Source organism: Rhea pennata, chromosome 1 (assembly GCF_028389875.1).
Source record: "Rhea pennata isolate bPtePen1 chromosome 1, bPtePen1.pri, whole genome shotgun sequence".
NCBI lineage: Eukaryota > Metazoa > Chordata > Aves > Rheiformes > Rheidae > Rhea > Rhea pennata.
Genome location: NC_084663.1, coordinates 103739977 through 103812065, shown reverse-complemented (window position 1 = coordinate 103812065; position 72089 = coordinate 103739977). Strand labels below are relative to the sequence as shown.

General features: G+C 38.1%; 2 protein-coding genes across 3 annotated transcripts; one reads left to right on the top strand and one right to left on the bottom strand.

The window, feature by feature from the left end:
- The first annotated feature begins 293 nt into the window (after positions 1 to 293).
- CHMP2B (charged multivesicular body protein 2B) lies at positions 294 to 9837 on the top strand. Its single transcript, XM_062572918.1, has 6 exons — positions 294 to 430; positions 2799 to 2890; positions 5683 to 5877; positions 7221 to 7323; positions 8353 to 8459; positions 8615 to 9837. The coding sequence occupies exons 1-6, from the start codon at positions 397 to 399 to the stop codon at positions 8726 to 8728; spliced, it is 645 nt and encodes a 214-aa protein (XP_062428902.1). The 5' UTR covers positions 294 to 396; the 3' UTR covers positions 8729 to 9837.
- Positions 9838 to 14970: 5133 nt separating this feature from the next.
- Positions 14971 to 27115, bottom strand: POU1F1 (POU class 1 homeobox 1). Of its 2 annotated transcripts, none has more exons than XM_062572894.1 (6): positions 26974 to 27115; positions 23985 to 24134; positions 21517 to 21762; positions 19536 to 19700; positions 17959 to 18019; positions 14971 to 15184 (listed from the first exon to the last, which is right to left on the bottom strand). In XM_062572894.1, exons 1-6 carry the CDS (start codon positions 27113 to 27115, stop codon positions 14971 to 14973), a joined length of 978 nt encoding a protein of 325 aa, XP_062428878.1. The 2 variants fall into 2 exon arrangements, with proteins under 2 accessions (XP_062428878.1, XP_062428889.1); XM_062572905.1 differs by having other exon boundaries at positions 23985 to 24050.
- Positions 27116 to 72089: the final 44974 nt, after the last annotated feature.

Sequence of the window (72089 nt, the reverse complement as noted above, 5' to 3'; positions counted from 1 at the left end):
CTCCGGTGCGCTGCTGTGAGCGCGGTGCAAATAAGTCGCAGCGAGCTTTTCTTTTTTTCCCTTTTCTGTGGTTTTTTTTTTTTTTTTTTTGAGGGGGGGAAGGGCTGCCCAATTACGCCGCGGCCCCCCGGGGCGCTACGACACGTAGCCGCTCCGCGGGGCCCAACGCCGGCACCGAGCACCCCGCGCGCAGCGGCGGCCCCACGCACCCGGCCCGCCCCGCGGCGGGGGGCGGTGCGCAGCGAGGCCCGGCCCGGCCCGGCGGCCCCGGCCCGCCCCTTGGCGGCGGGAGGAGGAGCGGGGCGGGCCTGCGCGGCGCCGCCGCCGCCGCTTCCTGGTCACCTGAGGAGCGGGACGGAGCCCGCTGCGGCGGCGGCTCGGGGTCCGGCTGCCGCCATGGCCTCGCTCTTCAAGAAGAAGACGGTGGACGGTGAGCGCGGCCCCGGGGGGAAAGGGGCCAACGGCAGGGGGCGGTGGCGGCGGCGCTGCTCGGTCCTTTTACGGCCCCGGCAGAAGCGCCCAGGCCTGTGCCCGGCCCCGCGGCGGGGCGGAGCGGGGCGGCGGGCGGCCGCCGTGGGGGTCCCGCGGGCGGCGGCGGGGCGCAGCAGGGCTCGGCCGTGCCCTGCCCTGCCCCCGCCAGGCGCGGGGCGCAGCCGGCCCGCGGGCAGCTGGCGGAGCCGTGAGTCACCCGCGAGGGCGGCGGCGGCGCTGCCGCGGCAGCGGTGTCCTCCCGGCGGAACCACCCGCGCCCGCCCTCGCCCGGAGCCCCGCAGCCGCCCGGGTGCCCCCGCCTGAGGGGGGTTGGGGCGGCGTGCGGCGGGCCGAGCCGCGCTGGGCGGCTCTGGTCCGAGGGGTTCTCGGAGGTGCCTCCTCGGTGCCTCCAAGCGCGGGCGCTTGGGAGCGCAGCCGGTGCCCGACGGGGGCAGGGGGGAGTGTGCGAGCGCCCGTCACCGACAGGCCCTCCCAGAAAGACCCCGTCCCTCCTGCGCGCCGTCGGCTGAGCCGAGGAGCCGCGTCCTCGCCTCGTTTCTCTGCGCCAACTGACGCAAGTTCTCACCCTTTCCCGCGGTTGCGGAAGGCAAATGAAATGGCCGATAGCTGCGGGCAGTTGTCATCTTCCCTTCGCTGCTCCCCGCGGCCGAAGCTGCCGTGTGGGATCCGAAACGAGCGTCGGGCAAACCGTTATTGTCCCCTGAATTCTGGCTCCCCGTTGTCTTTCAGCGCGGACTTCGCGCTTCCCTGCACTGAGGGGTTTCTGCACGGGTATTTTGGTTGTGGAAGACAGGCTTGTACCTAACTCCATTACAATTCTTTTTCTTTCGATTTCATACATGCAGCTATGCAAGTAATACACGTTTATTTCCTCTTAAAATTACTTGCCTGTAGCATTGTTTTCGGAATCATTTCCACTGTTGCTTTGCTGGTCTGAAGAACACAGTTTTATGTGCTGTATTACCTTTCAGCTCTTCATTAGTCTCCATTGAAAAGCATACGTTTCCTGAAGATGATGGGCATGTAGTTCCCGGAGCAGTAGCAGCACTATAAAAAGAAATCGCTTTTTCAACATCACAGTATTTGTTTGTTATAGCTTTTTGTTAGGCTCAAAATTGTTCATGGGGGTGGGTTATAGATGTCTGCCTCTTTAAAAGGCCACTGAAGTTCCCAGGCTTTCAGTTGGAACCCATGGTTGAAACTACTTCAGCTTTAATGGCTGTTTTACAGTATCTCTAATTATTTGTGAAGAAGAATGTGAATTCCTCTTTTCTGTTTGTAGAAAAATTGGTGCTCGCCTTGAAAAGGATGGTTATAGTTTTATCCTTTATGATTTCATTTCTTATAGTAGCTCAACCTTCTCTGGATTTTTTTTTTCCACGTTACAAACTCTCTGCCAATAGAGTAGCAATGCCCTGCCATGATGTCACTTCTGTGTATTAGAAACACCCAAAGCACTTCCTGTAAGGCCTAACAAAAGTTAAAGGCAGCTAGAGTGATTGATGCCTATATTGTAAGTGATAATTGCATTTAATAAGTTGGTCTTACCAGAAAGTAATTTGCTAAATAAGAGTGGAAAAAAAAATCCTATGAAGGATGCTACATTTCACCTGACAGACTGTGTTCAAGCTTCTGCTTCCTGTGTCAGTTGTCAGGAAGCTTAAAGGTATTTTCATACTTAAATGTTTTTAGGGATCTGCTGATGGAAAACATTTGGAAACCATACCTTTATAGTCTGACTTGAAGTTGAACCATACTTTTGTGAAGGAGAAAAATCTCCATTGAGTAGGCAGTGAAAAGCAGGATCCAGGACTTGCAGTAGAAGTATCTTCACAATTTTCATGAACTCAGTAACTCCTTAACTGTCCTGTGGTCTCAAATAAAAGGTTTCTTCAGGTGACCTCCCAGTTGCAGTTGGGCCTGATTTGCTGAGGAGATCTGAGCTTACAGGGAATATATTATTGCCAAGTTATAGTTGAAACTGGCAGAAAAGTGTGCATACCTAATTCTTACTGTGTGATTAAAGCCCTTGCTATGGTGCAAAGAAACATGTGAAGACTATTTTTTTTTTTTGCTTTGTTACTGAATGGAGTCTATGTTGTTGAAACATAACAGTGCATGCACAAAAATAAATTTTGTCGGTATTTCTTATATTTGAAATGCCAGGACTTAGTAGTACTACTGATTGCTGACTATTCATTCTGAATGAGACTGTTCAACATACTGCATGTCTACAGAATGCTCAGCAGACCAAATGTTTATGCAGTACTGAAAACTTTTCTCAGCTATAAATATTTTCTTTCCAGATATAATAAAGGAGCAAAATCGAGAGTTAAGAGGTACGCAGAGGGCTATTACCAGAGACAGAGCAGCACTTGAAAAACAGGAAAAACAACTGGTAAGTAGAGCAGAGAATGTTGTTACTTTTTTAAAAACAAACAAAAAAATCCCTCCCAATATCACAGAAAATTTGCAAAGTGCTAAGGTATGACTCAATGTATAATTGAATCCTGAAAAATTTGTCTTTTCCCAAATCCACGTTTGACTTCTCAGTTATTAAAATTGTGCACATCAGTAAGTGTTGGAAAAAAATTACTATCTAAAAGTGACTTTCGATCTTTAACGCAGGAAAAGCCAGAACCAATGCTTTTTGATTAAAGAACTACATCCATTTTTTTTCCCTTCTTCCTTAGCATACACTATCCTTCAGGTAGTAGTTTTGTTTTCAAAAAGGTTTATGAATCAATGGTCTAGAAGTGTTCAGTGCTATCATATGTTACCATGCCTCTTCAATGGAAGAAAGCACTTGCAAGTCCACAGGGTATCACCTGGTTATGGTTATTCTTTTCATTCTTGTAGAACTTTTCTGTAACTATTTGCCTAAATTAAGATTTATATAAAATTTTGTATGTGAGCTATGAAGTATTCAGTGAATGAATGCTGTACCAGTGTAGCAGTGTAACTGGTAGAATGATGTGGCAGATGGTATGTTTTAATATATGAAGACATGCTCAGACTGTGGGAAAAGCTATGCAGATTCAGTCACTGTTTCAGTTGCTACTGATGTGTTGTTCGATAACAGCAGGTCACATTAATATCAGGGTTTGGGAATAAGATCCAAAAAGCTCAGAGGTGAGTTATTTCTTTAAACCTTGAACATATAAGATGTAATAGGTTACTAGTAGGTGAGGCATTTTTCAGTTGAAATATACTGAGTCTGGAAAAAACTTCATGAACACTCACATTGAAGTTTTGATTATGCATGACAGTAAATTGTTTCAGATATGCTGGCTTTCCATTTCTGCTCTAGAAATGAGGGCAAAGAAAACCGTTATGAAAAATAAGTCTTTGTAGAAGTTAAAATCTGCTGCTAGAGAAGGGAGAACCAATGGACAACAAATAGAAATTTACTTACTAAAATACACAGACAGTTCTGTTTCAGTTCTGTAACCTCCTATGACTATATCAATTTAGATTTTTCTGAAGAATGTAATTTCCTTGAATAAGCTTGCACCAAACCTCTCAAAAGCAAATAATATATGGCAGCTCGCTATCCAAATCCTTCTTAACTAAGAATAAAATCATCTAGATGTAGGCTTTTAATTCCTGCAGCATGATTGTTTGCAATGATTTAGCAATGGTTGATATTGGTTTATATTTTACTTTCTGAAGGTTATAAATACTAATTAGATGTTTCATCTCAGTAAGAAAATCACTATTTTCTAGTGTTAGCTGTTAGAATGGTAGTGTGCAAACAAATCCTTCCTAGCCTTCACAATATTTGAGGTATTGAAAATTATATTTTTGGCATGCTATAGATATTTGTTTTTGTGGTCTCTGTGAACTAGTTACAAAGCACATAGCTTTGCATATATTTCAGGGCTGTCATATTTGAACAATCTCACACTCCTTGCTTGCTGATCTGCACTTCTGTAGGTTAAAAATAATATTTATGACGCATCCCTTCAGAAATTATAGACTCTCAGAAAAGACCTTCTGCCAGTGCAATCTCTAAACTTAATTATCTTTCATAGCAGTAGAGCTAATGCAATAGGTCAGTTTCATACTCAAAGGGAAGTGTACTGTCTTGTGTATTCTGGTAACCAGCACTTGCCTTTTTAGAGCAATATACCTACTTTATAGTTCAGTTTTCTGGACTACCAGTGCAAGTGGAGAAAGTGAAGCATCTGTGTTCTTGTAGCCAGTACATTCCCCTCGAGAAATATAGTGCCCCTCTTAAACACTCTTTTTGGTTAATGACAAAATCAATGCATGATCAGCCATAGATGAAGCAGTTAGTTACCATGGTAAGGTCTCCTTAAAAAAGCTGAAAAGGAAAAATGGTTAAGAAAGTTTACATTATGAAGTCACAGATCAAAACACAGATTTTGAAAAATCCCACTTAACAAAATTGTTTGTTTCAAACTTTCCTATGATGTCTCCAGGCTAAATAGCTTACTATTTCTCCCTGTATCAATTATTAAGTCAACTTTTTGCAAGCAGGCAATGTCCAGCTTAAAGTCTAAGATGCACAATTAGCACATCTTGTTGTAGACAAATTGGACTGCTTTTATTATGTGCCAAGTTGAGTCCAGCTATATTATGTGGGCAAACAGAGCCTTTAATTATTGCCTATCTAGTTTTATCTCATTCACCTTCAAAAAGGTATGAGATTTGCTCTAAATTAGAAAGTGTTTAAGAGAACCTACACATTGCCCAGTTATTCCATGAGTGATATGGCTTGATTGCCAGTAGAATAAAACCAATGAATACAAAAATCTTAAGACTAGAGTCATGGCCTTAGTAGTTAGCTGCCCTTAATAGTTTCTTCAATTTTTTTGAAATGTTATTCCATATCTAGATATAGAATTGAATGTGCACTTATGTTCATATGTAATACGATGTTGAAAAAGAGGAAGTGCAGCCTTTTGTGGAATTCTTTACTGTCATACTGTAATTCCTTCATTTTTCCTGGTGGGAGCAGAATAGCATTGTATTTGTTCACTTCCTTTACTAGAAAAACCCTGCTAGAAAACCAAAGAAGAATATTAATGTAACTTTATGTGTGTCTTGAAAAACAAGAGCATAGTTAACTTCTGGAATTTTATTAGAGTGCTAATGCTTAATTATAGAATCTTTGTGTGAATAAAAAATCTGTGGAATTAATCTTAAACCTTTTTCTTCTAATAGGAACTAGAAATAAAGAAAATGGCTAAGACTGGTAACAAAGAAGCCTGTAAAGTTCTAGCAAAACAGCTTGTGCAACTTCGAAAGCAGAAAAATCGAACGTACGCTGTTAGCTCTAAAGTTACCTCTATGTCAACTCAAACAAAGGTGATGAACTCTCAGATGAAGATGGCAGGAGCTATGTCAACTACAGCAAAAGTAAGATGTTATTTTACATTAGAAAGCAACTTAAGGTTATACTTGCAAAAATGAAGTTGTATTATTTTGTATAATATCATTGAAGGGTTATAATGTATTGCTTAATACTCTAAATGGCAATGAAGATATGGTGAAAAAGTGTAATTTGATTCATGTTTGAAGCTTTCATCTAGTCAGTCCTGCCAGTTAACACCTAATTAAGCATATTTTCTTGGGCTAGACATCTGTTAAATGCTTGCATGATAAAAATTAAATGTAATGCCAGTGGAAGAACACTTTTTAGTAGACAAAGAAAAAAGGTCATTGTGCAATGCCTTGCCTGTAGAACTTATCACAAGCAATTTTTATTGGGAAAAATAAGGTAGGGCATGTTTCATCCAGAAATCAAGGCAATGTGTCACTGTAGCGTTCTAGTTTGTATGAAGAGTAAGGCACTGTTTACCAGCTTACATTTCTAGGTAAATTTAATCTGGATTTCCCTGTCATTCTTGCTCTCTGCACTCTAAGAAAATAATACTGCATTATTTCTCTCACATACCTCATCTCATAAAAGATGTTTAAAAATCTCAGGTTTGAGTTAATTGCAAACCTTTTCCTATTTGCCTGAGTTGATAAATATGAATTTTGCTTTTGGCAAGCTGGACTGTTCTGTATTCTGCACTTCAAGCTGAATTAGCACACGTTGTAGGCAAGTTATACTTTTATCATAGTCCGAGTTGCATCCAGTTATGCATCAAGTAAATTCAATAATATAATGCAAATTCAGGCAGAAAGTAATTACTACTAGGTCTTTCCTGTCAGGTTTCTTTTAGGAGCAGTAAGTTGACAAACATCAACTGTTCAGAGATGTCAAGCTGTGGTTCTGCAGCAAGCTTTCCATCTTCCAGGGCTAGCCCACAAAGAGGTGGCTTGTCTGTGTAATTGGTCAAGCTGAACAACTTGTGACTTTACTCAACATTCTTACAAGTCTTGCATGTGAATTAGTTGATCTTAATTTTTAATCATTACATAGCTGACTTGTTTTTTTTTGGCTCTTTATTACTGAGATGCATTGGATTAAATCTCTTAAAAACAAATTGTCATAAATTAATCATGGAGAAGTGGAGAGAAGGTCAGTAGAATTATCTAATAAAAATCAAACTAGAATTCAGAAAAGTGACACTTTCTGAAACATAGCAGGTACTTTCATGGACTATTATGGCTAATGTTATTGGAGAGGAAAGAATTGGATTGTTTTGGTCACATTAAAAGTAAATTTTTTTTCTCTTATCAATACAGAAAGCTTGGAAAAGAATGATGTATGGTGTATGATTAATATTATTATTTTTTTTTAATATTGTTAGACAATGCAAGCAGTTAACAAGAAAATGGACCCACAGAAGACACTGCAAACTATGCAGAATTTCCAGAAGGAAAATATGAAGATGGAAATGACTGAAGAAATGAGTAAGTTTTGCATTGTAGTGAGTACCTAGCTTCAGGACACAGCACTCTTGAAGGGTTAGAAGCAGGCTAGAAATACTGCTGTGATTACAATTAATGAGATTCTTGATAGCGAATGAAGAGCAAACAAAACGATGAGTGTCTTGTGCAAGGACACTGCCTTATGCTTTCTAGTACCAATAGATACATAAATTCATTCCCTCCCATCAGCATGCAAAACACTCATCATACATCTAGAAAGAATCTAGTAGGAGGAGAGGGCTTGAAACTGGTTCAAAACCTTGTCAGTGTAACTAATAGCAGGGCTTGAAAAATTGCCTTTTGTGGCTATAGGTCTGTTGGTATTTTCTGTTCAGGGGTTGGATGCTTAAATTTGAGTTTAATTTAGAGATTACTGATCATCTCAGCTTTGCATTTGTGGTGGTAGGAGGTAGGGGTGTGTGTGTCTGTATGCGTCTGTCTCCTTTTTTAATTTAAGCCACAAACTTCTTTTCTGGAGGGCAAGGAGAAGGAGTCAGCATTTTGTTATTGATTGCATCTGTCAACTAAGTCATATAGCACTTTGTGGTGCTGCAAGCCTTCCCGTCCCTGCCACTGTGTTGGCCCTAATAAGTAGCATGGATTCAAACCAGTATTGTTGAGCAAGATATGAACAACTCAACAGCTCAGAATTGCATTTTTGTAATTCAGAAATTAACAATTTTATAACTTGTTTGGAGGAAGAGGAGGAAAGGTATGTTTTTTAGAACTGTAGGACTTAAATGAAAAAAAAAGGAGGGGGGAAGACAGAGCAACTAAATAACTTTGGTGAAACCAAGCATTTTATAAAGGCATTTTATATATGCCTTACTCTTTGTTCCTCTAGCTATGTTCACATGCTTTGCAAATCAAAGATAAGAAAAATTCTCCTATATACAGGTTCTTTGTCTTGGTATCTTTATTCATTGTGTTCTGGGAAAGTAGAAGGATGGTACTTAGTTATTTTTGTAATATTTTTTGCATAATGCAATGTGTTTTTATTTTTGTTCCAAGTTAATGATACTCTGGATGATATTTTTGATGCATCAGATGAAGAGGAAGAAAGCCAGGATATTGTTAACCAAGTGCTTGATGAGATCGGAATTGAAATTTCTGGAAAGGTATGGGGATTTTTACTCAGTTCAAATGCTTCTTCCCCTTCATTCCTTTTTTAAATAGCTTCTTCTAGAAGCCTTTATTCTAAAGTCCTGTTGTAGAAGTCAGGTTGTCACAATGCATATTCTTTTCACTAAAGAAAACTTCTATTATCTTCTAGATGGCCAAAGCTCCATCAGCTGCTAGAAGCTTACCATCTGCATCAACATCAAAAGCTGCTACGATTTCAGATGAAGAGATTGAACGGCAGCTCAAAGCTTTGGGAGTGGATTAGCTTGATGGCCATATATGGTCTGCCTTCTACTTACTCAGCTGCAGATATGTAAAAATGCAAATATTCTTTCAATGCAACTGATGCCTAGAAAAACTATGATGCTTCAAAAATGACAGCTTGATATTGGGAGGGAGAAGGAGAGAATACTTTGAATCAATTAACAGGGAGAACTACATTTACTGTGTCCATTGCATGCAGTCTTTTTAAGCACTGGACCAAATAGGGATCTAGTTCTAATGATGAATTCATGTATTTATTCCTGAATATGACCGCTGTGTTCAAGGTTTTCTTCTAATCTCAGTTCCTTATCTATTTTTAGAATTGGCTGTTCTGCAGCTAGTGGTGATGTCTCCTAGGACAGCACCTATATAAAATACATCATTTTTATAAAACCAGCTGTAGAAATACTTAGTCTGTCATCTTAGCACAAATGAAACTTTACCTTTGCTTTTAGTTGAAAGATATTTTATTTTGATGAGATATAGCCTTGAAGATTAGTAAATTTAGGCAAAAAGGAAAAGCGTTTTACATACTACTTTCTTTCACATTTCTGTAGTATATTTGAGTTGATTAAATAATAGCTGATTGTTCATTTTACAGAATGGCAAGGATACAGTCCTTGTACAGTTAATTTTACTGAAGAGGATTCAAATTTGTTAGTGAAGTTTGTTGCATGAAAGGCACTGACTAAACTTCATTGTACTGTAACATAGCTAGTTTCAACAGAATTGCTGTGCCTTTATGTATATAAATCTTGTGACTTTTTCAGAAAGAGTCTTCTGAAGTTGAGTAAACTATGAGTAAGATGGTTTTCGCAAAACACAGAGCTCTGTGTACGCTTGATAGGACTCAGTACGAAAGTTCAAAAATGCACTTGTTCAGAAATGCCACTTGCATACTTGCAAAAAGGACATTTGCCTGAAACAACATTTTTGTATATTTTACAGTATTTCTTAATGGGAAATAACTGTCTGCGATTGTATTATTTACTAAGATGCAGTTGATCACATTGATAAGCTAAGTCTAAATTTTTGTCATGAGAACAATTTTTGATGATACATGATAATTATTTGTCTAAGCACTATAATAAAACTGTTCTGGTTCTGTGAGGGTTTTTCTGTGGTCTCTGAACTGCCTCAGAATGACACTAGCTTTAATATATTTGGCTAAAGAAATGAGAACTGTTGATATTCTAAATAGATGACAAAGTCTGAGAATGCAGTTCCCAGTTAAAATTTTGTAAATGGTGTAAAGCTCTTCCGCCCGCACTCTGCTAGAGAATATTTGCCCTTCAGTTGTGCTGATTTAGCAGGGCCACTCTTTGAAGCATAACATCAAAATCATCCCGTCTTTAGGAGAAAAGCAAAATATCTCCCAAAGTTGACCAGGCTAACTGGGGGGACAAACTTCTTGAAGAGACTTTGCTGCTAGGAAAAGTGTAGCAGAAATCCATAACCTCTATTAATCTACTGTTATCACACCATCTGCTTTTTAGGATTGAAGTCAGCAGAAGAAGAAGAAACATAGGTGAGCCTTCATCTGAGTTTTGACATAGAAATCCAGGCACTCTTTCTCCTTGGAGGAAGTAAGGGCCAAACTATGAATTTGTGAGGCAGTAGGTAGGAATGCGTAACTCTATTGCATACATCTGATATGAGGTTTTCCTTTTTTCCCCCCTTTTTTTTTGTAAAAAAAAAAAAAAATCTAATAAAAACCTTTTTATTCCATAGTGACTCTGTCCTTTTTAGGATTAGTCTTACACATCATCTTTCTTTGCACTTCTGCTAGAGCTGAATTAGGTCCCAAAGCTGATTTTTGTAGCTTCCATAAGAATTTTGATCTAATTACAACTTCTGGTTGTGGGTAGTTTTTAGGATAGTTCTGTTCATCAGGCTGTAGAGCTATGCAAGCTGAAACTTTGTTCCAGCTCTGCTCACTTCCTCAGTATTTCTCCTTTCCTTACCTTCCAAAATGTTAAAATACAAGCTTAAAGCAACAACAGCAACAAAATGGCAGCTCATGTCAGAGAATGGGTTTAATTTGTAATCCTAATCATTATCCTGGATTTTTTTTTGTTTGTTTGTTTGCTTTGAGCTGTAAAGCAGTGTAATATTTATTGAAGTTGCATGTGGGCCTTTGACTTAAATTCAACATTCAGCAAAGACTTTGTGATCAAATTTGTATCTCCTTCTACCTATTACTGGGTGACCAGGTAGCGCTGTTAGACATTGAACAAGAAACCATAATGTGAAGTTAAGTATACAATGTTACTGATTTTATTTTGGTTGAACACCAAGTTTTGTGTTCCTTTTTAATGAAATGTGCACTTTATCTTTTTAATCACTGTTAAAATCAGGCATAACACTATTATGAATCCTTTCCTTTCTCTGTGGGATCTTTGAAGACTGGTTCAGTATTCTTACCGACACCAAATACTAATGCCTTTATGACTAGAGGCACTGTTAATATCTATTCAGTGTTTCTGAAAACAGTTACGTTTTAAGTCCTAATCTCCGTCAGGTACAAAGATCTTTCAGTAGCAGAGCAAGTGTTGTAGGTTTGCAGACATCGCTTGTATTTCAATCATAGTCAATGTTTAGTATATCTATAACCCAAATTGCATCCACTTCTAAAAAACACCTTCATTTTAAATTACTCCTGGGAGAGTACACAAAATACTTGATTCTCAAACTCCTTGCTGACACCTTAACAGCAGCCAAATGTGGAACTCTTCCATCCAAGAGCAACATGATTGTTCATATACCTAAAAATGGCTGCATGGGGGCATATCGAGGTTTGACTTACCCAGAGTCCCCTAATATCTCTTCCAGCCTCTAGTTTCTATTTAGGGGATTTCCAGAGCCAAATATAGTTTGTCTATACAATAACTTTGAATGGCTTTCCCATCTATGAAATTGTCCATGTAAATAAACTTCTGAAACTCATACTTTCTGGCAGAGGAATTCCACAGATTGAATTCTCACTGTGTTAAGCAGCAGCACTTTTGTTTTCTCAAGCTTCTTTCTAGCTTCACACATTGACTCCTAAGTCTTCTATTAGGTAAGATGGTGAACAGCCTGTTTCCAACCAGGCTTTCAGTACACCTCATTATTTAACAGACCTCTGTAATGTTTCATGCACACATCTTTTAGTCTAGAAAAGAGGCAGAATGCTGGCTTAATCAGTTGTTTCTCTTACCTTCAATCAGCTTCTTTGCCTTTATTAGGACCTTCTCTTAGGTTCGTTGAATCCTTGAGATGAGGGGGGCAGAACTCTACACAGCACTCTGGAGGCAGGTGAGGCCACAGATACATACACTGGCATAATATCTTTGGTTTTGTCCTCTATTCTACTTTTAACTCACTGCATAAAGTTACCATGGGAAAAGTAAGAGCAAGAAAATACACCATCTTACAGAAGAACAGTGCAGCCCATGTTAGTCAAATACAAATAGCTGCCTCAATTCTTTTACTGCTGGGTTTATCAGTCTGCCCCTCAGTAGTTATCCAGGGTTTCTTCCCCCAATCAAGAGTAATTGGCAGCTGTTACCTAGTGGAAAAGCTGTTCCTAGAGAAGAACGCAATCTGAAGGCTGCAGCTGCAACACATTAAATTGATTGCATTTTTTTTTTTTTTTTTTATTCTCCTCTACTTTCTTAGGATTTCCATAGGAACAGCTAGATATGTTTAGATGGTGGCCACTTCTTCCACTTAGCCTTTTGTCATTCTTTTGCAAGTATTATGCGGCACTTTTCATTTTATTTTGATAAGCTTCTGAAATTAACCTTCACTTGTGCAACTTTTTGGAATAATGGAAATCATAACTTTACTATAAGTCTGCTTTTGGCTTAACTGTTGCAGCATGCTAGAGTGAATAGGCATATCATCATGATACACAACTAGATAAAGCAAAGTATTACCAAAACTACAAACTTACTTGGAATACCATATGCATATGAATACTTTATTTGGGGGAGCAGGGAAAGGACAGGCTCAGAGCATTTTAAAAAGCCTTTTTTAATCAACAAAATTTAGTATATAAATAAAATTTATATATGACAGTAGCTCTGACGACATATGTAGCACTAGATCACGTAACATAAGGTACACAGAGGCATATCACCACATTCATTGAACTCTAATCTTAAAATGTATTTATCTTTCATCCTTTTGAAAATTCATGACCTGTCAATACAACGTGTGAATGGTAAAGTCTAATACTTAGTCTTACTCTGCTGTAACAAACTATACTAGCACTGAGAACAGTTTGAAGAGAGCACATAGCATAATTTCTCCCCTTTTAATTATTTAATTGAAGACTTCTTCTAAATTAGGGGGCTATAACAATTCAATTCAGCCATAAGAATGTATTTTCTTAATCCAGGAACCTAATTACCATAACTGAATATGCCTGTGGTCATTATAATAGATGTCAAAGATAATTTAACGTACACTAGAGTGAAAACACTTAATTTGTACACACTGTTTCAAAGCAATCTTGAACATAACACTGCTTTGCTTTCCATGGGCCTATTATTTAGACATTTTCTAAATCATCAGGTCTGTTTTATGGAAAAGTAAAATTTATCTGGTGATTACCACTTCTATGTACTCTCTTAATTTCAGTCCTGGGAAAACAGTCTAAAATACATATATGGTAATGGGATATTTTAATAACTATGAGCAGGGCTGATGAAATGGCTTGGTAATCTATCCCTTGTGAGTACTAAAATCATTAATCTAGTTCCTAGATGTCTGTCTTTCTGATAGGTGGAGTTCTGGCACTGTTTTTTGCCTGATTTTTTTTCTCTAGACTAGGAGGTGAGAAATAAGGGATTATTTTTAGTTAGTGCAGTGTAAGAGAGTGGCTGTTCACAGTGCAATAAGTTCTTTGTGTGGTTTTCAGAGCACAAGGGCCTTTTTTTGGTAGCTTAATGCACCGTATCTTTGGGGTGGGTGGGTGGGGGGGTGGGTGGGGGTGTGTGTGTGTGTGTGTGTTGGTGTGTGTGTGTGTGTGTTCACGTATGAATTTAATCAGGAACAATACAGCACAAAGGGAAGCCCCGAGTAAAAACTCTGATAAACCTCTAGGTTTTTGCCTCAAACCATTGAGTTTTAGGCTAAAACAAGGTAAATTGTATTCTATTTTTCTTATAGCTAAACCTAGCCAAATCACACCTTAAGACGTGTAATAAATTAATAACAATTGGTTATTCTGGTTGGTAACTAGAATAAAAGGAATGTCACTGCTACTTGGTGTCTATTTAAGGCAGTCAAGTGGTATACTGAGACATAGCATGAATTAGGAACAGTATTGACATCTTGGTGGTGGTAAGCTTACTCTACTGTAAATAATAAGACAGTAATTATGGCACATTTCTAATGTCTTCATCCTGAATATATACAACAAAGTTACTTAAAATGTTTTACTTGGAGGTATACATCTGTTTCAAGTTGGTAGCTATCCATTTTTTAGAAACACTTCAGTCCTCATTTTGCGTTCCTCTGCCCACCCTCCTGGCTCTCTAGGATCTAGTGACAACGTTCCCACAAGATCCTGTGAGTATATTCCATCCTTGGCCATAACTAGATTTTCAGCAATGTCACTGCTGCAAGTTTGATATTACTTATTCACCTTCTGTTCCTCAAAGTTCTAATTTCTCACTGATGCTCAATTTAGTGAGCTCAGAGTTTGCTGCGAGAGATGAGATCCTGCAATGTGCTTAATGGCTTACAATCTTACAAACGTTAGCTAGTTAGCAAAGGGGTGGAGGGGGGGATATAGCACATACATGAGGGTGCAGAGGCAAAATTCTCTCAAAACTATAGCCACTGATAACACCCTTACCTTTCTTCATATATAAAACAGAAGATTTGGTTTGGGACGTTTAGGTTAAACCATGGAATTCTCCATTAATCATTAAATGTACCACACATGCAAGAAAGGCACAGCACAGGGAAACTACTCGTGCAACTTGTAAAACATTTCAAGTTGAGTAATGCATAATAAGTTCCTTGCAGTTAAGCAGTAGCCTCCCATTCTTTAAATATATGCAGTAGCATTTAATTTGTTTCCAACCTTTTACATTAAAATCAAGTCTTCCACAATATACTGTATCTGAATCTGGCTAGCTTGTAAAGAAAGTGTTTTACTGATTTTTTTTTTTTTTTTAAAGCAACAAAGTACTTAAAAAAGTATACAAAAAAACAAAATGGAAATCCACAGCTATGCATGAGAAAGCTTTATCGGCATTCGTGATGTTCCTTGATAATAGAACTAAAGGTGTTCTGATGTAAACTTGTCTTCACTCTTTTTTCCCTTTGTCTTCTGTTGCAAAACCAAACTCTCACAACTTCTTTCTCAAGATTGAGCCCCTCAGCCATCCTCATAATTTCCTGAGAAGAAGGCTTACTTTGTTCTCCAAAGTGCCTCTCTAGGGCTTCTTTGGCAGCAATACTGGATTGAAAGGATAAAATTTCATCTTTAAGAACTTTTCTGACACATTCAGATTTCTGCCACTATTTCAGGAGAAGACTCAAGTAAGAGCATTGGAGATATTGATTTTGTTTGTTTCCTATTTTACCAAGTAAATGAAAACCCACTGAGTTTAAAATATACTGCAGTTTTGTTGCTGATGGGAACAGTGTAATATCATGTAGAATTTCTGCACCAAGTAATTTAAAGAGAAAAATTTAAAGGAAAAGATACTGTAAACTTTGGTGCAGTTTTAGTGGCAATCATACTTCTTGGTATGTGTTTCTTGATGTTCTCTTAGAGATACAGCTAATAACTAGACACAAATGTGATCACATGAATTGGAACAAGCCTGGGTACACATTATATCCCAGTTACAATGGTGCTGGAGGAGTTCAACAGACACAATCATATTACTGGGTTAACTAGGCTGTGTCGTTCAGGTTTACGAATGAGAAGAACTCCATTAGTCATCGTGCAAGAAATACAGCATTTTCTATCAGGTTCTGCCTCTCATTTTGGTATGGAGAGGGCTCTATAGTATTTCCAGAAGTCAGAGATTATAGCAATACATTTTATCAATCATTGCATTTTCTGAAAATCTGCAGTCAGCAGCAATCAAAATTGAGGGGTTCAATAAACCAAGTTAAGACTTTCCTTAATTTCAAATGGAGGTGGTGTTACACATTCTCAGAAAACAAAAAGCAGCTTATCTGCAATATGCTTGTGTGCAAACAACAGGATGCATCGAAGGCAACTTCATCAGTAGCTGTAATTTCTTTGGACACAAGAGGGCACTTTATGCATTATTCTGGGGATGAAGTGCTGCTATTTCCGTTATAAAAATATACAAACAATCTGTTGGAGGTCTAATTATTTTATTATTTTATCTGTAATGTGCTTTTATTATTTTAATTAATTGGTTTATTTTGCAATAACTGGTAATATACCAAAACTAATTAAGAGTATGATGTTCTACACACACACACCGGTATAGAGTCATCATTGTTTTTGATTACCAGTTATTTAGCTTTTTTGATCAAAGTAGAAAATAAAAGAACTTCTGTACATTCAAATCAAGGAGATTTTGCGCAGGCTATGACTAACCTAATTTAGTTAGTGGGACTTCTGTTTTACCGCTGGTTTGCTTTCAAACACCTACTAAGAGTAGCTAACAGTAGGAATGTAGTGGAGATTAATGCCATCTCCTTTCAAAGAAGGGAGCCCTCTTCTGAGTCCAGCCTGAGGCTTTCAAAGAAATATTTGGCATCTTCTTACTGTAGCTGCTGTGGTCCTGAACTTTCCCTCCATTATCTATGCCCTTGACAACATAACATATTTAATATTCCCAGCTCAGTGATGTTAGGTGTAAAAGTAGGAATAATTTGCAAATACTTAATATAAGGACTGATTGCCTCAGTGGTTTGTTGAAAAAGCAACAGTGTCAACAAAATCTACAACCTTGAAGACCAATAATCTCCAGCAGGTTCCTCTAGCCTAAAATATAGATATTCTGAACTTACACCACTCAGGCAGGTCATATTTCACAAACTAGGTAAGAGCTTGGCACTGCTCCTCGAATCCTTACCCAACTTGGAGAGAAAGCTCAGAGGAGATAATGCCTTCCCAAGAGCAATACTTCTTCCCTTTGAGGTGCTGTGATTAGAACTGATTAGATCAGAGTATCTCCCATCTCTCTCCTAACTGGAAGCACCCCCCTTGAGGAATAATTACTTTGAAAATTGACAGGAAATCACACCTTCATTTCATTCTCTGTATCAAAGGGAGTAAGATTCAAAAAGCAAATCTCAAGCTGAATGTGAGAGGAAAAAGATGTGCTGTCACTGTGGGGTTCTGAGACTGCTGGATTATAGAGCAACCTGCATCTCTGGGAGCTCACACGATGCATAGGAAATGTTCAAAGAATAGGTGCTTTACTGGAAGAGTTAGGGCCTGACAGCATTAGATTGTGCCCAGTGGCTGACAAATTCCCTTTCTGTGGAAAAATACTACAGCCCCTTGAAGTCTCTCTTGGTGAATTCCTTCTTCACCAAAGATAAGACTCTGGAATACCTAAAAGAAAAGGAAATACCACACGACTGTTTTCATCATGTTCTGATTTTGCCTATTTGGTAATTGCTTTTATAATATGATTTGTCAACCTACTTGCTTTCTGCATGGAATTGAGGCTAGACCTGGTAGATGCTGGTCATCAGAGATGCAGAAAAAACAGGAGCTATTTCCAGAAAAAATTCCTTCTTTCCGTTTATCTCATGAAAGTGCTTCTTCAGAAACTTGGAAGAATCAAGTGACAGATAGGGATGGGGGTCTAATGCTGTATATAACAAGCTTTCCCTCAAACTTTCCAGATGACAATTTTCTGTCAAAATAATGCCTCTTCATACAGTATAATGTAGCATCTCCAAAAAAGGAAAACAAGGGTGCACTGATATCTTATTCGCTATATAGACATCATAAAGATACAGCAGAATTGGGCTGGTTAGAATATTTTTCACACTAAAATATGTTGTCCTACATTGAAAAGAAGTCTTCAGTTGGTAAATGTAGTGCGTGCATTTTGAGCAAGTTGATTTTCTGGGAGAGGGTTATTTTGTTATTTTTTCACTGAAATGTTTCAAAATAGTTCTTTCTCCACTAGCTATATTAATTCACTGACAAATAACATTTTGATTTCAAAACCAAAAAGAAGCATCTTAGCCAAAGGGATTTCTAACTTGTAGCACACTATTTGTTACCTTATGGTGGTTCTGCGCTTTCTCTTCCGCTCATTCACTCCAACTTTTTCATTGTACAAAGCTGTATTAAAAACAAAACAAAGCAAAAAACCCAAAGCAGGCAGTTACCTTCCACAGAGAATGGAAACCAAGCACAATTATCATGAGAAAAAATACATTGCTTGTATTTAACGTATTTATTTGCTTGTTTTAAGACAGAAGAAAATGCAGCAGATACTACTGCTGAATAAGAAGGCCACTGCACACAGTGACGTTGGTTCCCAATTCTTTAGGATGCCACAAGGCTGTTGTAACTCCAGATAAAAATGATTATGAGCAAAAACAGCATACCACAGGCAAAGCTACAAGCAGCACTGGCTCTGCACTTACGTACCTAAGAAGCCCTCTCTTACCCACCCTCATTTTCTTCCTCCTCCCCTGTGGGTAGGTGCTAGGGAGATGGAGTCCTTTTCCACACCTCTCAGCTACTTCACCTTCTTACCTCAGAAGTCCAACCCTGGCCTCTGGTCCTATCTGCTGCTTCTGCCACACTCTCAGAAGGACAAGTCTACCTTGACCCTCTCCACTTCTCAGAGACTGCTGATCTTCCCTGCTGCCCAAGCATGAACACACACTTATGCTGCCAGCAGCTACTACCCATTGCAAACTCCTTACAGGTGATTCTTATACCATGCTGACCAGATTAGGAGAGCCTCTGGTTTCTACTGCACTTATAGTGGAGGGAAGCTTTCCACATTTGGTTCAAAGCAAACTAAAGCATGCAGCAGAAGCAGCTAGTTAACATTTCCTATGGTTGAATATCATGGTATATCCAAAAAACTGCATTAAGGTCATCTCCCTTCCCATGCTAGCTGAGTGCTGCACAATTGTAGTCCTGGCTCTCACTATCACCTCTGGGCATACTTCTTCCCATCATCATAATTCCTCTAGGTAAAAAGGCTGTACTTGAAAACAGCCCACTTCCTTTAAATCAGAAAACTTTCTAAACTGCACCTTGCCCAGTGAACCTCAGGACTCTTCCCACAACTGGGAATTAACTCGATGTAAGGAAAGGAAATCTTCCAGTGGCAAAAAGGTCACATCCAAAACCTCTGTGTTGTACTACTCTTTGTCAGGGGCTTAGAGAGCATCACCTCAAGTTGAGTTCAAACGCTTTCCCATAGCCACATCACATATGCCAAGAGACTGGAAGGAAGAGTCCTTTGCTAGCGAAGCATCCCAGTACCCTGTTAAACATGCCATCCTGTGGATCCTAAAGAAATGGTAACAGCTCTGACCTATGTTCCAGCAGTGGAACTAGTCTGCCAGAATGGAACCAAAGTGAAAGAGCACCATTAGGCAAATTAATGTTTCTGCAATTTTGTACCCTCCAGGCACTTCAGGTTGTTTGCTCGTCCTTGCTCCCCCAAAAACATACCAGAACTTAAAAGGTGTGCATCAGCACACCTTTGTATTTAAAGCTGGTAAAACAAAAACCTTAGCCTTTGGAAGACATGTACTAGTCTTTCAACATATGCAGAGGATTCAGATCAAAATACAAATCAATTTTTAATTTTAAGAGGGTTTCAACTCTCTACCTCCTACTTGTTCTGCTTCCTCCAGCCACTTGGACAGAATTGATTTCAGTTTGCATGCATTCTTGAAACTCAACTGCAAGTTTTCAAACCGGCAAATAGTAGTTTGGCTAAATTCAGAGCCATGTACAGCAGCCAGTGCTTCTCCAACATTAGTTTGTGTGTAGCCTGTCAAAAATGAAGAGGAAAAAGTCACTTTGGAGCTCCTAGTGTGGGTTGCTTTCCTTAAGACACTTATCCCTTCATCACTGACTCTTAAGAACAGTGCACGCTGTAGCGTCAAGGATCATCTTTCTGCAAAGGTCTCTGTAGCTGATTTTGAACTCACCTCAGTGCTATGTCGAGTCATCCTGTTGAATCCAGTGTAGTTTTATAGGCTTTGAGATTAGGAGTTTGAGAAGGATCCACACCCCACATTTTCATTAATATACATGATGTCATGGCAATATGCTAACCCCCATCTGCACCTCTGGTCTCCTGTTATTTGTTGTAATGACTAAGATGAAACGATAAGAGAAGTGCTGCGGTTTACATGAGGATACTGACTTGGTAAAGAGCAGTTCTCCAGTTAGTGCATTGAATACGTGTCTACTGTCTTCAGGAACCTAGTTTATATTCCTCCTTTTTTTCCTCTGCACCAGAATGGGCATAGTCTCCCTAGATGTCTCCATGAGGTGGCTATTTACCTATTAATTGCACTAACTCTGTATCTCACAGTCTCAAGCCCACAGCACATGTTAAGTTTGTCTTCCCTCCTAAAGCTCAACCTCAGACGAGTTTTCCTGTGTCAATTTTAATTTTCAACATCAGAGCATTAAGTCCAATTTTACAGCCTCTGAACCATTTGTTTACTTTGGAAGAAGTTTTGCTCTTTCACAAAGTGAGGATCAAGGTGCTGTAATAATCACAATGATTAATAGTTTAGGGCCTTGCAAATCATTGCAATGCTGTGGCTGACATTAAATAGTCATGATATACAGCAAAATGCCCACATTGCAACTATTATTTCAAACTGTAAATTTCTGCTCTAATTCTCATTTTTATCCTGCAATGGAACATAATAGCTTTCTAGCTATTATATTCTAGCTATATCTAATGTTTAGATATTTCTAACAACTTCATATATTTTTTTACATTTATAAAGCTGTATTTTGTAGAAGGATGCTCTGTTTTTTAATGATACAATATAATGTTATAACAGATAATGGTAAAATTACAACTCTTAATTGAAAGTACCCAGTTTTCGTTAGTGGGCTGAATCTACAGCACCAGATGATTTTTTTTTCCAGTACAGTTCATAAAATGGTGGGGCAGGCTTTTAGTTTGCAATGCACCTCAACCTTTCTGTAAAAAGGGGAAAGATCCTGTAGATGAGTCTGCCTTTATCTTCAGCTCAGATTGCCCAAAGAAAGGCCAACAACTCACCAGAAATGAGCCAGTGCAATGCATTTCACGCCACCCTCAACAGTTATCAGATAGCAACAAAAGTCAGTTGCTGCTGTACCCATGTCATGGCACAAGAAAACAAAATGGGAAGCAAAGCTCCTTGTGGTGTGGAAAGTTTGCCATGGATGTCATGGTTATCCATATTGTTTACTGAAATGACATTGCACCATCTTGTGAATAGAAAATATTGTGGGGACGAGAATGCATATAAGAGACTACAACATGCACCGCCCTAAGCTGTAGAAATGCAATATAACATGGCTGAAACAGAATGTAGTTTAATTGAACAGCAAAATGTTCCTTCCACTTACAAGAAAGACAGAAATAATTTAAATACCAGAAACAGTTAACGTCACTTTCTGCATACTGAGTTGCAAAAAGTTTAAGCTTGTTAATTCTGCACAAGTCTTCTAGGAGTTGAGAAAGTTTGGCAGTGCAAAGTTATGATTAGACAGACCAGACTATAAAACATTCAGAAATAATTGGACTTTCCTTCAAATTTTTCAAGCTTTTGCTAGCTGACAAAAAAGACACATACCCAGCTTAATTCTTCGCAGTTTGAATTCGTTGGCAAATTTCTCCAGCTCCCTGATTTCAGGAGAATCCATGTCTATTGGCTCTTCAACAGATTTGTTTTTCCTGCGGAATTCCTGCTTGAAGTCAGAGGCTGTGGGATCATCTCCCAGAACAGACTGGTGCATGGGAGTGAAGCTGTGGCCCAGAGCACAGGAACCAGCACTCAGAGCATGCTCAGGGAATTTATAAAGGCAAGGGGTCAGGCCACCTGAAAAACAAAACAAAACAAAAAACACCCAGTATCATTATTCAACAGAATAAATAATAAAAACACAATAAAAACATGCCCTCATCACTTCATAATCAAAGTCTGTAATATATATAGCACAGGTGAAAGACTGTCCAAGCGTTGGAGTGGAAAGGCTTAGGAGATTCAGTCTCTCTCTAGTCCCCATATGTGAAAACAGAACAACAACCGCTTGCACCACCAGTCACAACCATCTGATTTCACAGGTAAACTGTGATGCACTCAAATAGTATGATAAATGGTCCAGACTTAGACAAATAACAATGCAGGACCTCAGTTTGTATGAAGTGGCAAAATGAGACTGATGGGTCTGTGTCACTTGAGCCACCTAGAAAGTGCCAGTCTCTATTTTCTATAAAGAATATTTCCATGTAAATACCATTTTATGTTCAGACGAGATACTATTGTGCTTTAGTTTTAAGATAATATTTGTTTGAGGAAAACATATAGGTAAGAGTTTGGAGAAAATCAACATATTCCCAATTAATTCCAGCTTAAAAAGAAATTTTTCATAGATAAAACTATCTCATGCTACATATTGTTCACAAAAAATAGATTTAACAAGAAGATTTAACTAAGAGTCAAGGTTCTCTTTTGCCACATGTGGTTTGTACAGCTAGAGCATGTCTGACATGAAGGAAAAAAAAAACAAATTTATCAAGAAAAAAACAAATAGTATTAACCCTCTTCAGTGGGTCTGTAGCAGACAATAATTCCATTTCCTCAGGACATCCTTCTCAATTTTCTAAATGACACAAAAATTTTTTTTGGAACTTGCACCCTATCAACATCCTTCCCCTGCCTCATCTTGCTTTTCTTGTCTTCACCGTCCTAATTACCCTAATTACTAACCCAATGTGGAGGTTTTAACCCCATAGAAACATTTTGTAGGTTTCACATAGTATAACCACCAAAAGTTTTCACAAAGAGTAAAGGAAGAGACTAAAAAAAGAAAAACTTGCTTTGTAAAGTGCTGACACCATTTACTACATTGGGATGGGGCATGCTGCAGGTCTGTAAGATGCGACTCTGGGAGAGACTTGCTGACAGCATCTCTGGAGTTGCAGGCTTGATGCCTAAAAAGGAAGTAAGAGTGTTAAAAGGGATGAGAAAAATGTAGATATATTTATTTTGGAGTGGAATAAAGTAGGCTTCTGAGTGCTACCTTTCTTTGATACCTATTTTATGGACTTCTGTCAAGGATGTGAACAGTGCCAGAAACAATTGCAACATGTACATTAATAGATAACGAAATAGGAGCATTTTGGACATTTGCGTGTGGTGAAGTCCAACCCTAAAAATTCCCTATGTAGATGCATTCATCTATGCTGACTTACTGTCGCAGTCATTTCCTTCATTCTTAAGTGAAATAAAGTACTGAGTTTGATTTTTGAATTAGCTTTGAACCACAATTATTTAAGGTAATTGCCTTAATCTGGCTCACCACACTATCTTATTGACTGCTACTTGAACTTACATGGAATAACAGTTCCTCTTTCTTCTTCAGCCTAGAAAATGTAAAACTCAGCAGGATGCTAACATATCTTTATCAGTCTCAAAGTCCATAATCATCTGTTAGAAAGGCCTTCATTCTGCTTTATGAGATTTGGAAAAAGTGTATGTTGACAGAAACACACACTTTCTGTCAAGATCTGAGTATTTTATTAAGTCTTAAGATCCATCAGGAACAAAAATGCTCCAATTTTTAAATTGTTTTTTTAGATTCGAAGATATACTACTGCTTTAGAGTTATCCTGTCACTGACAGAGCTGAACCTGCTTAACTCATCTATCATTCCATTATCAGTCACCATTTTATTCTATACCATCAAGAATTTTTCATGGAGATTAGGGTCCCGGTACACTAAGTACTACACAGACATATTAGATAAATCAGTCCTGGTCCCTCAAAAGTGATCATCTGACCAGCCAAAGCAAACATCAGATAAGCAAAGAGCAGTACTGTCTCAGTCTTGTAGACAGAGAAGTAAGATACAGTGATTTATCTAGAAATACAGAGGTTTAGGGGAAAACTGGACACAGACTCCTACTTTCCCAACCCCTTTGCTAGTGTCTTAACCTCAATTTTGTTCCTTTGAAGCAACTACCTTGAATGCATCCCTCTAAAAGAAAACTGACCAAAGCAGCATGCTAATAGCTCACTCAATTGAGGATCTCACTTACCTGCCATCACCCCATAGGTCGATGGTTGATTTCCATAATGACAGGACGGCACAGAATAATGAAGGCCTGACGATGCATTTTCCAAAGTCGTCATGGCAAAGTGGACATGGGAGCATTTAGGAGTTTGGATCAAAGACAAAACAGACGGGACTGGTAAGAAAATGCATAAGGATTCAAGATGCATCCTTTCAGTTCAAAGGCAGGCTACATCTTCCTGTTTAGTTTTTCAGTGCATATATTAAGCATTTTACTCCAGAACCATCAAGCTAACATTGTTGAAAGTTCAGAACCACGTCTCACCAGATGAGACTGCCAGTATAAATAGCAAAATACCCTTTGAGCCAAGACCAGCAACAGTCATGCCTTGTCTTCAGTGTGTTATTTTTAGCATCATCTACCTGTATAACCACAGTATACACACTGTTAAGAAAAGGAAGCATTGATCTCTACAGGAGGAGACTATTTCCTCTCTCCATCCAACTTACAAGTACCATTTCATTTAATCTTACATAAAAACATTTTCTACATTCTCAGAAACCTGATCGACTCTACTGTCATGTAAATCCCAAAGTGAACAGAGATCTAGGAAGGCAATGAATTTATCTCCATTGTTTTCACAGGATCTTCTAGGCTGCAAAACAAGTAGCAGAAATCCGATGAAGAGATGTAGAAATAGACACAGGATAGGGAGCTTGGCCTCATATCATCATCAATAGAGCTACCCAATAAAAAATCAATGAATAAGTTTATCACGCTACTAACAAACTTTCTTTCCATTGTGAAAGATTCTGTAAAGTTTGCTCTACTCTCTGCACCCACCCAGTTCTGCTCAGCAAGTTCTGGAGAGCAAAAATCAGCAGTTCTATTTCACACAAACGAAAAACTGTGCATTTCAGACCTGTATTCCGTATATTCCAATGTCTAAAGAATCAAACAAGTTTTTCTGAATGTAAAATTAGAAATGTGGATGTTTTTCACAGCAGATATAAGCAGACAAAAGAAGTGTATATACTGTCCTCTCTGACAGCAACTATAAAAGGTAGTATTGAAATATCATGTTTGTGAACATTCAGATATGTAAGACTGCAATTTAAAACATACATTCTTGTTATTCAAAACAATATAATTAATTAGAGATTAGAATTTCTGTTTTTACAACAGTAATCATAACAGTAAAAGATCCTATTTAAACATAGGTATAATGATATAAACACTATTATAGCAGCCTTGTTTATGCTACTATGCACCCAAAGTAGAGATTACACTAATACCAATGCGTTTAGAGCAATACAGCTTTCCTGTTCAGGTAAGATTTAAGTGTTCACTGGTGGATTATTGCTTTTATTATTGCTTAATAATCCATAGACTATATCCTTTTTAGACATAAGAAAGGCATTTCTAACTTGCTAATAAGGATTTAATAGTAGGTGGTAAAGATGATGCTATTTAAATTAAGTCATAAAAATGAATGTCTTTAGTATTCTGCAGAACATTATCCATATGGTGTGGTACATTATTTAGCTAGATGTATACTCACCTGTATTTTATCATGTAGAATTACCACATGCATTTTAATGACTTTTGACATTTAAAATAAGATATGATTCAAAATTCTTTCACCTCTATTTTCTTGCACAAGTTTTCCTTAGATGCATTCACTTAGAATGGCATTGCTTATTAAAATTCCTGAATCTATGTAGGAAATTTGGAAACCTCTCCTCATTATAAATACCACCATCTATCACTGCTTCTGTTCTTACAGGGTTCTTACCTACAAAACATACATGAAGCGTCAGACAAAATTCACACTGACTATAGTGGTATTGGTCCTTGAGTGGGAACTACAAAATATCAAAACCCAAATCTCAAGTAGACCTGCAAATGTTTTCAGTAACACTGTCTGTCACCATATCCTTTTTATTATGAATCCGATAGAAATATAAACAATTTAGAAAACTCTACTAAGGTACAGATACATAAATTTGGACTCATACACGACTTAAATTGTTGTATTCCCCCCCACACCAAACAAACATGTTACAATATTTTAAACTTCCTGTTTAATGTGTAAGATCATGTTTTCACCAATGCTCAGTTTTCCTAGAAGTTTACGTTTCTTAGGTGCTTTTTCACATTATTAAAAGATTTTATTTCCAACATTTCAGCACTGAGGTAAGGATTTCCCCTGCAGTCTTAAGAAGAAACAGTAATCAATTTCAACAAAAGTGATTTCTTGGTTATTTCTTTCTCTATTTTTGAAAGCTTATGTACCATCAATAACTTCTGTATTCCAGAATATCACTTCTGCAGATTTGAGCCTGCAAGAAAACAAACTCTCTCTCTAGCAGATAATTCAGTGTTTGCATTGTCCTACTACTCTACTACTCCCTTAGTACTACTACTACCTTATTAGGTTATATACACAAACACATAAAATTCCAAAAATACAGACGAGCTTTCTCTCACCTATTTTGAATATTCCATTTAAATCTTAGTGTTTATTCACTACAGAACATGTTTAGGAAAACATCCTTCTCCTTATTGAGAGATTCTCCAAATTATATTGAAACTTGACCTATTTTAAATATATTGCCTATTTAAAATAATTTATATTATTAAAAATTGTGGTTACATAATAAACAAAATTTAATTTATTTTACGTGATACTTGCCATGGATCACTACATAATCATAACAAAAGTTTGACGGTGTTTGCATCTATACTAAGTTATGGTGTTAATAGTATACCCGAGCCTAATCTTGCAACAAATTGAGAGATAGCTACAAGTTTGACTGAAATACAAACATTTTGGATGTTTGATTCACTCATTTATGGAGACTTGTGAAAATATTTCTGCCTGAAAGTAGTCCCAATCTCACATAGCACTGACACCAAACACTTTACATATTGCAGAACTTGATGATTAAACATCCTCTAAAATCATTACAAAAAAAGAGTTATGAAGAGTAATACTGTTTTTAAAAAGTACCTGTAGACACAACATTGGTCGCATGGTTAGAAACTGGTAGGCATTCTGCAGCGCTGTGATGCATTATCAGAGGCAGAGAAGGAGAAGAGTCAGAATTCAAGGGTACAAAGGTGTCAGATGAAGCAAACGCTTGGCAAGTCATACCCTCAAACAGATGAAAGACTGAGAGCCACCTTCTCTTGTTTTCTAAGAGAACAGATTCTGCGTGATTAACAGCAGCACAAACTCTGTTTCAGTTCTTTTTACTTGCATATACATATAGAGAAGGGCTCCAGAGCACAGGGAGGTCGTGTGCAGGTATTTATACCACTAGGAAATCCCTTTATCCATTTTAATGTTCTTTTCCCAGCAATATTGCTGTATCGCTGCAGAGCCTCCTTCCTTCCCACACAAACACAATGCGTGTCCAATTAATGGGGGGAAAGAAGAAGGAAACCAGAGACATGATTTGACAGATATTTTCAATTAGGTCTTTTGTGAAGGACAATAACCTGAAAAAAAAATTAAAGTACCGTCTCCAAAGTCCTTAGCAGTGAGATGGGTACGTTTAATACTAAGTAGGTTTCCATAGTTAACACCTGCCCCAACAATCTCATCCAGGCGATTGTCTGGGAGGCAACCTGGCCAAGAACTCAAACTAAAGTCTACAAAAGTCAAGAACCTATAGCAAAATAACCTAAATTAGCTTAATTCCCAGTAGTGGTGGAGTGATAGTTTAAATCAGAGATGTGTAATATGGAACAGCTGTATTCAAGAGAAAGTTTCTAAACAGATAGTTTTACATAAGCACGAAGTGCCGAATGTTTGTCGTGAAAGATCTAACAGTGACACAAAAAACACATTAACAGCTACTATTATGAATTTATACTACATCTAGAATCTCATTCAGAAAGTCACGGTCCTCATTATGCTTAACACTAAGTAAAAACAATTTTCTCCAAATCATTTATATCTAAATGCTTAATTGGTGTGAGCTTAGAATAACTTAGGATCAGTAAAGAGTATGGAGGTTATCCAGAAAATGATGAAGAAAAACATTGCAGTACGCCAGAGTCACGTGTTCTACATACGTGTTAAAGCAAAAATTGAAACAGGTCAGTTACAGCAAATTGACATCAGCTAGGTATTTGGCTCACGGCCTCTCAACCTAGCGATTATGGACTCATCTCAAAACTGCTAAAACATTTGAAGTACCTTTCTATTATTTTTAAAGTATCATTTAATTTAAAGAGTGCTCTTTAACTTACTCTTGTTCAGCAGGATATTAAGTGATTTTAATCTAGTCCCTTTGTGAAGCTTTCAAAGCCTTCTTAATGACATAAAGGCCTCTGTTTTCTATGGTATTTCTAGAGATAGGCCATTTCATTTATTTTCTGGAGGTAAAACTAATTGAGATGGGTTTTTTGTGAACAGAGATGGTTAAGTCAGACTGTTTATTTTTTCCCCATAAATATGGCAATATTTTCTCTGTGCAAGCCTGATGCCATAGTAATATAGAGGGAAATATGATTTTTTTTGGTATTTCAAGATGGTTTAAATGTCTGAACAAAGATTCTAATGCCATTGACCTCAGATGTGTGATATGCGAGATATCATATAGCAGTTATTTTGGAAGGTTTGGAAGCAGTTATTTATTGAATCAAGCCATTCTGTAGAATACTTGACATCACCTTCAAATGTGGTTTTGGTAAAGCACACAGAAATGTGCTGTATTTCTAGATGTTGAAACATTTCAGAAGAATTACTGCAGAACATAAACTGGTCACGTGCTTTAGCCTTGGGGTGGCTCAACACTTGCACATTCCTGGCAATGTGCAAGTCATGGGGCATCAGTTAAGACTTGCCCTACCTTTGCGGGTGCCATTGTCAGATACTCTCCTTGCTCTTCTGTAAGAACAACGGTAGACTGATTATTCGCCTCTCCCCATCCTGGGAATGATGCTTATGCATCTACAAAAGGGTCTCTCATGTAATTTCCCCCGAAGAGAGGAAGGGAAAGGGATAGAAACAATCTGCAATAACCTTGGAGAAACAGTATGTGACCTCCAGGTGGTAAATAGGAACTTTGTCGGCAACCTTGAGACATGTCTGTCTCTCAGGAATCTGTTCCACGGTAGCCTCCTCCTACTTCCTTGCTGGTAAACGATGCTGCTGTCTCAGATACCTTCCCATGAGTTTCTCGTGACAGTACTGTTTAGTGTTATATTTCATATTGCTGGGTGATTAGGATTTTTATTTTTCTAATCTAACTTGTGCTAGATTGACTACTACTCACTACAAGCAACAACTTCACTATTTTTCTTTCCTTTTCCTGATTACAATCAGGTATTTAGATGTATTTGGTCAAAAATAAGTTATTTAGCAGCATTTTTGAGAATCCTGAATAGCCAGCCTCTTTTACCAACACTAGATACTTGACAAGCTTCACACTGATCGGACAGAACAACAGAGCACTTTTAACAAGACAAAAGCTTGTTTTGTTACAACCCACTGTGAATACACAGAAGGCAGTGCCTCTGTTCTGCCAAGAATTGCTTGTTGGTGAAGCCCTTATATGCTAGCCACATTTGGCTGTTTAGTTGGACTTCGGACCATTTGAGGTGTCCAAAGTAACAATATGCCTCTGTAGATCGTAATTTCATAGTCATTTTTAAATTCTATCTGATAGTACACGGATGTTGCCAGGGTTTGCTCTTCTTATCCCAGCCCCTATGCAGATAGGTCTTGGCATCACAGGGATCTGAGAAGTGCTGTTTACATACCACCCCACTGACATCTCAGGAGCTTGTGTCAAGTGTTTCTCCAGGGACAATTCATTCTGACCATGAAAATGTATTAATCATAAGCAAAAAAGGGATGATACAGTGCTCCTTTCCTGTGTTGAGATGCTGTCAGACTTTGGGACTAGAGAATTCAGACTGAATTAACACCAGTCTCTCTCCTCTAACTACACTCACAGGAGACCCAAGATGTTCCAGGCTGGTAGACCACAAATGGGAGACCTAGAATGACATTCTTTTCAAACTTTACCTTTTTGGAGCACGGACGCTTCCCAAGCCACTTTTTTTCTCCATACAAATCAGCTAGGAATGCCAGTTCATCCACTGGAAAATAATAGCCTTAGAGCAGAAATATACCTTCTGACTTCATTAGATTACCTGCACCTGTCTTCCCTCCAAACTGCATTATTTGGCCAGTTTCTAAAAGGGCAAGACAGGACTGTATTACTTAGCATTTTCCCCCTAAACCTCAACCTTCTTCTGAATCTCAACACTAACATCTCAAGTTTGAATGAATGTACCCTTTCTTGGTGAGAGACAGCCTTATCAATAGAAAAGGCCTCAATGGGGCACTCAAGTGAACTAGATATTACCCATAATATACCTGGATGCCCTCGTCAGACATGGAGACCTCTCTTCCTTCATTTCTGGACTGTCTTCTAGCACTCCAAAATGAAGGAATTCTAGTTCAACTGAGGGTTTCTGGCAGCAATTTCAGATCTGCAGCCACTGACTGAAGAAGATTCTCCCTTCACTACACATACAAGTGTCCTCAAAACTTCGGTGGGGGCTTTCTCTTCTGAGACACAGATCCCATTCTCCAGTTGGATTGTGATAAGATGTCAGGATGTGTCATGGTAAATAATTCTGAACCAATCTGCTCCCTCTGAGATCCTTAACTGAAATTCACCTGTCTAGTGGCTATTATTTCTATTAGCAGAACTGGGGAAAATTAAAATTTTTATGACTCGGCGCTTTTTACACTATCCTTTATGGACAGTCATTCTCTGAGCCCACCTGCAATTTTTCTCTTAAGTTACCTTCGAATGCTACTTTACGTCAGTCAAGGAAATGATCCTTTTGCCTTTAAATCTGTTCTAATTGGATCCCAAAAGCCTTCAATACTTTGGCTTTTTGCTTAGACAGAATTAAGGAATCTGTTTTCATGGCAGAAAAGTCTCTGCATATGTTTTTGCCAGCTCAGAGATAGCCTCTCACCAAAGACTGTCAGGACTTGCTATGAGACAGCTAGGGAAAGCACCATTGTTATGCTCCACAGAAGTACGGCATCTCTATGCCTGAGAGACGATCCCATCGCTGATCAACAGTAAAGTTGTATCCTCACCTTTCCATATGCTACGTCATTGCAAAGGACACAAAAGGAGGATGCAGGTGTTAGTATTCTCATCCTTTCCATTTCTGTTCAAGACCTTCTTCTAGATAATATACACTGACTGGAGAACAACTGCTTAGAGTCACCCATAGACCAAGTGTAAATATGGACAGATATTCAAATGAGAAAACATTAATAACTGGTATTTTCTATTAGAGATGGGATCTACTTGTACAGCCTGCCTGCCCTAAATATTCATGTCCCTTTAAGAACACATTGGAAATTCTATGCTAGGCAAAAATTGCAAAGTTAAGGCTTTCTCAAAGACAGGAAAGCCTCTACAAGAGTAGTCACTATGATACTCCTAAGGCTGAAACTCAAATGATTGTCCATATGTACATTTGAGCTCCGGAGGGGATATGTGCGTATTATTAACCTTCAGTTTTCCTTTGACTGTGCACAGTGAGGGGAGGGGGAATCCTTAACTCTTTCTATTTCTGATGCTATTGTAATGTGTATCGTGTCCCTGGCGGATATTTTAGCACAAGAAGAGCTTTACTGATATTTTTTCAGTTGAAAAATATCAAATAGTGTGATTAGGTTTTCCCATAGTTAGTGCCTCCAAACTGCTACCTGACACTTTCATTTTATATCAGCTGTAAATCTTTCTACGTTTTCACCTTCTCTTTGTAATCACCTTTGTATTTAAAAATCCCTCTGTCATATGTTTCATTTTTATGTGGTATATCGAACTCCTCACGTTTCAGCTGCATAATTTCATGGTTAGTTTTCATGTCCTGAGTTGAGTAAAAACAATAAAATAAATCAAAGGGAAAAAGAAAACTACCTTCTGACTCACTTCTATTTCTCAGGCAACAATCTTTCGCAGATGCATGATAAAATAGTGCTTGAGTATTTTACACTCAATATGCTCCAGCTGTATTCCAGATTTCCAAAGAGTTCCAGTTCTACTGGAACTATCATTTTTCTGTGTAGAGTATTTTCTTAGTTCATTTTTCATCCAGCTTATTCTGCACTGCTCAGGGAGGGAATCATCAGATCATGAGGAATCGGCCATAACTGAACTTCCGCATGAGATATCCAAGCTCTGCTTAGTCAATGCTGTGTGCTTGGGCCTCTGGGCTTTTTGCTTGCCTTGTAACTTTCTGCTCACAAGCAGAAAACCTCTATTAGTGCTGCACTGGCTACCCTGGAGAGCTAGTCTGTGAATCCCATAGCAAGCTTAGCCCCAGGGTCTCTCAAGCACAGGGGCTGCTCCTCAGTATCACAAGCACCACTATATTTTTCAATGACTTGTCTTCAGAGAGTGAAGTGTTCAGGTAGTGTGCAGGTGGGCCTGGAAGTACTAGGCATTGTCAAAAAAGGGAAGCCTGTGATAGATTTCACCACATCTTGCAATAGAAGCATTAAATACATCAGCATAATTACTCAGGAACAGTGGCCTGGATGCAAATAAGCATCAGTGATACAATAGCAGGTGTTATAATTACATCTTTGCAGGATTTTTCTACTTTCAATAGTTCACAACTGCTCTGAAGAGCTGCACTTTTATACAATTCCTCCCCTTATTTTTACTATCTGGAAAGCTCATTAACTAAAATTATTGTGTTCATGTGCTCATTAAAGGGACAGAGGAATATCATAGATTATATATCTTACTTCATGTGCTATAAATGAAAAAAGACATTTCTAAGTACATTACACTGTGCATAGGAAAAAAAAAGTCTTTCTTGAATAAGACACATAAATTGACCAACTAACTGTCAGTGTATGCCATGGACAGTTTCATCCACAAATGATGGGGAGGGAGGATTAAACATTTTCAAGGAAGTCTCTTTCCCAGGGACCAGCACAATGAAGTTCACTTTTAAAAACATATAGAAGGCTTATCAGGTCTTGCTGCCAAAGTCTGGCTCACTGGAGTTGGAATAAAAAGCATGTGCAATTGCATTAGAGCAAACAATAGCCTTAAAGCCCGATTTAGATGAAGTAGGCCTACTTGATAAAGACCATAAAGAATGTAAGATTATTTGTTTCTCTGAACCACCTGTCCTTACATTAGATCATCTCCGCAGGAAAAGACCCTCTGAATGTACAGCACAGACATGATCTGTTATGTGAAGAGAAAGACGGTGTTCCCACGGTTCTCGGAGAACAACCTGATAGTTGTCAGTAGCTCCCCATACAGGGAACATCATAAAGTATGTTTAAGCTTAAAGGTTAAGATTTACAAACTTAAATAATATAGATATGCAAGTTCCACTGGTTTACTTCATGCTCCCAGTCAAACTGATCCTTCTCAAAATTTTACGTTGCACATAAACTGCTGGAGAAAGACTTTGACTCTTTATCGCATTAGTCCAAGTTCATTCCAGTGTACCTCAAGTGAAAAGCAGCATAGAATCAGGCTGCAAAGTTACAGTTGGGCCCAATCAGCAGACCTATACCAAACATGTATTTAGCCAAATATGTATAAAAAAAAATACAGTTAACATCTTTAAAACATTACCATATTACTACTACCGCTGATGTATTATGATTGACTCATTTCAGTTCATTCAGGACCTCATCCAAATTCCATTTCAGTGGCAAAAGTCTTTTCTCTTCCCCTCACTCCCAATTTTATAATTTGAAAAATTAGACCTTTTCCACATAGAAAAAGGTTTTCCTATGCCTGAAAGTATGGATTTAAATTCATTCAGTTTTACTTTTAACAACCTAACTTCTCAGTGGGTACCATTACTTCTGTCCAAGCAACTTCTTTCAGTTTTCCTACGTCATTTCAGAAAGGGTTCTTACAATACCAGGAAGCTTTTATCATGCGATCAGGGCTATTGCTACAGTATCAAGACCATTAATTCTTCCCTTGTTTTCTCTTTTATATTAAGAGAGACACTGTTTTCACAAAGTTTTTCTAAATCCTGAATACAGTGCAAATAGTACTGTGAATCTTGTAAATTCAGCTTTACCTTGCAGTTTCAAAGTACCACATTTCTTTTAAAGAAAAGTTACAAACTATCCTCACCTTGGCAAAGCAGCAAAAACAGTTATTAATATTTGATTTCATTATCTAGCTGCATCTAACCTTTCTGAGCTGTTAATTATGAACCAAAGTTCTGCAGTCTCAAGTCATAATTGTTGATGCTTTCAGATTCAAAATCAGTTGGAAGTGCCAGAGTCACATCACACTGTTGAAAGCTAATGCTTAACCTTATTTATGTAGGGTGGGCAGTTCTGCATTTCCAACAAAATGCCAAGTTCAAAGAGGAAACATGCCCAACTACAAGAGTACCTTCAAAAGACCAGATCATTAGTCCATATGATAAAGTATACATTTACTAAAACCTGGTCAAAAACAAAACAAAAAAACCCAAAGAAATAAAAAAACAAGCCCTCCACCCCCCCCCCAAAAAAAAAAAAAAAAAAGAATGGTTTTATAAGGATCAAATATTGCAATTTGGTATCATCTGGCAAGACTTGGAGTTCATGACAGCTTCTTTGAAAGGGTAGAACTCAAATGCAGTATCTGGTCAAACAAGTAACAATTGGAGATAATATTTTTTGGTCTACTAGATAGTAATATGAGACATGGAAAATGCTAACATTTAACAGGCACTATAGTGTACAAATATGTTACAATTACTCATATTTTAAGGTCCTTCAAATTCCCTGAAAAGATGTAAACTTCCTTTAATATAAAACATGTATACACCCCTTGCTTCTGAGTTTATATTTTCATTATCAAAACAATTTCTCCCCAAATGTACAATTAGTCAAAAGTTATTTTTATTTAAAATTTCAAAGCAAGATTGACCAGTTCCAGTTTTGTAATGTTACGGAAATGCCCTTTTATACCTCAAAGTGACACTAAGCTGGAAGAGAGGGGGGGAAAAAAAAGTAAAAAAAATGAGTGTAAGTACACTGTGAGGAAGTGCAGCAAACAGACCAGAACTACCACAGAAAGCTTGCCAGGATAAAGCTGTTAACCCAGAGCCCTGAATTAGTAATAATCTCCTCAGAAAGTGCCTTGGAACTATAATATATTCTAGATTTGCCTTCCAAACATCTACTGACCTGATGTTGACATTCATCAACACTACATGTAGCCTAAGCCTCATCTAACCTGTGCAGGTTTTCTATGAATTAATCCATTTGCTGTTGAAGACAAGATCTGTCAGAGTGACTGGAGTCTGACTGGTAGTAAAAGCTTTTCTCTACCTACAATGCTTAAATCGACTGAACATAACTTTTTTCTCGGCTTATTCTGTGTCTTGGAATATTAAACATTAGAAATGAGAAAACCTCTGAATATTTTTCTTGAAAGCTTCTTTTCACTTCACACATCTCCAAAAGCAGAAGTACTTGTTGAATTTCCAGAGTGGGAATTTAAGGTTAGCCTCACAGTATTTTGAAAGGATTTCAGAAATTTCCTTCTAGAGGCAAAACACCCCCAAAATATCAAAATATCCTTCCATTGCTGTGTATCAGAGTAATATGCCTTCAACATTATAGCCAACACCTTCGTTGAACAATATACATCTTCTATATTTTCCTGGCGTGATGCATTTCATGGTCTGAGCTTAGTCCCATCTCCAGCTCTTGGTGGATCACAGGAAAATTTCTGCTCTAGATGACCATCCTCATGAGCATCTTCACCCTCCTTACTTCATGTAATGAAAGTATGTATTTTACCTGTATACTTTATGTGACCTCATCTCTGACTCTTTACAGTTAACTTAATTAGAATGAATACCAAAAAATATCTATAGTCTAGACACTTATTATAAGCTACTGTCAACTTTGCATGATCTACAGCCAGAGGCAAATACGTGCCTCGTACGCCTATGCCTCGCTAAGAAAGTCTGAGACAAGTGTAATAGGTAACAACTGAAATCACATTCTGGGAGACTGATTAATATTTTTGCCCATTGCTCAGTTTTACTGAAAACTTGGGACAAGGATAAGTTTAAAATCATGCGAAATGTACTGAATAATGAGAATTCTCCCTTTTTTTTTTCTTTTCCCCTACTTCTCCTTGAGGTATAACAATCATCTTTGGGTAAGCTCAGCTGCTTCCCTCATCTACTCTGTGCCTCCTGCCTCCACACCATAGTCCTCCCTCATCATATGTCACAGAAAGGAAGAAAAGGTTGATAAATCCCAATTATATTCAGATTTGGGTTTTTGACCAACAGAACTGATGAGAGCTTTCTGGATGTAAAGTCATTTTAAAATTAAAGCCAAAATTATAACATGTTCAGTTTCAACAATTTTGGAATAAAATGTAACAAATTGCTTTATTTCAGCTATTTTTCAAAACAAAATTGATATGTTCATACAGAAAGTTTCAATTTTAATGAAAACTCATTTAGAGTTTCAGAAACTATAATTTAAAAGGCTTCAGCTAATGCTCTCAGCATCTTTGACAACCTTTCATAAACATATCAAATGCATTTTTTAAATTATTTGAGGTTGCCTTAGATAAAATATTCAAAGACATTTAATCTGCAGCCTTCCTAATGCAGTATAATGTACATAAAGTTTATATAGAATAAATGATGGGAGGAAAGCTTTCCAGACAAACTGCAAGAGAGTACACTCAGTCTGTTGGCATTAGTCCGAATTTTGCAATATTTTACAGGATTACAAGCTTAATAAGATTTATAGTAGTAAAGATACAAGATCAAACTAAGAGTGAGGTTTGTGGAGCTTTTTTTAATTTTTGAATCTTCTGAGATTGCTGATCTTTTTTTTTTGAACAACCCTAATGCTTCAACTCACAGCTTATACGAATATTATACCAATATATTCTACTCTTTTAAAACCAAGACAATTGTATTGCTCATGCTTCATTCTGGAAAAAAAACCCACATATGTTCATGTAGGATCAGACTAATTAAAATGACAGCTATGACCAAGCCAAAAAAGCAAAAAGGGACTCTGAAGTAAATAGAAAACATTGTGGTCTGATTTTGATATCCTCGCTGAACAGCAGTCCAGTGCTGTTCATGGCACAGTCATGTCAGTAAGCAGTAAACAGTCTCAATATACTGCAGAAACATTACTCAGTACAAGTACAGCTGGGTAAATGTGAATTTCTAATTTGCTAAAATGATTAGTGATGAGAACTCAATTATTTTAGTATTCATGGAGTTAAGTGATAAAATATTGCTTCTTTCTTTCAATATCAGTGTAAAATAAAGGTCATCAGGTGGCTAGAAAGATCAAGACCTAAAAGAGATTATTGTATGAGCTCCCACAAAATCCTTGTCATCTATATTCATACCTGAACTTTGCCTGCACACACTATATTAATGAATATTAGTGTATTAGACAGACAAACATCATCAGCTCAACGCGGTCAGTAGTTTTGAGTTTCATTACCAAACAAAACATCTTGCAAGCAAAGTGATTTCATTAGCATATTCAAACCACTGACTGGCTCTGTCTGAAGGTCATTTAAAATTCTTTGAAATATGAGATAAAGTTTTAAGTCTTAAATCTCACAAAGCATTTAAAATGTATTATTCTTTAGGAACATATTTCATAACTCCCACTAAAAATTTAATCTTCAGAACTCAATTAATTATTATCATACAGCATTAAATCTGAAAAAATATACTTTTGCAGTAAAAGAATAATCATCGTTGTACAGCACCAGTTCACTTTTGGATATCTGCCTTTATCCACTCACTCTTGTCCCAAAAAGTATTGTTTCCATTTTACTGGTAAGGAAACTGATGTGTTAAAGTAACTAAGCAGCTCACGTAAGAGAATACAAAATTCAGTGGCTAACCTACAGAGAACAACTAGATCTGATAAGGCACTCCTAGATCAGTGCTTCACTTACGAAACTATATGTCTTTTGAATGTATTCTGGTACCATGGGGGAAAGCATAAAACACCTCAATAGGCAAACATAAGTACTCAGAAATGCCACTTGCACTTTCTGGTGTGTGCCCAAGGGCAAAGGACTACGCTTGTCTCCTCTGCAAACTCAGAAGTCACCATCCAAAGACTGGGCTGATCCAAGCTCAGAACAAGTCATCTTCTCATTTTAAATGTAAGTGAGAACGATGTTTATCGAGGTTGCTTTTTGATTTTTTGGGGGAGGCATGAAGTAAAACAATCTTCCTCCTACACACGCTCCTCTAAATATTACTCAGTCAAAGTAAGAAAGTGGGAACCTTCCCAAAGCAAACACAACTAAACTCAAACAATACTGATTGAACAATTTACATAAATAGTTGGCATGGGCCTATAAGAATTACTTATTATTTGAAAGTGTTCAAACATGTTCTTTTCTTCCCAAGACAAGTATTTTAATGCTTCTGATTGAAACTAAATCTACAGCCTTTTCACAAAATCACTGCTCTGAAAATTAGGGCCTTGGTCTCCTTTTAAAATTCCCTACCATGCACACACCGTGTTTATGGAAACCATGCTGGGAGGCAGGCACAATAGGGCTTTGAAACTTCCATTTAAATCACGGCACTGCATTTTAATCTCACAGTAGACACATGTAACACGCAGGGAGAGGCTTCTCACAGTACCAGCAGGTGTTCGGGCCTGAAGGAGCAGGTATTCGAATGAAATACTGTGCCATTTTCCAGGTGTTAAAAAAAAACAAGCACAACTCAAATGGGTATGCGAGGGGAGGGAAGCGGGAAAGAGGAACCCTTCTGTTTCTTTACAGACAATCAGACAGGACAAATGAAACCTCAGGTTTAGCTCAATGGCATTTCAAATCCCTTCTTTCTTCCCACAGGAAAAAGTGCTACATTTGGGTCACTGACCAGGGGAGCAGCAGCAGGCTGCAGCATAGGAGCATGGGTGTCCCCTGCTGCATACTGGACCTGAAGCTGTCACGCAGCACTGTGGCTTTCTTGTCCGCTTCACAACCTACAGGAAGAGGTTGCTGGCCATCCTGCCCTCTCCTCCACTGCGCTGCAGGGGCCAGCAGGCAGCCCAGCTGCAGCACCGCGCTGCTGACCTGTGCGAGACCCATGCTCTTGTAATTTCTGTGTGAGATGCAACGATCAGATAACTTTGTAAGAATTCCCTTTTGGAGTGGGACTTCTTCCCCTCCAGAGTAGTCACTCTCCATCCTGTTAGTCCACAGGTCCTTCAAGGAATTAAAAGGATCCATCCAGGTTACATCCTTTTCCTTAACCTACTGAGTCCTGCTAATCTTTGGGCTTCACAGTGGTCACAGGAGCTAGGCTTTTAACGAGTTCTCCATGAGAACAGCCTTGCAAAAGATGTGTTAAATCAGGGCTCTTCCTTGGTGCAGAGTGCAACACACACTGCCTAGGGACTTTAAGCATTATTTTTCTCCACACACTCCCTCCTTTGAGGGGAAAGAGTTTACCACAGTAATATTCTTCCATTGCACAGATGCAAACTCTGCTGCAAAGCAAAGATGGGGTAGAGAAGGGACAGAATGACTGCTGTTCTCTGCAGCAACAGCACTAACCACCACAACACTCCAGCAGCTAAGGGGAAAGAGGGAGGTATTGACAGGAAGACATAAATCAGTCCTCGTAGGAACTTTAACACCAAGAAGCACAAACAGTATTCCTGATAAGTCACTGTCAAATTATCAGATTTCTTTTACAAGAGTAATTGTCCAAGTGAGGTGGTGTGTAACATGTTGATAATACAGAGGGTTGGTTCTATGCAGACTACAAAGCCCAGAAGGAACATGTGCAAGAAAATACTAAGCTTTCCTATGTGCACAACCTGGACAAAGGATGTGAATACGCAGAAGTAAAAGGAACTACCTATTCTCTTAATATGGCCTAGAAATGGGCCCTGGAGGGGCACTGGCAGAATTGCCCACTTTGTCCGCTCTCTCTGGTTCTCATCAGTAGAAATGAATATTGCCAGAAGTGAAGCAGAAACAAGTACAAAAAGATGGTTTAAAACAGCAACTTTGAGTTTAGCACAGTCTCAAGGTCTACACTGATGACTGTGCCATATCCCCAGTACTGCATGATGAAATAAATTTACAGGCAAAATTGCAGACTTCAGCGGTTCAAAGGAAGGAAAAAAACAAAAAAGAAAAGGCAAGTTATACTGACCTTTCCATAATACAATTCATTATAAACCACAAGCAAAACTTCAAGCCAAGCAGTTAGGTAAAACATGTTTTCCTGCAAAATATATTGTAAGCAGGTTGTGTGCGTCTTCCAAACAGCCACGGGCTGACCCAACAGATGAGGGATTTTTTCCCTTTTCTGTATCTTTTTGTTTCTTCCTCTTTTCAGACCCCTGTTGCCCCACTGACCTGGAATTGATTACAAACCTCTTTTAAAAACTCCCTCCAACTTAGTTGACTCAGTGACATTTTGCAGACTCACTTGCCTTAAAAGACACTGCCTTTTTCCTTGGTGTCTGGTAGATTTAAAACTACAATTTGAGCAAAAACATGCCCTGTATAAAATAAGGAGCTGGCACGACTGAAAAATAGCCAGCTTTACCATGATTTCTTGGAAAATAGACACAGTCTAACCTTTTATTGTTAACTGGAAGTTAGTTTGGGAAGTATATTACTATTTCCTTAAGAAAAACTAGCAAGTTTCAAACAAAACAAAACAGCATATCCCCAAACACAAAACTGTAGTAAAGGTGAAAACCATCATCCTCTGCCCGTTAGTATCTACCAAAGGTGGATCATAGCAATACTACTGCATTCTAATTACTTTTATTTAGGACTAGCTTTATTAATAAGAACTTGATTTCTTCCAAAACTTCCAACTTCCATTGGATTGTCTCACACTGATGTAATAACCATCTTCCCCATTGAAAGAGGCTTCAATAGATCTGAATAAATACCAGTTTTCAGCTTTTAGTCTTGTCAGAGTTGTTTAAAAAAAAAAAAAAAAAAAAAAAGGCTGGTGAACCACCAGACTCCTTGCCAAAGAGCACACAAATATTGGCCAGAGCGTTTGTACAGTGCACTCCTACACAGAATGAAAGAAACTCAAAATCAGATCCCTCTTTCTGTGTTCCAAGACACTAAACACATGATGACTTTCCAAATGCTGGTGAAGAAAGAACATATTTGTTTTTTTAATATCTCCTCCTCATGTGATTCACAGCTATTGTTATTTATTCTGCTACACAGCTTCTATACAGATCATCAACCAGAATGATGAATTAAGTCCTTACATGGAAATTTTATCACTCTCAGTGACTGTTTCATACCAGCCTGAAACAAATTAGCTTGATGTTCACAAAAGCTTTAACAAAGAAAGCTAAATAAGAAATATGGCATTATAGAAAAAACATATGCTACTAGTAATGCCTATGTTATCCTATCGTCTCTACATAGCAAATGCAGTACCTGAGCGGAAGATTTCCACAAGCCATCTCTTAATCTTTTTCTTAATCCAACACTCATCTTCATGTTTGCAAAACATAACCACTTGTTCTTTTTTCCCCTAACCGTTTAAAGCACATCCATATCATCTACAGAATATTCTTCTAAGCGAATAGCATGATGTATTCCCAATAGCAAACCATTTTTCGAGAGGCAACAAACTTTATATAGAGAATAAATAAATTTATAAAATGAATACTTCATATCTAAAGAGGGAACTAATTGATATTACTAAGTGCCTCCACCTGTCAGAGGATTTTATTAATAGCTTAGCTTTAAATAATCATTCTTAGGTAATGATTGCTTAAAATTATTTAATTTTCACTATTTGCTCAATGGGTAAGAATGGTATAAAACAGTCAGATATCGCATTAGGTGTACAGTAGATCTGAGCCTTTATTCAGTCTGTTTCAAAAGTATCACCTCTAGTGAAAGACATTAGAAAGTAGATATATGCTGACACAAAACCCATTAGCCATAAAAAACAGATAGGCAAGATATCATTTTAATGTTTGTTTAGATTTAAGCACATAAATAACATAAATATCCAGTATGATTCTCTACAATCCTGTTAAAGTATGTGCTAACAGTAAGACCACTAGTCTCATAATAATTATGGCAGCATTCTTGGCTCTCACTGTGAGCATGGTTTCTGCTTCCTATGGAAGTTTCAGAAGATAACTTCTGCAAGATCAGAATTTTTCAGTGATCAAAAATCATCATAGAAACTCAGTAGAAAAATGGTAAAAGTTTACAACCTTATTTATATAAAGATATGTACAGATGCTTTGCAGTTTTGCTTTGGACAGAGGGAAAAAGTCGATTCTGTGCTTATGTCACTGACTGAAATGAAGTGGCTATTTAATACCTAGACATCCTCTTTCAAAATTAAGATCTTAGTTAATCCCATGAAAGAATACATAGAAATAATATTTTCACATTTTTAATGAACGGTAACCATTTTGAGAATAGCTGAAAAAAACTAAAATAGAGCAATGGAGGAGCATTAGTAGAAGGAGGAACAATGAAATAAAATGCTTTTAGCATATTTTAGTCATATCATTAAGTACTGAAAAGTACTGAGACACCAGGGCATTTAAGGATGCCTATAACAACTGATACCAAAGAGAGCAGATAAACACCTGTACGTAACTGTCATTTAAGCATTTTTTGCAGTTCTTCCACTGATGGAAACTTAATCTGGAATAAAATTTTCAATAAAATTTGCACTACTGTTTTCAGAGAAAACTTTGTTAAAACATTCTTTTTAGAAATGCTGCCACTTTTTAGTGAGTCCTTTTGGGATTTTAGAGCTTCTGCAGTCTCTCATGCAATTTCATACATGCCTAAACACCATCCTGCATATGGGTCACTTTGGAAAGTTAATACTGAAACACATACTTAAACATAAAAAGAATTATACTCCTTACCTTAGTTGGAAGAAAGTGAATTAGCTCAAACCTTGACTATGGGTCTGTTCAAACATATCAGCTAGTTCCATTTTCCTCAGCTGCCAGTCTGCATTCCTACTGGGGGGAAATAATAAATTCTAATAAATTCCAGATTTTTTGAAAAGTATTATACCAGTTTTTAGACCTATTTGTCTGCTTTAACTGACATTTTCCACATAAGTTTACAATAACTTCCTTTTCAAAGCAGTTTGGAGAACAGAAATGATGTAAGAATTTGTAGACTCTATGGCCTCCAACAGTGAGAACTACTGCATACTTTAAAAGCACATTAAAGTATATTTGAAAAAAATCACCACAAGTTGAGGTTCAGTGTGGTCTCCAATTACAACTTTTGAATTAAATTTGCTAAGAAATAAAGGTTAGTTCTGTAAAATACAGAATTTCCTTAGTGACTGATTTAACACACAAAATGATTACAAATCTCACTGTATTTGCTTAGTACCCTGCTACCTTCAGTTTTCTAATGTAAATCATACATACATTGAAACTCTATTTACCCCTCAGTAACTCTTCCACACCTTAAATCCTTGCTAGATTTTTTTTTAATTAAAGAATCATATATGTCATCAGTTAGCAATAGTATTCAATGAAGTATGGGGAGATGCTCAGATACTACAGCAAGATGACCGTCCATACAGAGAACACATATATATGAACACATATATCAGATAAACCTCCATGCAAAATATCTAGGAAAAACTTGAGTATTGGGGATAAATGAAGCAAACTGAGGCATTAAAAGAAGGAATTTCTTAAGTTTCTTTTTTCCCCCCTAGTAACTGAATAATAAAGGAGCAATAAAACTGATTTGAGAACTAACTGTCATGCAAAGAAGTGGCTGGCAGCATTCAGTATGTATTGAATGCCAGATTTTACAACACAGTGCATCTTTTCTATGGAAAAAATTAGCATAAAAATGAATTGGATGTTACAAAGAACCCAATTATGAAAACTTGTGTGCTCACGTCCACACATACGCGCGCACACACACACACACACACACAAATCTCTACATTGTACTCTTTCCACAGCACCAGTATGAATTTCTGGTGCATTAAAAATCAAAAGCAAGTGTTCTTTGTTTCAGCAGACATTTTAAACCTATATTCAAACTAAAGCAGTGAATAAATTATCCCTTTCAAAGACAATCCACTGTTCTAGTCTCTGTAGCCTCCATTTGGTTTTTCCTATAGTTATCCCACAGAGCTTTTAGGTGTAAATTTACACCTTTATCCTTTTCAGATTAAACTAACAGCGGATAAAATAAATAGGCAAAGTTGCAGTGCTAAAATTCAACCAGATACTATAAAATTTAATTACAAGTTTGTCTCATGGTCTTATCTGTTAATTCTATTTCAGCCTAGTACTTCAGGCAGGAGCGAGTTATTCTTTGTGCCATGCCAACTCCTACTGACCCTACACCTTAGGAATTAGCAGCTAAGAGCTGTTGCAAGCTCCTCTGTAGGATTTAGGTCAGGATTCACAAAACAGTGAGCAGCAAAGTCAGAAATGACAACTTGGATTGCCTAATTCTTGATCTCTTCCTCCAGCCAGTGTGCTACAACTTTCATTTCCCAACATATTTTGGAGCTAGTCAGCAAAGTCAGCTTGGACCAAGCTACCCAGATAGTTCTCTCTTAACATATGGATTTACAGATTTCTTGGAAAGCAGAACTATGAACCAGGTAAAGGCACAGATAAAGAGGCTTATTGACAGAGCTCCAATTCAGCTGCTTTACAAGGTGCAGCTCCTGATTTGGACTTCAGCCACAAACTGCATGGACACACACCAATGCTTGCATTAAGCAAGACTAAACCACTCCATCGATGCTTTTGTGCAGTGTCTCTCCCCATAGTAGGCTTTGCCCTCCTAAACAAGTAAGGTATAGCCTCTGTTGCATTTCCTGATCTTAGGGTGAAAAGATTTGATTTTAAATTCCAGTGAGTTGTTTTCAAGAAAGATAAAAAACATACACTTTTGTCCCTACCCATCTAGCCAGGAGCATATGTGATGCATGCACCAGGAGTAGCTGATTTGCTCTGAAAGCTGAGAAATTGGTAGTCGCTCTAATACGTTTCAAGGGCAATCTCAGAATCATGAACGAGCTGCTGAGAGTATTACCTTTCTGGTCTCAACAGTCCCATTCATTGCACTGTAGCCTTTAAAATTGGGTCATTTATATTCAGAGCTTTGAGGCCTAGGACTGAATTCTAAGGATGACTGTATTTCATTGGAGAGCTGCAGTTCTTAGGAGGACACCTAGGTATAATCATTGAAAGCTTTAGGCTTCCTGTTATAACTATTTAGACTGCTTTCAAAGGTCTCATCAGCATTCAGAGAGGGAGAGAGAGATCTGCTTCCCCATGGATTCTTACAGTACAGATGGGAGTGCTTAACATTCCCCTGTGACCAGCAACAAGGTCTTCCTTACTCCTTCCATTCAATTATCCTCCTGCTAGATCAAATAAAATATTCACTGTCTATCCAAACTCAATGTCACATGCCATATATGCGAAATGTGTTTTATGCGTATATATGTTATAAAGCAGCAAGGAGTGTAAAGGGGTTTTGATTCCTCCTAAAGCACAAGCTACCATGGTGGTTGTTCCTATATCGCTATGCCATCACATTAATGTACAGCTCTGATCTCCAGTTCTGCTGGGGTTGTGTCCAGCCCCACACATACATCTGCATTTTTTCTGGGTAGAATGGTAGTCTTATTTTTGCAGTACTGGTTATATTGTTCAGATCTGATTCCTTGAGTCCACTGAGAGGCAAGGAAAACAACAGCAGAAAATCTGTAAACATTCAAATGAGTACAAGTATTTGAGAAGAAGTTGCAAGTAGGTCCTGTCTCGAGAGTAATTTTTCCAACATACTAATAGGTCAACTTCTATTGTTTGTCATAGACTACCAGTTTCAAGCAAATCAAAATAATTATCTAGTCCAGCCCAGGCACAGCTATGTTCGCAAAGTCAACTGCTAAAAATGAGGATAACTTCAAAGAGACTGCCTTCACCTAACCTCTTGAAAATATGCATAACCTACATAAAGCCTTTAGTAACATAACCATATACTATCTTTACTACTGCCAGTTTCTTATATGCCTGGCTCCTTTTTGTTCTGTCCTCTCCAGTCTGTCCCTGTCCTGTACTCATCCTTTTTACACCTCTGGCTCATCATCATTGCTCCACTGTTCCCAGCTTCCTCAAGAGGAAAGGCTGGAAAAGGCTTATTATTTCATACTTCTAACTGCCAGAAAAATGTTTCTGTTTAAGAACAAATTACAGTTTTTCAAGGCCATTTTCAAAGGGATGTTCAAACACATATATCCCCCTAAAGAAAATGCACATTCCAAATTTCAAGTATGGGGACAAAATGGAAGCACTCTTTAAGGAAAAATAATAATAATAAAACAAAGCATGAGCAAAGCATTTTTCCTTTCTCTTCTCTCAAACAAACCTGCGTTGCTGAAACTGTCCATAAAAATTAATCTGAGCACTAGCATGAAAAATTTCATCCAAAATTGTCGAAATCTGACAGTTACAAACAACTGCAAGCAACATCCTATCAGATAAAGGGTAGGGCACCCTTAACAACCCGCCGCTCTGGCTATAATTCAACTGTTTTTTCCATCAGAGAAGTGAATAGTTGTTTGTTATATTGCTTTGGAAGAAAACAAGTTAAACACCCAAGAATCACTCGTCCCTACTCATCTCAGAAGAGGAAATGGAGAGAGAACTGGGAAATTACCTTTTACAAACTGGAGGGAGGGTCAAAAAAATGAAGTGTGGGGAACCTCTTGTCTTCCTGCTTCCTATATCACACAGAAAGGAGAGAAGGGAAAGTAGGTCCCATTATACCTGTGCATACACATGCTCATAGAACAGAGGGTGAGAGAGGGATCAGAGAGAAATCAAGGCTTTCCCACTCTGTATAGGTTTCTGGACCTCTGCTTGTAGTTTTGTCACAGTCTGGCCCTCTTTAAAGCAACTGATGCAAAAGTCCTGGTATCAACCATCATATTCAAATTCAGGAATTTGGACTAAAGGACACAATTAAGCTTATATAATTTACCAGAGAGATATATATTCAGGCTCAGTAGCTGTACATACACATTCTCTCAGCCTAAGGCAAAGTCAACCTAATAATTAAGTGTAGTCTCTCACCATTATGCCATTCATGTATCTTAATCCCAGATAAGAGCTATAGCATAAGTTTAGCTATAACCCACCTCACATTCACATGGTTAAACCTTTAAACACTGGCTTGAATACTCCTCCTGGTCCTTGTCATTCCAGGGTCAGTCAGAGCACCCAAAAAATACCATGGGGTCTGTATGCAACAGAAACATACTCCAGTGGGGTAAGTCTAAAGCATAGCTTATAATCACTTCAACTCATGCAAAATTCAGCCAAAAGTTAATTTTGTCCCTGTTTAAGGGAGATCAACAGGCATATACAATGTTGCGGGGCAGGACTAGGCAGCACAGATTTCATGTGCTTCAATAAAACCACCCTATCACTGCAAGTTCCCTTCAAGCATCTGGTCTGCAGATATAGAAGTCATTATAAGTCATTTGAATTCTCTTGCAGTCGTCACAGTTCTCAAACTTCTCCAGTGCCCAGCTCCCCCCTCACAATTTGTCAAATATCTACTCAAGCAGTAAATGCCACACACTCTACAGGATTTTAAATTATTAATTGCTAACAGGTAGCTGATAATCATTGTACTGTATGAAAGTACATGTTAAGCAGAAGACAATGAGATTAGTTCCTGAATAAGGCTGGTAACACTAAGCCAGGATTTACCACTAATCATTCAGAAAGCAATACGATCCCCAGTGCCCCCCTCCCACGTGCACTCCTCTCACTGTGGGGCTAGCAAAGGGCCACCAGCAAACTTTGTCACTGCCACGGCCCCCTTCCTGGTCCAGCTGTTTTGTCATTGACTTGGAACTCTGTCCTACGTTCCTCAAAGCACTTGGGTGATGGCAGCAGTCAACACAAAAGCAGCATTTACCAGTGGATACTTGCACCTTTCTGAGTAAAGACATTCCCTTACTCCCCTGGTACACTTGCTACACACCTCTGCGTTTGAATGGCAGAGATTCAAGCTTGTAATGGCATTCAGGCATAAGATCTTCAAGCTTGCAGAGGCCACATATGCAAAGGAAACCTAACAAGCAGCAGTAAGCACATGGGCAGTTACCACAGCAGAGCTTCTGTGCCACTGTTTACGAATCACCATAATTTGTACATTTAAGCTTAAGACAAGCAACATTGGCTACTAGGTGATCACACCTCGTTCCAGGAGGAAATCTACAGCACATGTTTCCTAGCATCAACTCAACCAAATACTGGAGTGAATTAATATGTTTTAATGAAAAACTGGAAAATGAGAAAGAATGGCATTTCCTTCAGACAAAATAAAGGCCATGTTGTGCACCAAGTGCTGCCTTGGTATGCTGAATTCAGCTCTTCTGTCTTGATCAGCTTTTGAAATGCATTTCAAGATGAGCTGCTGTAGGCAATTTGAAAACCTTGAGTTTTAATGGGATTGTAGAATTCAAGTTCTTTAGGCTCCTCTGAAAAACCTCTTTACTACACTGGTTAAAAAAAAACCCTGCAACAAATGAAAAGCAATTTACATAAAAATGTTAGCACAGTTCTTTGAATATTTGGAGACTTGCATTATCTTACTTATTATATAAGCTATGCACTATTTTTACCAGCAGGTGGCAAGCCCGAACAGCTAGCCAGCAAAACAACACGGCAAAATGCTCCATTAAGACATGCTGGTTCTTCACAGAGTAACGTTTGGAAAACAGGCAGAGCATTATGCCATTATATCTCCTTCGTGATTTCATCTACTGCATTATTTCTTTTGCATTTTGTCTTTTTTAACCCTAGAGAGCGCTTAGGAGAGCCAACAACTAGCTTTCAGCTTTGTTTCTCAGAAAAAAAAAAAAAAAAAAAAAAAAAAAAAAAAAAAAAGCTTCTGTAGCCACATTTTCAGGGAAGAGGGGAGATATGCATGTGTACACCTGATTTATAATTTTATAGGTTTGGCTACAAAATAAAAGCAGCTGAACACCTAGCTCAGCAAGGGAGAAGGTGCAGTGCAAGATCAGCCCATCAGAAATGAGAGAATCCATAGGAAGGTGGCAAATTCATTCACGTCTCAGTGTCTCGAGTGCCAGGCGTAAATCTGTAGCCAAGCAGGCATTGCTTTGGCTGCATGCCAAACCATTTGATGCTTCTCGGTCTCCAGCCTCCAGGACTGGCTAGGATTGTGTTAGTGCCCGCTGCCTACAGAGGCAAAACTATCATCCCCAAACCCATTCAATTCCAACAGATTTCTAGGAGCCAAGAGAATTCATTTGTTCAAAAAAGCATAATATAAAAACATAAGACATCATGACAAAGATCCAAAGCCCACAGAAGTCAGTGGAAAGGCTTATTGCTATCAGGGCTTGCTTGGCCTTAATCCTTCAGCTAATGGGGGGATGATACTTCATGATAGAGGAAGTAGAGAAAAGAGCCCTGTAAAATAAGATAAAATCCAAAGACTCAAGAACAGCAAAAAATGGTGTTTATGGCCAATTCATTTCCAATTCATTTCCAATTAATTTCACTTAGAGATTTATAGTGGAGATGTCAGCAGCTGAGCTTGTCACCTTAGACTCTGTTCATAACCAACAGTGAGAAATAAGTATTCCAGAGCCCAATTATCTGACTCGTTTTAGACAGTTTTTTTCAGACGACACAAATTGCACAAAACAGTGCTTATTTCTTTCCAGTGGTCATAAAGCAGATCCATGACAACTCAGTTAGACATAATAGGATTAGGTATGCATTTGGTCAGTGAAACTCTCCCTCCCCCAAAGCTCTGCAGAGCCATTAACACTGCTTTGCACCATTAACATCGTTAATTCAAAAGCAACCAACAACAAGCCTATAAAGCATTTCTCAACCTCACCAGAGGAGCAGCCATCTTTAGATAAGGTATTAAGTGATGCTGGTTTGGAAAAGGAGGCATATTAAAACATCATGTGTGTTTTTACAGCAAAAAAACATGAACCTAGTACTATTTTGGGGACACAAAAACAGCATTTCAGAAAGCAACTTAAAGTACACTGCTACACTGTAGATCAACCGCCTCAGTTTCCAGCATGCCTAAGGTGGCCCAGGCCTGTTTGCCATTCAGTTGGGGACACTTCTTGCAGGTGGAGCTATCTATTCTCCTTTTCCCAAATTACCCAAATCTTTTGAAAGATTTTCCATGAAATTTACATCCCCAGTACTTAGCCCAGCAGACACCGATCCTTTATCAGCTTCCCTCATGGTTATTATAATGCGATAGCTGTTCATTACCATAACTTTTGAAGGGGTAATAATGCAGCAAAACATGTAGCTCCACAGGATTTTATCTGTGCAATAGAAGCATCATCTCAGCAGTGGGAAAAAGAGAGTGAGGTGCTGAGTGAACTTTCATGTATGATGACATGAAGTCTTGCATAGTTCAGGTTTTTTGACAGTCTATCCCACCAACGTGTAAAGGCCAGGCTGCTCAAAGAATGAACCTTCACTCCACCACTCAAGTCGTTTTTCTCCCTAGTCACCTTTACCGCTCTCAGGCACTGGTTTAAAATATAAATGGTTCCTGGTAAATAGGAAAAGCTCAAAGCTTTTTATAGGGTATCTAAAGGAAATAAAAATCCAGTGGTCTAGCTGCGTAACCTCCTGTTGAAATTATAAGTTAACTCTGGAAAGACTCATTATCTACATAAGCCAAGTAAAATCAAGTTGATTTATCTCCGTAAATTGCTAGAATTATCCTCTAAGTATTTATTTTACTCCTTTGATTGAAGTGTCTCATGTCTCTATCCATGGTAAAAAGTAGTGAAAGAACAATAAAACAAACTGATTTTTATCATGGACTACACTATGAGCCCGTGAGGATATTCTGACTACGAAGGGTACAATCCTCCAAAGTCTTAACCATCATTAGTGGTCTCAAGGATGTATTTATTTGGTGTCTTGTAGAACTAAGTCGTAATTCCTCTCAGATAAGTATTGCCTGCTGAAAACAAAAATATTTTCATTAATGATGTTTATCTAATTACATACATTTCTTGTCATTGAGCATAAAATGATAAATCTGTCAGAGTAGTTTAACTCATCCTCAGTATCTCAATTACAGCTCTTGTCTATCCAGATTTCAATACAATATTTATTTTAATCACAGTAGCACCTAGCAATTCCATTTTGGGGTGTCCTAAGTACTCTATAAACACTTGATCCAAGTCAGTTCCAGCTATTCGGCAGGTAGGGATATTCACAATGATTGTCTTGGTCAGTGTGCCAAGATCATCACTTCTACCACTTTGAGGTAGAAGAACAATATGTGAATGTGGCTTATTTTTCCCTCCTAGGTAGTGCATGACTTTACGTCTATTCACAGTGCAGCCAACACAGCCAAATTTTGGCTTCTCCTTTATGTTCAGCTGGTGAAGAGAAGCTGTTACACGGTAGTTTCTTCCAGATTTTTTATCTACAAAGGAGGACCATAAAAGATACTTTTGCTAAAGTACTGTACATTTTTAACTTCTCCCTTAGAGAACTTTAGTGAGATTTTTAGCCCTAAGCATTAAGACAACTTTAGAAATGCTTGTTGGCACATATGGTTCAGTCTCCACACCAGATTACTACACATGCAGTCATTTCACATGCTGGCCCCACAAGTAGAGTACTTAAGGAAACAAATGTTTTAGAATTATCCAAGTCACAGAAGCATCTAAGAGTCAATTCAAAAGGCTTCTCATATTGAAGAGCCCAGGGAAAGGAGACTGTGATATTCTACGTGGTGTACAATTCTTCCTTCCAGAAGCCACAGGACAACCATGATGCATATGAACAAGGACTGGCAAGCACTGATTTTTTGTTCTGAGTACCCATGGCAGAAAAAGAACTGTAAATGCAAAATACGAGTTAACTATGGCCACAAAAGGACACTACACTGCTACCACTGCTTTCAATCTCTCAGAGTGTACAAGCAGCCATTAGGAAAAAGGCAGCCTAATCTGAGTGCTGGCATACCAACTAAGAGACTGTGTGTGTTCATCTCAAACTTTAGAAGTGCCAGTGCCACGTTACTAAATTGATGCTGAATCAATGTCTTAAACAGAGGTATTAATGCTTAGAATAGCCAAGTACTGCTCTTGATTCAGACTAAGCTGTCTGCATCTTTCTTCTTCCCCTCTGTAAACCTACTGCAGTGAAAGGGATCAGAGATTAGCAGGTGCTAATTTCGAGGTGGGGGGGGGGGGGGAATAACAAGAACTTCTTTTGTGACTCTACTCCTTAAAGTAGTCTGCACACAGTCCTATCATCACACAACTGCTTCCGGCACATACGCAGCTGTTAAATTGCAAATGCTCTGTTATCTTTCCTGTGGCAAAAAACCATTGCTTTAGTCAATGATGACTTTAATAAGGAGAAATGAAGATAGACTTGACAAATAAATAAAAATCTCTGTCATGTTAACAGACATGTTTTCCAGCTCTTGACCCAATCTCTGTGTTTGACCTCCTGTTGCAGAGTAGATATTAGTGACAAGGTGTTTGAGCACAGATCTGACACTGATATGATAGAATACACAAAGTACAGTTTCAAAGTAAGGAGTAGAGATTTAGTTCCTTGACTCTTCTCACACTGGCTGGAACCAGAAGTCTAAAGCTCCACTGTTCTTTGTTTGAAATACACTGTTAAAAAAAATGTAAAGAAAGAAAGAAAAAGTTTTATATCAAATAATGAGGAAAGCTAATCATTTGTGGTGAATCACAAAGCTATTTTAAGAGTATGCTATCAAACTATGAAACCTACAGGGAAAAGTTGTCTCCCTCTGATTTTGGAGAGCCTAGAAATACAGTTCTGAGTTTTCTAAAACCTCTGATCTTCTTCTCCTTGAAGACAATTTTGGAAATGTAAGTTGATGCATAAAATCCATTCAAACCATGTCACCAATAATTCCCGAAGTTTTTTTTCCTAACACTGAATGCCGCCTATTGGTGTTTAGCAAACACCTTGCCCTAGATATTTATTTAACACGTGGCCCTTGATGCACGACATACGTTGAGCAGCACAGTGATACTGAAAACTTCTTTCCAGACACCTGTCTGGAGCTGACCAAGGATCTCTGCCATTCTCTTTCCCTCTCCCTGCCAGCTTGTCCTCAGGAAGGGGCCACTCCATAGCTGTAGCCCCAAAGCAATCGCATGGAGCAAGGATGGGGGAGCAGGAGATATCTCATTAATCTGACATGATTTTCCCTCCCATCTACCACCAAGTAACTCATCCTCAAAATTTTTCGATAAAAATATATAAAATGAGAAGTCCAGATCAAGTGGCACCAAACAGCTACAGCAGCTCCAGAAAACAAGTTGTATCCTATACAACAGAACAAATGAATTCTTACAGATCAGTGTCTTGTGCTTGAAGCTTTTCCTGCACTGGGAGTATTTATAGTTTCCTTCCTTGATTCCCCCATGTCTAGCACCAAATGAGCTCATACTGCACCTTTCTTTTGCTCAACCCAATGACCTATTTTCACGAAACTTGGAGCAATTTCATGCTTTCCAAGACTGCTACCCTTTTGTCAAATTGGACTAAAATTGGCCAAGGAGCTCAAAAACTGCTAAAACAGCAGGACTGCGAAGTCTCATTCTTCAGGAAACCCAGCTAAAGTAAGTTAGTCTACAATTACATGAACTGCACCCTGTAGGAAGTGATTTAAGGCACATTTACTAAGTTAGGTAACAGTAAGATGGAGCAGGGATGTTTAGCTAAAGGAAATGTTTGAGCTCCGACTTCATTTTTTTGAGAAAATGGTTAGTCAGAAACTCAAAAAAAAAATGCACTTACTGCATTTCTAGTCTTTTAGATAAGTACAGTTAAGGAAGCTTAGGAACGGTTTGGGACTATTTTAGATTGTGTCATGAAAAAAAAGAGTTTATATTAACAAAATACTCTTTCAAATTGAATTGCAAAAAGAATTTATTCAGTTAGAACTTGGTCTTTGCTGCCATCACTATATGATACATCTCCTACCCTAAGGGGCTTTTTTTTTAACAAAAAGAGCTAATAGAAGCGACAGAAATCAGAGCCTAAACATTATTATAAACTCTATTTAACACTCCTCAGTCCTTTGATTTAAAGCATTTTTCCCAGAATTTCAGCATAATCTCTCACACTTTGATGCCTTGAAACTATATTGATAGTACCTCATTTCAGAACACTTACAAATTTCTAAATTATCTGACACTGCCCTCTTTCATATAGAATTCACAAAAGATATCCAAACCATTTTATCTGGTTATTTGTGGCAAGATAACATTTTGCTTCTAAAGCACATTTTATGAGCAAGCATGTTGTCTTCCAGCTCTCTCTCTCTCTCTCTTTTTTTTTTTTTTTTTTTTTTTTTTTTTTTTTTTTTTTTTTTTTACTATTTCTGGCTCATTAGCTCATATTTCCCTATGGAAATTGCCCAGACAATTTTTACTGCAAATACTTTGACTTCAGAAATTCTTCCTTTCTAAACCAGACAATCCAATACCAGACAAAGTCACTGTCCTGTCACTAGCTTACCCTGTCATTGCTCAGGAAATTGCTCTAGATGACTGGCAAAGTTTATTGCCGTTCTACTTTTAAAGCAGTCTTCCAAAAAACAGGAAGGGTGCTTCATGTGAACTAAGGCATCAATGCATTTCAAATAAGTCTTTGTCTGACCACACTTCAAATACCATTTTCCATACTCTTTTATGCCAACACATCAGATTTTAAAGCACTTGAGACTGCTCAAACCTGGGTTAACCTGTCAGATGACAAGACAGCTCATAGCTTCTTATGCAACCTATAGGTACTCCTTTAATTTTCTGTACTTCAAGGTGATTGGAATTAAAAAACTTTCCTTTCTTCTTTATCTATTAGATTTGCAGACTTACAAGGCAGGAATTTTTCTACCTTCGTAAATAATGCCTACTTCAATAAAAACCTAAAACAATTTGCAATCCTTTGGGCATACTTGTAATACAAATAATATGCCATAGCAAGAGGCACTGCTCTGAGATAGTACTTCACAGATATTGCAACATTCATTTGCTGCTAGAGTTGGACTATTTTCTGATGTGACTTTTTTAATCACCAGAAATTATCTCTGAGTGAATCTCTCTTATATACAAAATTCCATCTACTTTCTTTGGTACTAGGGAAAAGACAACCTAAAATCAGGGGTGTTCACTAGAGTTCAGGGACAATAAAATAATACCAAAAACTTAAATTTTAAACAGGAGAAACAATATGCTCTTATAAGCTCAAAAGTCTCAAGCGCTTTGTAAAAAGGCTGTCACTCTATGAATTATGGAAGTAGAGAGGGTTTTTGGAAAGAACAGGAGACATTCTCCTTCCAATGACACTGTTACCAGAGACAGATTTGAAAAAATGTGGTAGCCAGTTACTAACAATTTAATTCTCTCATTGAAGATCCTGGTTGGTGAGTAGAACTGAAAAAACCAAGTAAAGCTTTTGGTTTTTATCTAGGCTGAAAATATGGTATAGATCTTCCTGCATCTACTGCTACCCTAAGTAAATACCCTCCTTGGGATTCACAGAAAATCAGCTGAAAGAGGAAGTTAGAATAGGGATGAGGTTAGGAAGGTAAATCTAAGCAAGTGTCAGTAGAGCCTGTCATTGAAAAGAGACTTCTGGCAACCCAGCAGCGAATGCCCAGAGGAGATGTCCTGGCAGGCATGGGCCAGCCTGTGGTGGAGCACAATTAACACCTTGCCTTATCTCAGGCCCAGCTAACCACAAATTGCTGACAACATCCACTGCTGACCAGGAGGAACTAGGCAATATTGGTTGCTACTGGTGAGGCCAGAAACAGACATGAGATAAGTAAAAAGGTACCTTTTGTACCTTTTCCCCAGTATGGCATGAGATCAGCAAAAAGGATATATCTGCACAGCAAATACGTATGACCGTGAGTCACACTCTGTGCCCATAAATAGCCCTGCAGCCTAGAGCCCCTTGAGCTCTCCTGCACAGCAGTGGGCTTCACGGTGGTGAACCTCTCCTTGAGCTGAGATGTCTGTCAAGGTTACTCTCCAGGAGATAAGAGAATCTCTGACAAGAAACTGCCAGAGTGGTAAGAAACCAAGACTCGGGCAATAACAAATGTGCAGTAAGATTTGCTTACTATGACTATCCTCTATTGCCATCTACAATAAATCTGTTTGCAATAAACCCAGAGTTAAATACATCCCTTCCTTCCCCCCGCCCCGCCACAACACAGCCCTGGAACAGTAGACATTTGTGGATGCTGACTCCTTTCTTCCATCTTTCTTTGTGAATTCTCAAAATAGAGGGCTGTGAGAAGGGAATTCAGTAAATGGAATTTAAATGATACCCTTGAACCAAATCATAGACAGAGAAAATGACTTCCATCCGTAATCGTACTGATATAATCACAATTTTAATTTCCATATGAGTTCTTCAAAAGCAGGTAAAGCTACCCAGGGCCTGACCCAGAATTTTCAAAGTCAACGGGGCCCAGACTTGAGGCCAGAAATATAAGTATTATTGAGTGTTGGAGGATGGCGAATCATTCCAAAGCCAAATATAAACAGATGATCAGGTTTACAGTAAGCATCTTACCACAGAGGTTGGGGGAGAGGTATGCAACATTCATTTATGACATGTCTTTTCTAGCTGAATTACTCTGAATGGTGAAGGAGTTTCCTCTAGAAAATGGACAGATTTATACTGAACTTCAGTTTGAACTTTCATTTCACTTCAGTTTGAACTGTCATTTTCTAAACGCATTCTTTCATTTAAATTATTTTTAAATGCTGAACCAACTCAGTTTGTCAGTCATATTGACTGTTAATATTTCTGGAACGCTCTACATTGTGCTTGAATTATAGGTACTTCTCTAAGGGATCTGAGAGCCACTTGGAAATGATTAAACCTTACATGATACCTCACCAGACAGAACTGATATTAGAATTTATGTACTGTAAGAAAAATATAAATAAGTAAATAAAATTATGATGACCTCAAATGTTGCATTTATCGTCATTATTCTGTAATCATTTTCTTATGTGTGGTTGCATCTGTACTTATATGATCTGTCCTCCTGTGCTGATACTCTATCTGATATTCAGTTATTGTTTCAGATATTTGTCCACCTGAAAAGAAGTCAAAAACAAAACCCACAATACTCTGAGTAACTCTTCCTAATGACCTGCTTATCAGTCTATGGTTCAATATACACAGATCTGTAATCTGAATAAATTTTAGTCATTTCCATTGTGGCTAGATGATGAAGTTAAAAGAAGTTACATATAGATTTACAGTTCTTCATAACTTCCTGATTCGCTTCCAGAATATAATCAAAGGAGCAGCGAGGATAGGACTCTCTGTAACCAGAAGAGACGATTCAATGTGAGAATGTACCTGACATTACTTTCTAAACTTTTTCACATTAAGCTATCTATCCAGCTGGCCATCTTTGTGATTTTAAAGGGCTTGACTAGCCCAAATTTTTTCCAGGCAAAAGTGGTTAGTTTCCTTTCCACTGGAGACTGACTTGCAACTTTCTAAGATGGGAGTGATTCACAATTATGGAGCAGTGAAGCATAGCACACTGCCAAACACAAAACAGCATAATCAGTAGAGCACAGATGCTAGGAAATCTAGTCATAGCTTCAGAGTTTTACCAAAAAGAAAAAACAGAGTTTTACCAAAGACCAACTATACTCCTTTTGCCATACTTATTCCTTCATTTCCCATTATGAGGATTCCCCTAGACTTGAAATCTTCTCAATCTTATCTATTCCTCCCCTCTCCTTTCCCCAGGGGATGTATTTTGCTTTCATTAGTTCTGTGATCTTATCTCCTCCCTACCTGATTTCCCTACCCCCAGTGAGAAATTATAAACCTTTCTGAACACTGAAGGTATCTTCAACAGAAATGACTCCTTGCAACTCATTTTAAACCTGTAGTAAGTCCCATTACTTGATGTGCTTGTACAATAAAGGAGCATGCTGTAGTAGCAATACCATGAACTCCGAAGCTCTAGGAACATCTTTCAAATCTTAATGAATTAGTTAAAGCAACCAGCTCATGAAGTAGAAAATAATTAAAATTCCATGCAGCTGCACTAGGAGAGAGAGAGGGAAGAAGAGAGGGAAAGAATGAGAACTCTAACAAACAACTAACTAGATATCTAAATTGGAAAATAGACTGTAGAATGATTCACAGTACTTATGGATCAAAGGCTGCCTAAAGATTTAGGTAAATGATCACAGGAATATACAGAACAGTACATATACTTTCTGGTAGGCATCTCAGCCTGGGCATAGTGACAGCTGAAGCAAATCCTCTAGCCGTGCAGGGAATGAGTTGGCCATTGTTAGTAGCCAAGAAATCAGAACTCCTGGCACGTTAAGAGATATGGCCAGCTAGATCGCTCTCTCTTTCTCTCCAATTTTGAGCACCAGGCCAAAATTCTGTCCTGCTACTCCACATGGTAAAACAGGAAGAGTGTTCCAATGCAGTACATTAAATTGTGTTTTTCAGTCTGTTGTTCATGGATTGTTGGTGGCTTATGAAACAACAGAAGGTGATCTGTGAAATGCCTGCTAAATTAACCCCCGCCCCAACATATTTTCTTGCATAGAAGCAAAGAAACATGCAAAACAGGAACAAATAAAGGTAAGTGAATATTCAGACTTCTGCATTACGTTTGCTAAGTTATAAGTGAACATTGTGGAAAACTTAAAAACCAGTTGTTTTCCAAAAGGTAAACAAGTCCCTAGATTAAAAAAACAAGCCCAAAGTACGAGACATAGCATTATCCTCACAGTTGTCATTGTGCATTACTCTGTGCTGCTGCACTTGCATTTCACTGTCTGAGATAAGCAGAAATATAGTCTTTGCCCAAACTCCCCAAAACTCCCATTGAAATCCACAGATTCTTAGCAAATTCAGAATTTGGGCTTTAGAAAATTAATTCTGATGCAAAGTAACACGGACAAAATATGAATTAAGCCTTGATTGAAAGTGACAGATTGTTTTTCTCCCTTTAGCTTAATCCCTAAAAGACCAAGTTGTTCCAATTCATTTCCTAATAGGCAGGTATCCAGATCACAAACAAAAATTCATCACAATTAGTGCTGGCATTCTTACTGTTAATCTCAGCAAAGATCCAGAAGAGAAAAGCAAGTGTACAGGCCATTCTAAAGGCAGTCAGAGATCCTTCCAGAACATGGATGGAGTATATCAAATGGAAAAAGCAGAAGATCTGTGCTTACTTGTTCCTTCCCTTTGCAAAAAATTTCAGGTTCCTAAACATTACACAGTACCTTTAGTGGGAGATCACATGGATCAATGTGTAGAAACGGCTTTTAGAACTTCTCACGTTCTCCGAGGAAGTGATTTTGGCCATGTCAGGTCACTTCTCCGTCCTTCAGGTGCTCCCTCTCTGAAAAGGGACATGAGTACTTAACCAACTTTAAGATCACAGATGAAGAGCCATTTGAGAGCAAAATGTTATTGTTTTCAGAGACAAAAACTTGTTTAATGTCTTTACTGATTTCCAATAGCACACTTGCCTTTTACTAGGTTATTTTCATCATTAATATTTAACTACTGTTGGTAAGCAAACAATACATGATAGACAGGGAAAAACAACAGAAAACTCATGGACGGAACCCCTCAGTGCTTCTGAAACCTACAAGAAGTATATGCCAATAAACAGACCTTACATGGAATGAAATCTGAAAGCATTTTAAGAAAATGCCAAAGCACCCTTCCTTCTTTCCCCCAACACACATAACTCAAAGTACAAGTCAACAGTAGCATCTGTTCCTTACACTCTGGAAACTGAAATCTGTTTCAGCAAAAGATAAGGATACTTTGGCTGTTAAAAGGATTTTTTTTTCCAGTTACTTACGAAGTAGCAGAAGAGAGAAAACTGAAAATAGATGCTGAGCTCTGTACTTCTATCATATTTGAAACATACATTTCAGGCTCAGAAACATCAGCAAGATTGAAACAGTAGTTTCAAAAACTGCTGTGCTCATGGGAGAAGAGTTCCCATGGAAGCAGCATAAAGCTGGGCTTTGAAATGCTACAAATCTGCTAGGTTTACATGAAATAGCTGCAGCTACAAGCCTAGCCGCAGAGCCCCTACAAGAAAAGGAGGCCTTCATCGTGCCTCTCTGTATGCCTCTCAGGAGCCTGGCTGCTGTTGTCAGCTTTTCTCCAGCCTCTGCTCATCCTCAGCGAGAAGGCAGCGAGTGGAGAGGATGAACACTGCCCACACCAGGTACTGTATTCCAAAGTTACCATAATTTCACACCACTTGAAGTCAACAGAAATGTTTTTTGTTTTTTTTTCTTTTAATTCTACTCTGCCAATGCCTTTCCTCCTTGGCAACTTTCAACGGCGAATCGTATCCATGCTCAAAGGATTAATGTTGCTTTTGGAGAATCTGCAGCTAACACTTCTCTCAAAAGAATAAAAGTATTTTGTCTCTCCAGTAGGATTTCACATACTTCACAATGCCTTCTCTTTTTTTTTCATCGCTTAGCTTATTTCCTTTAATATTATATGCCTTGACCTCTTTGTTCATTATTCCCATGAAACGCTTCCATAGCACTCATTACTTAAGCTCCTTTCAGAGGCTCTCTTCACTGTATTCTTCAGTTTGGAAAATTTCCCTTTCTACATCCCTACAAGTCTGTCTACGCATTTTCTATTTTCTAGAAATGAAACGCTCTCTTCTGTCTCTTAGTATGTGGGCATGATGGTGAAACTGAGCAAAACAATAACAAAAAATAGATTTACTCCATTCATTCTTATACAAATTATTTGTCTTAAATATCCAGCTTCAATACTATAATAATTTCCTCTTAAGTCTCATTGAATTATGTATATACACGGGGGAGATGCATGACATCTGTTTTTACAGAATAAACCAGTGAGGTGGCTAAATCTTCCAAGACGATTTTTTTTTCTTCAGCTGCCACTTACATCTGATGTATTCTTTATTTTCCAAAATTCATCATCTTTGTAAGATGAAAAAGAGGAGTGGATTTCTGTTTTTGTCTTGTTAAAAATGTCTTTATTAAGCTAGAAGATACACTAGTTTTCAGCATACTTGCAGCCTTCAAAATGCCTGGGTCTGGGTATGCTGATTGCTAAGTTTCGTTAGCACCATTTTAGTTGCCTTTACTTGTCAGGTCATGACCTAGCAGGCCTTCCTCTATAAGCAGAAATAATCCTGTAGAGACGTGTATAACAGTTGATGCCAGATAATAAGATGGCAAAATAACTTGTCACTCTATTTAATGAAAAGTAAACTATACTGCCTCAAAATTAATCTTGATTTAATACCCACAGCTGAAATCAAGACCAATGTCAGCAACAGTTGTCTATCTACAATCTTCTGTGTGAGACGTAACAAAAAAAAATGTAACAAATACAATTACCTTCTCCATTTTGGAGCTTTGGAACTAGAGACTTTGAAAAAAAAAAATAAATTTTCATTCTCTTGGAGGAGGAATGCAACACTTATTCTTTCACTGATCTCTTCAAAAACAGATTATCCTTGCTGGCTTCCTTCTCCAATTATGTGATTTTTTGCCCAACAGACTACTAAGCTCTATTTACATACCATAGTTCTTAACCCTTCACTCTCTTCTTACTCTTTCCACAGTTTCCAGGGAAACAGGAGGTTACTCCAGGGCTTCCCATTAGACTGGTGACTCCAGCAGCCCATATGGTTCTGAAGCTATTTTAGAGTAACATTTCAGGAAAAGAACACACTTTTTTATATTATTTCTATCACATTAGCATGAGAGAGGAGTGGCAGTAGTAGTTTATAGGACTGGATTTTCTCTTATTGTTCTGCCAAAGCTCTCCTCACACTGTTGGACATTTCGGATGAATGATTAAGAACTATTTATGTGTTTATTTTTGTTTCTATTATTCTAGGTTGTGGTAAAGACATCCTTGAATTTGGAGCAGCTCTTTTGCAAACCTCTCAACTCTTTGACAGAATCGCCACACTCCAGGTACAGGTGCAATTCCTTAAGATGAAAGCTAAGTTTTCCTTACCCATAAGTGTGTTCCTGCCCCTCAAGAGGAATAAAACACCTGTTATTTACTGTAGTCTTTGGTTTACAAGTCTCTTCCCATATAATGGATCAAAGTTTGCATATTAGTGTTTTCCCCAAAAATAAAGGTAGTTTAAAATGTTGAATACAAAAATAGAACAAAACATTCTTCTACCAATATTTTAAAACTTACGTTTTATATTTTTTGTTGTAGTCAACTATATTGAATAATAAATTAATTCAGATTTCAGAAGTACATTAAGTCTAACAAAATAAACTTTCTGGAGAGGAGTTCTTCACCAAAGCATCAAAAGTCTTTGCAAGTTGCTTAATTGCTTCTTCTTTCACATTTCTTGATGTTACCTTGTCTTTTAAGGGACTTACTTGTCAAACCCTTGTCAGACAACAATTTCGTCCTGTGACAATGGCAAAGATATGTTCTGGCCTCTCATTCCTATTGCACTGGTTATTTGGCTTGGTATCCTACACCGATACAAAACACTTCATTCAAAGCATGAACAGTTTTTCATCATTGACCATGCTGTATATGCATCTAGGCAGGAGAAGTCCTTTTCTGAGAAGAGCACTTTTCACATCTAGCAGCACAAAACTCAGTCCTGTATACTACTGATGCACACTATCTTACAACTGTGACTTACCTGCAACAGAGAGTATAATAAGCAAGTGTTCTCATCCAAAAAAAAATTAAATTGTCCTACACCACTGACTACTACAAGATGACTGTATGCTTTGTCAAAGACTATTTCCTTCCCTGCATTAAAAGTACTGTCTTCCAAACATTAAGTCTTATCTCCATTCTGTGCAACAGAAAAATACAGGAGTTGAATAGTCCTTTCAGAAATGAAACTGCTTCAGTCAAGGTATAATCTAACCCTCATCCCTTTCTAGTCCAAGAATATAGTATCTTATCCTTCACAAATACACTGTCAAAGCCTCTGCTTCTCATTGTTATATAATGGGTAGCACTGACTAAAAAAGGTACCATCATCCTCTGTTGAAACCCAGGATACAATGTTGATCACATTGGTAAATATATCATGAGTGATATTGGCCCCCGGCTTGTTAATATTCAGATTTTTGGTTAGAAATAACTTTATCCACCTTGTGACTGTTATTTTTGTAGACTTCTTCTGTGTTGTTTTACTTGCCTTCAAGAAGCAAAACACACTTCTGGTTACTCATTTCCAGCAAGTTCTTTGTGTCTAAACAAGCTGAGATTGTATTTCATTCATTGTATGATACATGTGCAAGTGCTACCTGCTCGACGTGCAGCTATGTCAATACAGATCATTTTCCTTTATCTGCCTTTGTGGTCTCAGAATCTGTACTGAATGAGTTTTACTACCTAGCTCGAACCTAGCTTGAACCAGCAGCACATGTTTTCCTTAGTTTGGTCATCAACAGAAAGGAAAAATCCACCTTCCTAATTTTCTAAAGACATTTAACACAAGGCTGGACACATACTGAACCGTTTTCCTTGAGAGCTGTTTGTGACTAGTAAGTTGCAGCAATGACAGGACAAAACCCTTGTGGACTTTGTAAGTCATAGCTCTTAACACAAACAGCTACTAATCACTGCTCTTTGGGATATACTGAAAACAGATTGCAAAGTCAGGTAGAAAGTGCTATTTCCTCAACTCTGGGCAGGATAAATAGAGGTAAAAAAGACTGACAGGTCAAGTAGCATCAATATTGTGAACAGGCCTGTTCAAACTCATGGAATAACTGGAGGTTGGCAGAAGCCTAGATTCGTTCCTTACTGAGGAAGCAGGAGAAAATGTTCATTAGCTCATGGAGATTTCACCAATAAAGGCCAGATGTCTTGACCAAGGCCAGAATGGGTAGTCACCTCGCAGGTCATCATTTGAGTGGTTAAATGGAAGCCTCATTCTTAAGCAAGCAGGTTATTTCTTTAGTGGGGGCTGATTAAAGGAAACAGACTTTGGATCTGGAAATAACAGATTAGGTTAGCTGAAATCTCCAAAACAAATTTTATTCAGGAAGGAGGAGTTTTAGAGAAGTAGAAAAGTGAACATGATTGTTTTGTGTCTGCTAACATTTTCCTTAGCTACATACCTAGATTGTACATTTGTAAAATGTTCAATGAAAGAAGGCACAAATGCCAGTTTGTCTCTCTAAATACTACTGTAAATAATAGCAGCAGCAGCCAGGACTGTCTCATAACCATTCTGTTTATTACATTAATAAGATGATTCAACAACATTGCTTCCTGCCCTGCTTTTATGACAAAATTGCATTCAATTTTTTAGTATTTAGGTAAAACAAAGCTGGGAGCATTCATGTAATCCTCAAAGAAGTTACTAATTTTATATAATCCTCCACAAAGAATTAACATATTACTTAAATTATCTAAATTCTTTGCAATTCCTACCCACACTTTGCTGGGTATGTAAACTATGGGTAACGCACACCTCTTACTTGGATCTTCTTTCCATACTTCTTCAAATGGTTACTAGAAACTCACTGATTCTGAAATGCAACATATTTAGCTTCTGCTTCTGAGCAGTAAGTGCAATGTAATGAAGGTTGTCCACTGTAACAAAGTGCAGAAGGTTGCCCATTAGCTTGTTACTGGTGAAGAACAATGAATGGCAAGTTACCTCTTTTGTGGGAAACCCAAATGAACTTTAGTGAAAACTTACAGAAATGTATTTTTGTGTGGCTTTGGTTGAGAATCAGAACTTTATCCTACTGCATTTGGATGAGGAAGTCTGTCTGAAGAGCTCAATTCACTGGACCAAATAGAGGTATGGGGCCTCCACGCTATAGTTCATGCACAGCGTAGGTGAATGGACTGCATAAACCTACCTGGCCATAGGCAGATACAGTTTAAATTCAAACTGTCTTTCTCTGGCCATAAGATTAGATTCTGTCAAAAAAAAAAAAAAAAAAAAAAAAAAAAAAAGAGAGAGAGAATTTTATTAATAGCTGTTTGATATGAGTCATTTTATAGCATGATCTGTGAAATCAAAGTTGCTGCAGAATTTCTGCCTTAAATGGTTGCAAAAATCTCCTTCATCTCATAATATACCTTGATCTGCCAAATTATAGCATGCCAAGATAGCAATGCATAACCAAAAGAATGCAGCTCATTTCTCTTAGGCTATGTTTTGTTTTAGTTCTGTTCAGTTTCTAGGGAAATACAGACCTTTCAAAATACTTTCTTCTGCAAGTCTTTCAAATTCTATTTTGTAATAGAAAAACAAGCTTTAAACATGGACCTCTTTGAAAAGTTGTGTGACATTCTGATTATTCCTATTTTGATGTAATTACTCATTCTATTTATGCTGCAAACCACCAACAGTGAAAATTGTGAATTACGTATTTGATTATAAAATTCAGAATTGGCATCTGCTCAGATTTAAATTTTTTTGGCTCAAATCCAAGCATGTGAGCTGAACATTTATTTTAGTATTCACACCAGTGTAAGAAAAAAGAGGAAAAAACGAAAAAAAAAGAACCCCCTCACACTCGAATTATGAAATGATCACCAAGCTATCAACCCAGATTCTAGCACTAAAGGATTCTTCTGTGCCATGTTCCTGTCACTGCACAGACATCAATAAAAACAGGTGCAAGAATGTACTTTTTCACAATGCAGAAAAGAATTTTCTCAAATCGATAGTCAATTTTTTTATTTTTTTTCAAGAATGAAAGGCAACATCATATTGAAAGTTTATTTTATAATGATATATAAAGCTCTGCTCATGAATCTCTGAAACTTTGGATTTCTCATGCCATCTACATAATTATAGATACAATCCGAACTACTGAAAACACAACCAAAACCTCCGCATGTTTCCAGGACAACTCAAATTCTCGAAAAGACACTGTTGGCCTTGCTAGCGCATGGCCTTGCTAACAATAATTTCTGCTGAATTAATTATTCTGCTGGCATCCAAAATTGTTTGCTCATGTTTTCTCTTTAATGCACTACTGTTGGTGAGTGTATTAAATGCAAATTGAATCAATTAACAATTCCACCCTGCTGCTGAAATATGCTTCTATGGTCAGTCATACAACAAAATCATAAGTAGTATACTAATATTTTGTCAGTATCTTAAGTAAGCATATTTCTGAAACAAAAGACACTAAATTAGGAGCAATGTGAACAAACTCATTTACCCTCTTTAGTGGGTAATGTATTTAGAGAGAAGGCGATTAATAAACATCAGCATTATTAAGGAGTAAAACAAGTAAAAGAACTAAACTACTGCTAAGGCATACTGATCTATATTCCCTGGCATGGGGTTTAATTGGAATTACAACTATATTTCTGTTACAGTTGATACACAGCACAGAGGAACTGACATGCATTGGGAGCCAAACCTTCTACAGCTGCCTTTTGAGCTGGGCCACCAAGTGGCTGTGTGACTGGTCAAGCCAAAACCCAGAACTCTATCTATGCTTGAGTAAAATAGACAATTAACGCTTTCCAAACAATTCCACATCCATCAAGGTACCGGAAAGGAAATAAAATAGCAACATTAAAAGATTGTTACAGTCACAGAGTCAGGCATTAAATTTAAGGAAATGTCATGCAACCTTAAATTTATGTGGTATAATATCATTCAGTTACATGCTTATGCACTACTTTTCCACAAGGTCTCTGCTCTCATCAGTGCACAAAATATAAGTTAGTGAGCAACTATGGAAAATTTTAGTTTTCTCCTCACATTTCTTCCTTTGCCCTATTTAATGCAAAGTCCTCTGAATGGGAAAATGATTTCCCTTATTTTCTTAAGTGCTTTGGGATCTTTTGCATTAGAGTTGATCTCTTTGAAAAAGTAAGTCTCAGTCCAGTTTGACATTAAACACAAGGCTTGTTCTAATACATACTGTAAAACCAGTACTATTTAATGGTTTGGCTGGGGCAGTTGTTTTGCTTAAAACACCATAGTAAACAGTCTTACCTAGGTAGGCTGAATGGTTTCTAAACAGCATTCTCTTATGCACAGGTGGCAGGAATTATTCTTACCCCTTTAGCATAGATTGTAACAGCTCTGTAGCTTTCTCGGTTTTATTTTTTTCTATTTCTACACAGATGTTTTTAAACCTATCTTCTGGCTAAGATGCTAAATTGGTTATGTTGCCAACTGCTCTGCACTTAAAGACTATTTTAATACGAATATTTTAAAGAACATTTCTCAGGATTTAAATAGTGTGAATAGAGAAGTGTGAGACTTTGCTGAGTATCTTATCCCTAGTAAGTATCAAGTAGACATATTGTATGATGGGGGCAGGGGAAGGTACAGTGAAAAGGAGGAGAATATTTATGCAGCGTTTCAGAATATCAGGCTTAGTTTCTCTGCAGATCTTAAGATGCTGCTCCTGTAACTAAGAATCTTCTGGTCTTCTCATTAAAAAAAAGTAGCTGAGCCTTGTACTCCAAGATAGGTCTCTGTGACAGCCATGTTTCATTTCCATGCCTTTTATTGCTGCATATTCTTTGACTTGCTGTAGAGTTGAGGCACTGCCCTTGCACTTCCACATGAAATCTGCCTATAAGCAGAGGACAGAGTGGTCTGCGTTGAAGAGCCTGCTCCTCTGACAGTTTAATGTATAGCCATAGACATTCCAGAAAGCCAGGAAAGAGAAAGGATTGAAAGCCACCAGACTCATTGCTGTACCATACTAGAGACATGAGATATGTCTAGGAGATCACAGGAGAAAGTAAGGATTGGAAAGCAGGAGGAGGACAGACTGGTTAATATTGTGTTGCATCTCTAAAAGATCAAGAAATTGTAGCCTACTTCAAAAGATCAAACAGGAGAAGCTCCTCTCACACATGTATAGGGGACTGTATTTGAAGCTCTAGCTTTGCTGGTTTTGCTAGGAAAGGCTGTAGGCTACCTGGTGGCTGTTTTTTTCAACCTCTTAAAAACACATCTATGCTTTGAGTACTTCCTTCTTGTGTAGAATGACTCCATTCCACACAGCCTCCATATATATATTCATATAGATGTTAATTGAACAAGCTTTCTTTCTCTACTACATGTAGGAAATAATGCTTAAACCTATGGCAAGAGATACATACATTCTCCAAGGATGGAGTCAGAGATGCTGAGCTATGTCAAAAATTTTACAGGCCAGTTCTAAACAGATGTTTAAGTGCCTAAAGAGAAATACTGTCAATACAATGTGTCTTTAAAAAAAAATGACTGGAAGAATACAAGTTAGTCCACTAAAATTAGTTAGTGAACAAAAAACAAAAAATCTCAAAAAACTGTCTTTGATTTACAAACAAATCTCTCTTTCATTCAAAGGTCTGGTAGGGTACCAGGCCAGTAAAAAAAAAAAATCTCTCTCTTCAGAATATTGTCCTCCTACATAAAATCAGTGACATTGCACAAATGAGTTATTTCAGAGAGAAAAGGAAAGGTAGAAACAGCAGCCTTTAATCACACAAATCCTATTTAAGCAGCTCTAAAATCCTGAGTGAAAAAATTCTTTGTCAAGGATCTCCTAAAAACCAGAAATTTATAAACATTGTGAGTTACCTTCGTGTCGTTGATGAAAGAGTAACATATTATGGAATCATAAGTTTGCTTTGAAGGAGTGGATCATATTGTGTAATTTTGATCTTTGCTATTTTTAAGAAAAACATCTTAGAATCTCTGTGCTTCTATATCGTCAGAATATATACCATCTCCATGCACTTCAGAAATGCCGATGAGAAAGAACCATTTGCCTTGAACAAAAGATGACAAAAAAGGTGTAATTATGAATTCCAAAGAGATCTAGTTGTTGAATGGCCAAATTAATAACCTCATGAGCTAAAGACACCAACAGTATAATACTGCAAAATACTCAGACTTAAACCATTCCCTCTGAACACAGATGTTGACATCAATGACGTTCTGCCTCTAAGAAAAAGAGCTGGGTTGGGAAATGACAGGTAGATTACAGGTTAGTTAATTACAGCAGAGAGGGAAGATGCACTCTGCTTTTCCTCATTCTGAGCAAATGGAACCACAATGACTTTATGATCCAACATGAAGATTTCCTCTCTCCTTTCCCGGGGCACTGTGTGCCCAACGCCAGCTTGCTATACCACTGTCTGGCTAGAACAGGAAAGGAGGAGAAGCAATGCTTGCAAAAGACTCCTTCGAAGTTCAAGGATTTGTGTATATGAGTTCTCCACCCTCAAGCAGCTGCTGCCCCTTGAGGGCATTCAAGGCTGTTGCATATCTTACTATCTTAGCAGTTCTCAGACTTGACAGGGGGTCAGGCAAGCAGAGCTGACATACACTGTAAAAGAAATGTTAATTAGATTCAGTTTTCACGTAACAAAGGTTCCAGATGAGGAAGTTCCTGTACCTGCTATTGTCATGGCAGCCACCCCAGATTCTTCTTAAAGCTGACCCTCTGCAGCAAGTTGCCCAGAGAGCACTTGCCCCACTGCAGCTATGGGTCATTCATACGATTTTTTGCATCAGCCACATTCATGTGATTTTAGCAGTAAAATAAATTCTTTTTTTTTTGGAGCTGGCCTTTTGGTAAATAATTCTTATTCACTATCTTCTTCTCATTAGCTAAAAGAATCATCTGAAGATGAAATATCCGTATATTATGCTTTTATTCCAGGTGAGCTGATTATCCTTCTACTTTGTTACCTATGCACAATGTATAGTTTTAAGATCTGCCTTTTATTCGGGAATCCTTTGACACCTGTGGCTCTTACTTTCCTCTCCAATTATCAGGATGCTCTATACAAAATGTAAAAGAAATTTGAGAAATTGTCTTTAAGAGTAGTTGATAGGGAAGAATTCCTTAAAAATGTAAGCAGCAGAAGCTGCAAACAGCCAGAGGAGCCCAAAGAGAAAAGAGGAAAAAGGAATTTGAAATGCTGATTGATACTTGGCTCCAGTCATGGCAAGAAATTTTCAGCCTATTGGAGAAATGAGTGATGAACCTAGATAGTTTTAGGACGAAGCTGTATTTCTAGCAAATACTTTCACATATGTATTCCTGAGTTTGCTGCACAGATTTAAGTTTTTCTTCCTCCAGGTCTGTACTATGCTGCCTGCTGGAATCCGGTTGCCTTTCTCCACAAGTATGATCCTGCTTTGCTCTTTCATACTGATGGATGCCCCAATCAAAATCATTCAGCAACAAAAGTAAGTTTTTCTTAGCAACAGTTTCTAGGCAATATTTTCAATCCAATCCCACCACAGAGACATTTTTTCAACTTGAGTTGAAGGAATCACCTAACCTAATAAGACAACTAATAGAAACCATGGTGAAAATCTTCCAGTCTCTCTGCTATAACAACTGTAGCTCTCTTGGAGAAAAAAATTAACAGTGAGGCAAGCAGAAAAGTAAATTTGCAACACAGAAGGCCAGAGAACATACATTTAGTGGCCAGTGCCTGCCAGACAAGCTGGGAAAAACACAGATATATTAGGAAGATGGGGAGAATGGAAGCTTTGAATCTTGGAAGGGTAGGATCCTTGATGTTAAAACGTACCCAGAGGGTCTTAAACTACAGGTTTCCTGACATTTCCTTTCAAAAACAAAGAGAAGAAATATTCAAAAAAACAAGGGGGGATAGGAACACAAAAAACAAAAATATCAATGAAGAGAGCTAGGGGGGAAAATGTTGAGCACAAGACCAAAGGGTTGTCAGGAAGAACAAGTTTCTTTTTTTCATGGTAGGATAGGGGATGGGTGGTAGAAGTGTCTTTTTTCATTCACACAGATTTTATATTTTTTATCTTTTTTTCAAACCAACTAAAAAATCCTGAACACTAGCAGTACAGTACTAAAGCATTTACGATGAGAAACTGATATAATCACCATTTACATAGCCAAATGAGATTGATCTCATTCTGAGCAAAAGATTTCCAATTGTTTTTAAACACAGTTGTAACAACAGAAAAATATTGCTGAAATGACTATAGCTCACACAGACATGAGGATCTCCTTATACCACCTCCTGTTCTGTTTATAATTGAAGTATTGTTGAAAGACAAGCCAGGAGGTGGGAGCAAGGACACTAGTACGGTTTATCAGGGGCAATCAGCCAACTGCGTGACCACACTCGTTTATGCTAGTAACATTACCACGGCTAAATATATAAACACTCAGGATTACACACAGACCTAAGCAACACAGTTAACATTAAAGACCAATGGGACATCATGCATCAAAGGCCATGCCAGAGGTGCATAACTCATACGAGCGGGCGTATCACTAAAATTTCATCACAGCAACACAAGACACATTTAATATTCAATTTCCCCTCAGATACGCTTCCTCTCCTGCATCTTCCACTCCCCACATCCCTGGGGCTCCCTCCTGTGCTACCCACCATCACATATCTCCCTTATTTTCCTCTGAGAAACATAATCTTGATTTTTCTTCTAGGAGAACTCTACTTCAAGAGGAGCTCCAGTATAAGACCGAATTAAAGGAATAAAAACTGAACATTCAGCTTGGGATACATGCACCCAGTGACTCATAAAAACATGTAACCTAAAACCTAAGATGAGAGCTTACCATCTGAAAGTGATTAAGGAGAAGGACCTGAGTGTATTAAAGAATCAAAGACCGGCTCTGAGTCACATGATGGACCTGTGAACAAGGCAGATCCTAGCATACATTAAGGATTATATTAGTGAAGGACTAACAAAGGACTTTTTCAATGAAGACAGGAAAACAGTGATACTTTTCTAAAGCAGCAGACAAGACCTTAACTCTGATGCAACAGTTGTTGCTCAATTTTAAGAAAGGTGAATTCAAGCAAGTAGAGGTAAGAGTCTGTAAGAAGATCTAAATAAAAAATAGTAATAAAAGACTCATTCCAGAAGAGCCTAGACCAGCTTAATCTGTTAAGCTGAACAAAATTAACAGTACTTGATATGTATAATGCTGCCAGCCAGGAAACCCTAGCTCTGA

Coding starts and splice junctions, on each gene's coding strand:
- CHMP2B (XM_062572918.1), top strand. CDS start 397: ATGGCCTCGCTCTTCAAGAAGAAGACGGTGGACG. Junction 2,891..5,682: donor AAAAACAGGAAAAACAACTG/GTAAGTAGAGCA, acceptor TTCTTCTAATAG/GAACTAGAAATAAAGAAAAT. Junction 8,460..8,614: donor GAATTGAAATTTCTGGAAAG/GTATGGGGATTT, acceptor ATTATCTTCTAG/ATGGCCAAAGCTCCATCAGC.
- POU1F1 (XM_062572894.1), bottom strand. CDS start 27,115: ATGACTTGCCAAGCGTTTGCTTCATCTGACACCTTTGTACCCTTGAAT. Junction 24,135..26,973: donor GACCAATGTTGTGTCTACAG/GTACTTTTTAAA, acceptor TTTTCTTACCAG/TCCCGTCTGTTTTGTCTTTG. Junction 19,701..21,516: donor ACTGCGAAGAATTAAGCTGG/GTATGTGTCTTT, acceptor CATTTTTGACAG/GCTACACACAAACTAATGTT.